Here is a 72,089-nt window from a genome sequence, read left to right as displayed (position 1 = left end):
AGGTTTAGTATAAGGTGTTACAGATAGGGAGGAAGAGAACAGTAGAGCTACTCCACCGCCTTTTTTATGGGTTCTGTCATTTCTTATGATATTGTAGTTGGGAGGGGTAATTTTGGGGGCTTTAGTACAAGACTTTAACCACATTTCAGTGATAGATAGGATGTCTGGGTGACTGTGGAGGAGCCAGGTGTGGAGGCTGGTTATTTTGTTACATAAACTTTGGGCATTCACTGTAATGAAAAGAAGTAAAGTTATTTATAAGCAGGCTCAAATAGCTTGCTATGTTCACCATAATGATCACTGTACAGGAATTCATACGACTGACAAAGTATCAAGCAGGTGGTCTACAATGTACACTTGTAGGAAAGGTAAAGAAAATCCTGACAAACACCTGAACTGGACTTTCAGCATTATAATGCCTAGAGAATGTATGAATGACCATCTAAGAAGCAGCCTTGCAAATCGTTTGGGCAGATATAATGGTAGATGCTAATCTGAACAAGAACAACACATTTTAAAATATGTTTTCCATACACTGACATCACTAAGAAAACAGTAGTAAACTTTTTCCTTAATGATATTCAGTGTAGAAAAAATGTGTTGCGCCTACAGACTTTAATGGGAGCACCAACACCCATGCACGAATGTGCCAAATTAAAATCGATGGATAAAACACTCATGATCCCAGGGGAAAGATCGCAGTAGTAAATGCTAAATTTATTTGGGCCTGGTTTACTGAAAAGTTTATGAAGCTTTTTTTATTATTATTACTATAATTCTAGGTGACATTAATATAAACTATTAAAAAAGGCCCAAATACATAACTATAGAAAAATGTAAAAATGAATCACTGCACTTGACTCAAACACAGAGATGTGTATCCTAACGTTTAAAATCACTACCAATTGAACAGGTTATGCCTTCCCCTGTATCACCTCATGCAAATGTGCTAATCTTAACTGCAGCCTGTGCATTAGGTGTGTAAACACCCTTTCTCTATCCACTAAACAAGACAGACAACAGATACACACCACCATCATAATACAAATATCACCTTCCCAAATGCTGACCTGCACATACACTTGTGCTTGCATGCTCTCCCACACACAAAAAAAAATCAGTAAAGTTATCGATTTTCCCAGCCATAACTTAACCAAAACCTGAGAACACACTCTCATGAACATGCACATCCACCCTCACCTTAGCCCAAGTGCTGAAACTTTCTTCACAAATGTTTGAGCATTCCCATCCACTCCATTTACCTAAATTCGGTAAAAAGAATTTGAGCACTCCCCTGCTCAACATACATCACACACTTCACAAACTGTGAACCCAAAACTGATATTCGAAAACTGCAATAGACAATCAATGCTATGGGACATTAATTGTGGGAATATTATTACATCTGGTAGGTGGATAATAAGGTTTTAATTCTAAATCATTGCTGCATATAAATAGGCTTCCTGAAAATATAAATCCGTGGAGTTAATCACTTAGGGGCATCATTCTGAAGGAAGGCCCTGGAAGTTTAGAGATTGTCCAGTTAGGGCTAAATTGTGGCTGTACTGTGTGAAGTACCTCTTTGTTGAGCTGAAAATTTGCCTTGGACAGATCAACAGACTTGGATTTTTGTTTTTAACACAGCCTGTATCAAGCAGGGGCTGGTTGGACTCTAACAGCACAAGGTACTGGGTTTGTTTTATTTGGAAATGAAAATTCAAATGGGCTATTATTTTTTTAACAAGTTTATTGAAACAGACAGACAGGGTTGCCGCCTCACAGCAAGAGTTTCTCCAGTTCGATCCTCGGCTGGGGTGCCTTCTGTGAGGAGTCTGCATGTCCTCCCTGTGGTCGCATGGGTTTCCTCCAGGTGCTCCTGTTTCCTCCCACATCCCAAAGACATGCTGTAGGTGGATTGGACACTAAATTGGCCCTAGGTGTGAGTGCGTGCATGTGTGTGCCTTCTGTGAAAGGTTTGGTACCGGGCTGGCAACTCGACACCATCAAACTCCACTGCCAATCATGAACAGACAGGTGATCCACTGTGGCGACCTCTAACTGGGAAAAGCCAAAAGAAGAAGAAGAAGATTAAAACAGACAGGCATACATTTGTATAAACAAAAATAAATGATGTTAACATGTTCACAGGTTGGAAGGTTTGGAGACAAAGCCAGAGAGGCACGATTATGTTGGTTTGGACATGTGCTGAGGAGGAATGCTGAGTATATTGGGAAAAAGATGCTAAGGATGAAGCTACCAGGTAACAGGAAAAGAGGAAGGCCTAAGATAAGGTTTATGGATGTAGTGAGAGAGGACATGCAGGTAGTTGGTGTGACACAGCAAGATGCAGAGGAAGAAATGGAAATGGGTGATCTGCTGTGGCGACCCCTAACGGGAACAGCTGAAAGAAGATGATGATGATGACAGTTACAAATATTAATACATCCCATACTTTTGTACACGTCAGTCCAATTCCAGCCTCCCATTAAACTTTACTCCTCCTCTAAAACATTACTCTGCACGTATTGTTCCCACAATTTCCATTTTTTCTATGCAGATTTGCTCCAACCCTTTTCTAAAAGTCCCAGCTCCAGCTCTTTTAGCTCTTGTTACAACTACTTCAAGTACAGTTGGTTTAGACTTTGACTTTTTTAGTAGTTGCTTTTTTGGCAGCCACCAGAATTAAATTTAACAAGGCCTTACTATGTCTAGGCAATTCAGATTCTGCATCTTAATGGAGGTAAAACACATTTCCTTAGTTACACCCATTTGCTCAACCGATACCCCTGACAGAATACTCTATAGGTAATTTTTAAAATCTTCAAACTCATTAAACTTCGAAAACGTATGCTTCCGGTTACCTCTTTCTTCCCCATCACACCTCCAACATTTGTCATCTACGTGAGGAAAAATTCTTTGCAATCTCCTTGGGGTATAAAAGTACCTATGCAAACACTTCCAAGCAAAAATTCTAAATCTTCTAGACTTTGTTGCATGTTTGGGAACCATACATATGTCTTCCCATTGTTTCCTTGTGTATTGCTTATCCAGTCTCTCTAACCCATCTTTTCTAACCTCTTCTGATTGATTCCTATAGTTACTGTGTAATATTTTATATGTCCTACTAATTATCTCTTTTTAACAGCAGGTTCAGTTCCAGATTCAACTAGAAACTCTACCACAGCAGGCCTTTCACTTCGGATTCCTCAATCCCTTTCTCACTACCTGTACTCTGATATCAGTCCCTGCCTTGTGGAGAAGGCAGTTTCTAGTCTCCAGTCCAAATGTCCTCTTCCCATTCTATTACCTTTCCTCTAGTTATCTGATCCTAATATCTTGGTTCATTTGTCAGTTTTCTCCAGTAAATTTCTGTCCCCTCTTGCCTCTTCTCTGTACCCCTAACGTCAGAATCTCCTTTATCCAGTCGCGTGTTGGCTTAGTTCTTAGAATACTTCATGCTACCTTATGAATATAGTATTCTGTATGGTTGCTGTTATTCTCCTTAGGGATCTGCATCCAAAATCCCACTCTCTCCTTAATTCTTGAACCCCCCCCCAGTTTCATTATCATCCCTTTCCATTTTTAATTGTAGCTTTCTGCTTGTGTTATCTATACTAGCCTTAACTGTTTGGCTCTAAAATATCCACTTAAATCAGGTAATCCTAAACCACCTTGTTCTATGGGAAGGATTAACCTATCTCACCTGACTAATGCCCTCTTCCCCTTCCATATAAAATCCTTAGATATTAACTGCTTCTGTGCTATTTTATTAATAATGTTAAATTTACATTAAAAGGGTCATTTTCCTTTTATAGCAAATGAGTAGTTTATATGCTGAAATCTCCTTGTGATTTATTTTATGTCGGAAAGATGAAGAGAATGTTCTGCATTAGATTTATGGAACACTTAAGAGACATTAAAAATCAAAGGGAAGAAAAAGTTATTTCTGCGCATTTTAAAATTGCACATGGTGGTAATCATTTATTGTTACAAGGTAGTGTTTAGGAACAGATTGATTTTTGATATGAAAATGAAATATTACTGAAGGAAAAACCTTTATATAAGGAATCTATATACATTTTAAAATGTAATACATTGGTCCCTATGGGGCTTAATAATGAGATAAATTGGAAGCGTTTGCTTTAAGAAAAAAATTTCTAATTAATTACTTGCTTGTTGACTGTTTGGAAAAGTATGAAAGGTACTGCTTTGTATTTTTGTTATGCATTCCTTGAAGGTGGTTACACTGAGGCACTAGAATTAAAGTACTGGTGGTTTTACGTCTTTCACAGTTCGTGTTTCTTTTATTAGACTTTGGATCCTACAGGTCGTTTTATAGTTTCGGAGGTTGGTGGTGGTGTTGTATCTTTATTAATTTCTGTCTACAACTTCTCCTCTGGTTAATACAAAATGCCTGACTTGTATATAAAACATTTTCACTGCTTTTATCTTACTATCCATAAACATGAGCTTACTGTTTTGCAGTTTTTGTACTATCTTTTTATTCTCTTCACACATCATTACCTGACATAACAGAATCCTTTTTAACCAGTACACAACTCCTAAACACTTAAATTGATCATGCCACCATAAATATGGGCATTGCTGAACCAATTCATATGTGGGCACATAACTTTACAGCTATAGCCTTCATTATTTTTTATATCCCTAAAAAAAAAAAAAAAAACTTGAAATTGTCTATGTTTCTCAACACTGAGATGTCCTTTTCTGGCTATACCAGGTACAAATTAATATCTGCAAATAAAGCCAACTTTTCTCGATTACCATACTAATCACATTCCGTATTTTCTTGGCCAATGGCTCTAAATATAAAGTAAATGACAAGGGGGAAAGGTGGCACCCCCTGCATCATTCTTCTCTTCAAATGCAACATATCAGAGAGGACCCCTCCCACGTTCAAATTTGCCTCCATTCCCTCATATATCCTTCCTAATTAACTTTATTATTGTATCAAGGAATGCAAATGCTTCCATTGACCTACTAAAAAAATACCAGCTTACTCTGTCAAATGCTTTCTCTGCATCAAGACCCACTAACAGCTGAGGCACTTTATTAAATTCTGCTTCCCTCTGGATCATCATTGTCGTCTTTTTTTTTAAACAAGAAACATCTTTATTAAATTATCACTTATAACATAGGAAATCATACATTTAAATAAATGAAAACAAACCATACTGACACAATCCCAGTTGCAAGCATTTTACATCACAAACCATATTAACATAATACTAGCTGCAAACATTATACACCACTTATAACCTACCCAATCATTGTCAGTCAAACATTATATGACTCATTCAAATCCTGTCATCTTTTAAACCTCATTCCATCCCTATATGTATTGTTCCTACAATTCCTATTTTTCCTATGTAATTTGCTCATACCCTTTTCTAAAGATCCCAGTTCCAGTTGTTTTATCTCGGTTATTGTATTCACTACTTCTAGTACAGTTGCTTTAGACTTTGATATCCATTTTCTAGTAATTGCTTTTTTGGCAGCCATCATAATTAAACTCAGTAAGGCCTTACTATGTCTAGGCAAGTCCGATTATCATCGCTCAGAAAGATCATTTACCAAGTTACAGCAATTTCTCACCTATATATCTGACAGAGCTGTCTGCAGGGAATCTTTAAAGTCTGCCAACTCATTACACGCCTAGAAAATAAGTTCCCAGTTACCTTTTTCTTCCCCATCACACCTCCAACATTTGCTGTCTAGAGTCTACTTGGGGTATAAGAATGTCTATGTAAATATTTCCAAGAAAAAATCCTAAATCTTCTAAACTGTATTTGCATATTTGGGAGACATACATATATCCCCCCATTATTTTTTTGAATTGGTTATCCAGTCTCTCTTTCCAATCTCCTCCAGTTCTTATAGTTATCATGCAGCATTTTATAAGCTCTAATAATTATTCCTTTTTAACAGCAGCTTCTGTTCTAGATTCTACTAAAAAGCTCTTCCAGTACTGGTCTTTTGTTTAGGAACCCCCTATTTCTTTCTCTTTGCCTAGACTCTAATAAGGCAATCTCTAACCCACAGTCCAAATAAATTTGGCATCTTCCCATTCTATTACTTCTCCCTGATCATCATTGTTGTGTTAATGTTATCAAAGTTGGCCTCCCCTCCACAAAAACACATTGATACATATCTATCAGTTTTGCTAACACCTTTTTCATTATTTTAGCAATTATAAACACACACACTTTATAATTATGGTTTAAAATTGAAATGGGTCTATATGAAGCTAAGTCTGATGGGTCTTTATCATTCTTAGGTTTTACAGCCGCCACAGACGTCTTCCAGGATGTTGATGCCTCCCTCTCTTTTTAAAATACCACTAAACAAAACCCTCCAGGTCTTTATCACTTTCTTCCCTCCGGACTTCCAAAAATACACAAGAATACGATCTACTCTGACAGACCTTCCTCTAGACTGATTATATGTCACAGTTTTAACTAATCTCCTATCTTAACTGTTAATTGCTGAGCTCATCTAACTTTTACAATCAGTATACTTAAGTCTTCCATATATATTTCCATTTGTGCTTTGTTTTGATTTCCACATTCCTCTGCTTTATACAAAATTTCACAAAATTTCCAAAATATCTTTACTATTTCTATAGGACCTCTAGTTATTTAATTTTATAGGCTCCCTAATTTTGGCAACAATCCTTTCTGCTTTCTGTTGCCTAAGGCATTGTATTAAGAGTTTTGTGCTCTGGAGTTATCAAAAAAATGGCTGCTTAAAAGTGATCTTTCTAAATTCAGGAATAATATCTAGATATCCCCTTATTTTTTCTTTAGCAATCTGCAGTTGTGCCTCTTCTTGGTCTCTGAGATTCCCCTTATTCTGCAGTACTTTAACTTTTGTCAGCCCTCTCTAAGCTGTGCTCTGGGATAATGAACTATCCACACATCTTCCTGTTACCCTTAGTGTCTCTCAGGGCTCTATTTTGGGTCCCCTGCTATTCTCAATTTTTATTAATGACCTTAATTTAACAATTCCTCAATCTACCTGCATACAATATACAGATGATTCAACATTAATATGCTCCACTACTTCATTATCTGAACTCCAATCCCTCACCCAAAATGTACTTAACATAGTGGAAAACTGGTTCCTACAGCGCTGCCTTCTCCTGAACCCCCAAAAAATGAATTTATTGCTCTTTTATCCAACAAGAAAGTCCTCACAAACAGACTTTACAGTATTATCTAATAATGGCACTATTATATCTCTCGACCCAACTACCAAATTCTTAGCAGTTACAATAGCTCATAACCTTACCTTTGACACACACATCAATACTACAATAAAATCAGTTAACAGAAAGCTAGGCTCCCTTTACAGGATTAAACTTTTCCTTACTCCAACAGCTACAACTACTATTGCCCACACCCATCTGATCTCCACCCTCCTTTATGCCTCATCCATTTATACCAATCTTTCTAAAAACAACCTCAACAAACTCGCAGCCTCCTATAATAACATTGCCAGATTTGCCACAAGCTCCCCATTCAGAACCCACCATTGTCACAATCTAAAACAACTTAGTTGGCTAGAACTCCATAATCAACTTCTATTTTACCAACTTAGTATCACACATAAGATTCTCTATCATCGTAGTAATACTCCAATACTCACTAGCCTTATTACCCCCTACACAAATCTTTCAACCCTATGGTCAGCAAATAAACTACTAGTATCTATACATAAATCTAACAATAAGGCTGGGTACTCTCTGCTCTCCAACACTGTGAGTAAAACTTGGAACCTGCTTACCAGGAAATTCATCTCTTTCCTCTACACTAATTTTCAAAAAGCAACTCAAAGAATACCTTAAAAATCACTGGCTATGTCCATGCACTGACCAGATGAATCATCTCCTTCCTTCGCACTTAATCCATACTTATCTCACTACTGCTATGCTTTGTCCACCTTCCTATTAACCTCAGAGTGCTTTAGCTGTCAGCTAACTAAAAGTAGTACTAACTTACCCTTTCTTAGAAGCTACTACAGAGCTTGTTCATGTTTAACAAGCTCTCTGCTCTATGTACTTGTCTCTATCATATAAATATGTGTCACTATTGTCTTGTAAAATTTTTTGATCATTAAGTTACTATGTAAATAACTCGCATTCTAGCCTTAAAAATATACTGTATCTGATTCTTGCTATATTGTCTTGTAAAATATTTGATTACTAAGTTACTATGTAAATAATTTGTATTCTAGTCTTAAAAATGTACTGTATCTGATGTTGCTATTATCTTTAGTGGAGCTTTTCTCCCCGGGCCTCTACTGAAAATGGACATATATCCAGTTGGACTAGCCCGGTCAACAAATGTAAAATAAAATAAAATAAATAAAATATTTATGTCACTTCTCAACTATATCTCTTGTTCTTTTATTTCTACCCTATTTTAACACTTTCATTTTATCCCATCACTAGCTATGAGTTCTGAAGGAATTTCTATCTTCCCTAATAAATCTCAAATCATTTCTTCTACCCATTCCTTAAATTCCCCTTTTTAACAATTATATGGAAATACTTCACTTCCCTGCATTTATCATAATTTCTCCCCAAAGTCTTTTCATGTGTTGGGTTCCCAGCACTTTTTGTATTTTCTTAATGGGAAGTGAAAAGCAAATATGTTTAATTATTTCTCTGTCTTTTCATAGACATTTGATATATTTATTTATTTTTTTAACTTACAGAATGAAAGTTTACTGGGCTGAACTCTAATTGTGCACGGCTGGTACATTTTCCTTAGAGAACGTTAAGATTCTTTTTTTAACACCTTTATTAAATTATCACGTAGGGGCGGCCACGGTGGTGCAGCAGTTAGCGTTGCCACCTCACAGCAAGAGGTTCTCTGGTTCGATCCTCAGCTGGGGATGCCTTCTGTGCGGAGTCTGCATGTCTTCCCTATGGTCACGTGGGTTTCCTCCCACATCCCACAGACATGTTGTAGGTGGATTGGGCACTCTAAATTGGCCCTAGGCATGAGTGCGTGCATGTGTGTGCCTTCTGTGGAAGGTTGGGGTGCTGTGCTGGCAACTAGACACCGTAAAACTCCACTGCCAATCATAAGCGGACAGGTGATCCACTGTGGCGCCCTCTAGCCAGGAAAAGCCGAAAGAAGAAGAAGATTAAATTATCACATAAGAGGCAAACATACATTAACACAAAGAAAACAAACCATTTTAACATTTTTCCGTTTAAATGCAATACGCACAGACCTGTATTGCTGTACTTGCTCAGGTCTCCCGTCTGACAGGTAGTTTTTGGACTGCAATTCGCATACCTGGTTTCTGTTGTATTTCCTTCTACTTTTTCCTATTAGTTCCCATTCCAACTTTTACCCATGATGCACCAAGAGTTAAAATTCTGTACTTAGCATTTCGTACCATTTTTTTTACATTCCTATGACATACTGGAATGGCGTTGCGTTACTGGTGGTGTGCGAGTGCGCTAGCTACATTCAGGTATGCTTAACTGATTGTATCTGATTCGAATAAGTCTACCCACTCACTTGGGTATTAACAGTGCTTTTTAACGTATCCTTGAATCCAGTTACACTTGGTTATGTTATTGAGTCTGTAGATGGTTTTACCTGATCTCCTGGTGTCCATGTAATTCATAACCAATTAAATTGTCTGGATCCATATGAGGCAGCGCTCTTGCATGAAAGTGACTACCTTTATAGTCAACTCTGCAGCGATACTGCTTGGGTGGAATCCCATGCATATGAATAGTTTTTCTCTAGCATGTGACTCCTTGGGTATTATTGCAGATTTAATGCATACTTGTCACCAATTACTGTACTGTGAACTTTATAGAATGTATAGTTATTAATGTATATTACCTGATGTGCTAGGACAGTTTAGAATTAGATAGCTGTTATACATGGAAGTAACTTAATTGTGTTGAAACATTGTTTGGACAGCATTTGTACTGATGTTATATCTTTAAACAGCTTTTGGTCGCTATGTACATATCTCCAGCTATAAGGTCTATGTACCACAAGCGACTATTGTAGTATATGTACTTGAGTTAAGCATAAATTAATCTGTTTCTGTTCAGATACACTTTCTCTGTTCCCCTCCCTACTGGCTCTTTCTTATTCCTCTCTCATAGTGCATTACCCTCTCTTAGTCCTGTACTAATTTTTGGTGCTTTCAAAACACTATCTCTTACATCTAGTTCTCTCCTGACTACCCTGTAATTCTTGTCTTATTAGGACTTCTCTCTCTCGCTGCTCTTCATACTTTATCTTCTATTTATTTTCCCTTTATCTGTTTCTATGTCTTTTGACTGTCTGCATATCTTCTAAAGTAACAAACCATTTTCTATATTACTGTTTTATTCATGGTCTCCTCTCTCCCCCTTCAGAGGTACAACTGCTGGTTACATGCTCTATCCTGTGAACCCTGTTTAACCAGGGAATATCACTCTGCCATAGCATCAACCTGCCTAGCTGCTCCCTAGGGCTTCCCATTTTTAGACCATCATATATACAGCTTATGGTTACACACTCTATCCTGCGAACCTTTCAAGCAGTGAATTTCAGTCTGCCATTGCATCAACCTGCCTGGATGCTCCCTAAGGCTTGCCGTTTTAGACCATCTTATGCATGTCAACTACACCTTGTATACTTTTAGCTGTTTTTTGAATCTCTGTGAAGTGCAGTACACCACCAGGACATTTATGTTATTCCATTCACCCCCATTTATCTTTTTAATAGCCTGCCGTTTAATAAACTACTCTTAGTAAACTCCCATAGTATCTACAGTCAGCTGTAGCCTCTTTCATAAACTGTCTAACAATTAATTTATTTTGCTGCTAGCCTTCCAATTCCCAAATCACACTTTGTTACCTTCTGCACTTGTATTTAGCTGTAGCCTCTGTTTCAACATCACCTTAAGCAATCGTTCTACTTTCTATTTGCTAGCCTGTTCTTTCCCATGGTACAATTAGCAAATTCCTTTAACAGTCTTTTTTAACTGTAGCCTCCATTTTTACAGCCATTTTGCATACTCTCTCCTTGATATTTCTATACTGGTTAGCTTAGTCAAACTCCTGACTTTCAGCGTTCCCAAGCTTTCTTTATCACATAGACCTGTATATTGCTGCACTTGCTCGGGTCTCCCATTTGACAGGTAGTTTTTGGACTGCAATTCGCTTACCTGGTTTCTACCCTCTCCATTCCCCCTCACTGCACTCAGGCTCTCTCCATTCCCCTACCCTACCCTCATACCCACCAACTCCCACTTTCCCCAAATTTATACTTACATAAACCACGCCCTCTGTTTAATCAGCCAATCACATCCACTTCCAGACTATCTTTTCCACCACTCATCCATACTCAACCAACAATCTCCATTACTCACCTAATCACATTCTTCCTAAAACCACTCCCACTCAGCTCACTCTAACCTACTCTTCCCAACTATCTCACTCTCTTCTCTCCTTAGTACCTCTAACTCACACTATTACATTAACATATTACCTATATCTCAGCTTATAAATCTTCCCTCTCCAACCTCAATATACTACTAATCACTGTGTTACTCCTCACTCTACTCATGACAACTTCTTTCACCATATTCACGTCTTGATAAAATGCAAAAACCCACAAGCAAGGTAACTCAGAAAAGAGCGATGACATTCCTTCAGGACAAAACCACGCATCTCCAAAGATTTAAAACTTTTATTGTACAAATGTAAGTGCTTTCACAGTTATCCAAGACCGCTTCATCAGCCACAACTGTTCAACAACACACACATCCAACTATTCCCACTAAAATACCCTTCTATTCATATACCCCCAAACATTCTACGCAAATATCACAGGCTCACTATCAAATCCTCACTCACCTTCCTACTCAAATCCTTTTTACTTTATCTTAGTGGTAACAGTCATTTGAATCCAGGCCCTAACCCATGCATTCAGACATCCCACCTACAACATAACCCTGCCCTGCAAAACCCCTCTCCCTTAACACACACTTCCTCTGACCTATTATTCCTTAACAATAATCTCAGAAGTATTCTAAACAAAATACCTGACTTCCAAGCTGCTCTGTCACTTATACTCCCCAGACATTGTAACAATTACTGAAACTTGGCTAAAAAAACAAAGATGAATTCTTGCCCCAAGGATAATATCCATACAGCTGACAGAATACACAAGCATGGCGGTGGTGTAGCAGTCATATATAAGAGCAACCTTAACCTGCAACAGCTGTACACTATCCCACCCCTAGCTACTGACTCTGAAATACTAATCTCACAAATTCAACTTAAAATAAAGATATCCATCATCATCATCATCATAGCAGTATATCTCCACCTGGAAACAATAGTGTTATAATAGAAAACCTGCTTAGCTGGGCCTCCACTACCTACAATCGGGAAATAATAATCTTAGGTAACTTTAATCTGAAATGGACCACATGCACTTCCAATAAGCCCAACAAATCATATTAACCTCTTTGGTTTCTCCTAACATATTAATCCACACACCTACAAGAATTGACAAATACAATAAAGCATTCCATACTAGACTGGATTCTCTCCAATCGCCCAAACCTATGCTCACAGTCTGGCTGCCTCCCTGACTCCATTAATGATCATTCTCTCAGCTATTTAATTAGGCACAAAGCACACTCAACCAATACCTCTATCTACAAGTATATCTATACCAAAAAACACTTCTCCAAAGAAACCTTTAACACCCTCTTACAATGTCACAACTGGTCCCCCTTAAAACAACTTCCCCTAGATGAGGCAGTCGTCTACTTCAACAACTCATTCCTAAACATTTTAAAATCCCTAGTGCCTATAAGAAAAATACACTACAAATCCACACAAGCTCTTTGGCTAACTAAAGACACCATAAACATAATGAAACAGAGACAGAGTATGGCTAAACTACCAGTCTTCCAAAACCCAAGCTTCTCTCCACAACTACCGCTTACTACGTAACTTGGCCAAAAATCATCTTCGATCAGACAAAAAAATCCTACTGCATCCAAATCCAACAAACATAAAAATAACCCTTAGAAGTTTGGCAGTCCATTAAACAACTCAAACTGTGGACAATCCACTATCCCCTCACCAACCAACTTTAATTCCTATATAAGCATAGCAGCCCAATTCAACTCACATTTCATAAATTCCATGCTGACATTAGTAAACAGTTCACATACCCCTCTTACCATCCCCACAACTACTGTTTAACAATCTTCAGCTTTCTCATTTCAGACCACATACCTCAAAAAACTCCTACTGCAACTGAAACTCACCAGACTTGCAGTAGACCAAATCCAAGTGAATTTCTTGGTCTAGCAGCAGACGATATTTCATGCCCTATCTCCTTACTTATTAATCACTCCATTACTGAACAATATGTACCAGTACTCTGGAAAATCTCCATCATTCCTCTGCATACGAGTGACAAATCCACAGAATTATCCAACTACAGACCCACTGCCATACTTTCCCTCCTTAGCAAAATACTTGAAAAATGCATACAAACTCAACTACGTGCGTATCTACCACAAAATAATCTTCTCTCCAAACTCCAACATGGCTTTAGACCAAAATATAGCACCACAACAGCCCTATTAAGTTTTACAGACTCCATCAACCATTACAGAAATAGTAGCACCCTCGTCTCTTCTATCTTCCTGGATATGTCAAAAGCATTTGATACAGTATACCATCAAAAACTACTTGAAGATTTATCTATCCATCTCTCACTATCATCCATTACTTGGTTTCACAGCTATTTATCCGGCCACCAACAAGCAGTTATATGCAAAGATGAAGTCTCTACCCTTCTACCTATTACTGTTGGAGTCCCACAAGGCTCTGTTCTCGGACCTGTACTCTTCTCCATCTTTACAATCTTAGCTCATCATCCACACATGCTACTATCATACAGTAAGCAGATGATTCCACTGTTATCTGTGCAGCCCTCTCCCTCCCCGAACTCCTATCCAAGACACAGAGTGCCATCTCAGACTTAGAGCAGTTTCTTAAAGAAAGACAGCTCATACTAAACCCTAACAACAAAAAGCTAATGATATTCTCCAATAATAAAACCTCAGAACCTCCTTCACCGCTTCACATACTCTCCTCCAACGGCACTATAATTGAATCAGTAGATAGCACAAAGTTACTTGGTGTCACAATAGACTGTGCCCTAAAATATGACAAGCACATAACCTTAACCATAAAAAAGTACATATCAAACTCTGCTGCCTGTATAGGTCAAGAACATTCCTCACCCCCTCGACTAGACAAGCTATAGCCAAAACACACATTCGGTCTACACTAATATATGCGTCTTCCATCTTTACTAATCTTTGAAAATCTGAAGTATCCAAACTATAGATATGCTACCATAAAATAACTCACTTTGCTGCCGGCCTCCAAAATAGAACCCACCACTGTATAGCCCTGAAACAAGTACAGTGGCTGGAGCTACCTAACCTACTTGTTCATAATCAACTCAAAATTGTTCACAACATCTTACATCAACCAGAAGTATGTCCAGCACTATTGGACCTAGTCCAAACTTACAACACATCCCATTCGCTCTGCTCATCTAACAAACTACTTCTAAAATCTAAAAAATCCAGCTACATTTTTCGTGACTCCTTATTTTCTAATCAAATTGTAAACATTTGGAACAGCATCCCCCAACATATACTAAATAACCCTACACCTCCAAGTTCAAGCTCCTTCTTAAAGAACATCTGAGCAATATTTGGCTCTGTTCCTGTATTACCCTTGAATAACTTTCTCTCTCCTCATTTTGCCTTAACTGAAACTCCTGTCAAATCTCCTTTTTAACCTTCTCTCTCCCCACTTTTCACATTGCTTAGCAGTAACCTCTTACTAAATCTCTTCTTCGACCGATCACTTTTCCATCCTAAACTTACCCTTCTGATAGCATATAGCTTGCATTTACCAAATTTGGTAGCACTGTAAAAATCTGTATATATTGTAACGTCAACTTTTTTTTTTTTAAACAATCCTCTTAATGTTTATTCCTAACTTTTTTTGGAAATACTGCTTAATCTGTATATTGTAATTATCTGTGACTGTAATTACTGTTTTAGTCTTTTTAGTCTGCTACAAGTCTTTTCTTGGGGCTTTTCCCCTGTGCCACCACTGAAAATGGGCTGTTGGTCCAGTCAGACAATCCTGGTAAACAAATGTAAAAAATAAAATAAATAAATGTATTTTCTTTGCTACAATCAAAGCCCATCACTACAAAAACTTGCTGAATTCCTGCCTTCCCTTAAACCTCACTCCTTCTCCTGAATATTATGCATTTATTTATTGTTTCCTCAATTTCCATTTACTTCTATGCAGTTTCTCCTTTCATTTTCTAAAGATCCTTCTTCTAGTTTTTATCTCTCTTATATTTGATACCTTAAATACATTTGGTGAAGACTTTGATTTCCATTTTCTAGTAATTTTTTTTGGCAGCCAAAAGAATTAAACTTAATATGGCCTCACTATGTCTAGGCAATTCATTCCCTGTATTCCAACTCAAAAGAATAATTTCCTCATTTACAGCTATTTGCTCACCCAATATTTCTGATGGACTGCTCTCTAAGAATTTTTAAAATTTGAAGACACATGTTCCCAGTTACCTTTTTCCTTTCCAACACACCTCTAACATTTCCTATCTACCTGAGGAAGAAATGCTCATCCAGACTCTGCTACACTTTGCTGTGAATGAATGGTTAGTTTGCTTTTATTTTTTTTTGTATTTTGTATTACTTTATTGCCTTTCTAGATTTTGAATACTGTGGTTTGTTTTCTTTACCTTGTGTTTTACTTGCATTCTTCTTTAACTGCATACTAAAACTTCAAAAGAGACAACACCCAGTTACAGTTGTCTTGTTAAATACCACTGTCTTTCTAGTTCCCTGCCTCTTATGTTAATCTGACCATATATCTCATTTCCTCTCTACTTTCACTGGCTTGTGTGAATAATCACAAAATCATCATTTTTGAAATCCCTCCCCTTCAACTATTTCAATTTATTGACTATCCTACTGTATTCCATAGTACCAGAATACAAAAGTGACCACCCCTTTCAATCCATCTTGCTGTTTTAAAAATAGTAACTCTCCACTAAACCTTAACTTTTTAAACAGGTAAAACTTAAGTTACCTACTTTCACATCTAACTTCTCTAGTGCACACTGCAGTGTGCATTTTTTTCATCTTGCCTTTAAGCATCCCTGTGACTAGCACTTGCTCTAATACCTGCTGGAAAGCACTAGGAAGCCTTAAACTGATACAAGCACTCAACTCTCCTTGTTAATAAGGAGAAATTAATAGTAGACACTAAACAGCCTATAATTGCAAAGTACCTTGCTAAGGTAAGGGAAAACAGCTCCTGTACTTCACAAAAAAAAAAAAAGCACCAAACCAGGCATGTCCAAGGGTCAGTTTCCAGTGATTTCTCCTGTCCACCTGGTGAATCTGGGCATACTGGGGCAATGCAGCAATTGCCTCATGTACACAGACAACCCTCTCCTCCTACCACCCAACACTACAACCTGTGAGAGATGCACGTACATAGCCAAAATGGAAGCAAAGCTCTCTCCACCCAAGATTGTTCTAGACAGTCAAGAGGAAAAGGTTAACACCACACTACACCTCAAGCAACACACAGCCCTTCTAAACCCACACCACCAACATCCACATATAGCAACACTAAATCCACATATGCAGAGGCCCTTAACTGTAACCCTCCCAAGCAACAAGGACCTCTGAAGATGAAACGCAAACACCAATCACAACCAAAGTGTCACATAGTTCACAACACCAGTGTGCCACCCAGCAACAGCCCCTAAGGCAAGACAATGTACCTAACACTTTAGTCATACTTGACTCTACAGTCTGGCACACTGATGTCCCTCTCAGCAGATTGAACAAGGAGAAAATTACAGTCAGCTGCCTGTCGGGTGCCAGGATCTGCCACATAACGCATGCACTCAAGTCACTCCACAACAAGTACAAATATGACTCTGTCATTGTCCATGTTGGAGTGAATGACTTGAGACATACCTCCCTGGACTACATGAAAAGAGAGATGGAAGAGCTCTCGGATCATGTGGCCCAGGCAGGTATGACCCTAGCCCTGAATAGCATCCTGCCTTCGCCCAGAATGATACCACAATATAAGGACAAAATGATTGACTTCAACAATTGACGACATGATTGACAGACCACGATGCTTTGCCAGGGATGGTCTGCACCTTTCGCCCCTGGGATTCACGTTACTGGCTAAGGCTCTTGCCACCCCTATAGTGCCTTTTTTAGGCAAAGTTCAAAGGACAAAACCACCTAACAGGTACAAGCATGCAAAATCTGAAGGTAATGCTACGCAATGCTAGAAGTCTAAACCTCAAAATGCACTCTCTCGAGGCACTCCTAAAAATGAAGAACATCGATATCTGTGCAGTAACTGAGACCTGGTTCAAGGCTCCAGAGAGCACCCCTGCAATACCAGGCTACAACTCTTACCACACTTTTTGGCCACCAAACCAGGGCCGAAACACTAAAGGTGGAGGAGTGTCAATATTCACCAAGGCTAGTTGCCCAACATAATGCATCTGAAATTCTCCAGGTGCAACTAACACTAGGTAAGACTGCAATCCAAATTGTAGCTTGCTACAGATCCCCCACCATACCCCTAGATTCTCACTACAACATTCTAAACATACTGGAAAATATTAAGATAGAACCAAACACCCTAATACTGGGTGATTTTAACTACCCTGCCATTAACTGGGAAAACTACTCCTGTACCAACACCTTTGCCCAACGGTTCTTGGAATTCATAAATTCCAATGCCCTGGATCAACTAATCCATAGTCCCACCAGGGGCTCCAATATCCTAGACCTGGTCATTACCAACATGGGAAATCGATGCTCTACACCTACGGTCACCCCCTCGTTAGTGAGGTCTGACCATAAGCTAATCACCCTTAACATCCACATTCCACCCCACCCCCAGTAAGGAAACCTCCATAAAAAACTTCTCCAAAGCCAACTTCATGCTACTCAAGTCAGAAGTGACAAACTTCATGACACCCATGCAGACGGGAAATGAAAGTTCAACTGCTGAATCCTACACTAAGGCACTGTACACGCACATCCACTCGTGCATGAATCATGCCATCCCCAATAGAACCAAGACGCTCTCCTACAAAAAAAGGAAGCCAATCTGGTCTGGTGGTCCCCTGCCATAAACAAACTTTACAACAAAAGGAAAAAAACTGTTGCAGAAGAGAGGAAAATCCTAGGATGCAAAAAACTCCCTTACCAGCCTCAGTAAGAAACTGAGTTCCCTCAAAATCCTCCAAAGCTAGTTATGAAAATAAAATTGCCAAAGATTGCAAAGACAACCACAAGGCATTTTATAACTATGTCAAGAATCTAAATGGCAATGCTCAGATCTGCTCTGAGCTAAAACAGAATGGCATTAAATATACTGATCCCAAGGATATTGCCATTATCCTGGCAGATCAATTCAGTGCCAACTTCACCCCCCTCTCTCACCCCCTAAATGGCCCATCTCAATACCGGAAGATTGCCAAATTCCAGTAATAATGGCCACACAGGTAAAAAACGCACTCTCCAAAGCTAAGAATACAGCATCCATGGGACCAGATGACATCCCGGGCTGTGTACTACATGAACTACAATATGAAGTGGCACCTCACCTAAGTGCCATGTTTAATCATAGCCTCACCTCAGGTTTCGTGCCCACTGAGTGGTGCAGAGCTACAGTTATCCCATTTCACAAGGGGGGAATCCACCTTGGATCCTGGAAACTACCATCCCATCAGCCTGATGAGGCTCATCTGCAAGGCCATGGAGTGTATTATCATGGAACTTAAAAACAAAGACATTGGCAACCTTCAAACACTGAACCCCACCCAGTTTGGGTTCGTGAAGGGCCGATCTTGTCTCCTGAACCTGATTGACTTCTTCAGATCAGTCTCCAAAGCCATGGACAAGGGTAAGGTGGTCCACACAGCCTATCTAGACCTTGCCAAGGCCTTTGACACCACCCCCCACTCTGGAATCATAGATAAACTTACTAAGCTGAGCATTAATCCCCAAGTCACCCAATGGGTTGCTTACTGATAGAACCCACATTGTAAAAGTAGCCAACTCCAAATCCAGCTCCAGACAAGTGGAGTACCTCAGGGTACAGTCCTGGGACCGCTCTTGTTTGGCATCTACTTCTCTGAAGTACAGGCCAACACTAAGGGACTCTGGCTAACAAAGTTCGCAGATGACTGCAAACTGGGAGCCATTATTGAATCCCCAAATGATGTGGATACTCTACAAAAGGGTCTTATAGAAACAGATGCTTGGTGTCAGAGCTATGGGCTCAAGCTCAATGCCAAGAAATGTATAGTTATCCCCTTTGGGGAATAAACATGTATCCGTGAATTACCATATAGGTGGCAGTACACTCCGAAAGTGTGATAAGAGACTTAGGGACACAGGTGGACAGTGGTCTCACCTTTGAGAACCACATCGCCACAACAGTCAGGAAACCCTTCTATGTGGCACACCTCATCACTAAGGGCTTTTCATCCAGAAAAAAGGTGGTCATTGTCCCACTGTACTCATCCCTCATTAGACCCATTATAGAATACAACGCCCTGTTTGGTATGTACCTCTCAGGACATCTGCAACAACTGGAAAGGCCGCAGAAATACCTCACTAAAAGAATCACAGGCCTAAAGCAGATGCCCTATGCTAACCGCATTAAAAAACTCCAGCTATACTCTGTCACGTATCATCTACTCGGAGGCGATCTCTGCTTAACATACAAGGCCATGTCAAACCCAGAGCTATTGGACATGCTACACTTAAAGAAATCCCAATCCCTCAGAGCCACACACTCCAGGGATTTAAACCTTGTCATCACAATAAACAAAACATGCTGGAGGGATAGGTTCCTGACCCAGAGACTCCCCAGACTCTGGAATAGATTGCCCATGGATGTTCAAGCAGAGTGCCTCTTTGGCCCTCTTCAAAAGGAACCTTGACGATTGGATGGGAGAAAGGAAATTCACCCCGGAGATCACGTCAGTTGCACTGCTAGACAGGAGTCCAGGGAAGTAAATAGTGTGGGAAGAAATAGCCAGGGAATTGTTATTACTAGGCTTGTATAGGCCCTAGGGCTGATAGCCTAGTACCAACTTATGAACCTAAAAATACTGCATTCATTTGTTTTATCAAACCTTTAACTTTTTTTTTTTTTTTTTACCTTATGTAGTCTATTTCTTCCATTGATCTTAATATGGCTATCTATCTCTATTAAATCAAGCAACTCTTCTCTTAGCTCAGTTTCTTATAAACCGAGGGCACATTTTTTGTTCTCCATTTCCTGCTGTGGGCATTCTATAGAAAGTTCTATAGCTTCTTCATGTGGCACATTCTCTTCAATTTCATCCTGTGTCATCCGTTGTTCTGGCATATGGGAACTCACTGGCCTATCACTCCTCAACACTGACTGCATCAGAATTGCCACAGTTACCTGATCTTTCCCCAACTCTCCAGCTTCAAGTGAACTTTTATACTGGTTTCCTGTGGAAGGATTCAAAAATGTCTTCATATGGCAACTGATTAGTTGCTTCCTGTTCCACTGGTTTCTCCTTAATTTGGATGTCCATTCCTCTATCCTGATGTGATGTTGTTTGAGTTAGATTTCTACACTGAATCCTTTACCTCGCAGGTACTCCATAACATCAGTTTCTATTTCTTTAGCTTCTCCATCACTAATCTTTTCTGGTTTTCCTCTGTCTTCTTATTTTTGTATTTTTAGGTTTCGCATGTCCAGATTTTTTTTGCCTGTATTTCTCTCCAAATATCTTTGGTGCTGCTCTTTTTGTATTAATTAATTTTACTTTCTCCTTTGGATAGATATTACACCAGTTTTCTGTATAGCCTGAAACATGACCTGTCAGGGCAACTTGAGTCAATTTTGAAATACACAGTCTCAAAACAGGCTTTGTATGTTGAGAATGGAAGACTGCAACTGTTATCCCACTTCACAAGGGTGGACCACCAATCATCTCCAGAAACTGCAGACAGATTAGTCTGATATGCAAAGCCATGAAACGAATTATGAAAATTTTCAGCAAAGACATAGGCAACCTTCAGTCACTGGATCCAGTTGGCTTTGTCAAAAGAAGGTCATGCCTACTAAACCTGAACTTCTTTGAAAAGGTCACCAAGATGAGGGAAAATGGTGGAAAATGTCTACCTGGATCTTAGTAAGGCATTAGATACAATAACACCAACACTGGAGTATAAACCACTTAGAAACGAACACGTAAGGTACTGTCCAAAGGGAACCACAGCTAATCCACATAATAAAGGATGAACTGGAATTAAATGCTTTTGTTCTCTTTACTTATAAAGAACTTCATCAGAATAAATAATACAAAAGCAATAGTAAATTTAAATGTCAATCGTGATGTCATTGTTTAAATTGGTTTGAATGTTTAGGTTATTTAAATGAATAAATTCTTAAAAAAGCCATCAGTTTAAAACAAAATTACATAAATAATTAAATACATTTTACTTCAATAAGTTTTTAACAGAAATGCAGTCGTGGGAGATTGGCATAATAGTTAAGGTGTTTACCTTACACACACAAGGTGCAGGGTTTGATTCTCACATGGGGTAATTGGCTAGGCTTAAAATAGTCCACAAGGGCAGTTAGCCTAGTACTAATCTATGAACCTATGAACCTATAAATCCTTTGAAGTCTGATTACCTATGCAAACACTTCCAAGTAAAGATCCTAAACCTTCTGGACTTGACTACAAACCTGCAAGCCATACATATGCGTTTCCATTGTTTTCTTCCAGTCTCTCTTCCCAATGTTTTCTAACCTCCTCTGACCGATTCTTACAGCTATGCAATATGTATATGTCTTACTAATTATCCCTTTAACAGCTGCTTTTTTTCTAGATTCAACCAAAAACTTTCCTAGAGCAGGTCTTCCACTAAAAATCCCCTATCCCTTTCCGTTTGCCTGTACTCTGAGATCAAGCCTCGGTAGGGAAGGCAGTCTCTAGCCTACAATCCAAATGTCTTTTTGGCCTCATCTCACTCTCTTACCTTTCCTGTTTAAGTTATTTGCTCCCAATGTCTTGGTTCCTTTGCCAGGTTTCTCCAGTAAGTTCCAGCCCCTCTTGTCTATTTTCTGTATCCCCATTTGCAATCATTCCTATTAGCAAAATCTCTTTCACCATTCTCGTCTTGGCTTACTTCTTCGAATACCTTCTGCTACTTAATGAATATAATATTCTGTATGGTTTTCCCCTTAAGGATCTGCCTCCAAAATCTCTCTCTCAGTCCCTCTATTTCTTGAACTTCCCCTTGCTTCATCATCATCCCTTTCCACTTTGAATATGAACTTTCTGCTTGTGCTATGAATACGAGCCTTAACTATGTGGCTCTAAAGTACAACTTCAAATCAAGTAAACATAAACCATTTTGTTCTATTGCAAAGATCAACCAATCCCACTTAACAATTGCCCTCTTTCCCTAATTGATAAATTCCTTCAGTTCTTTGTTATTGCCCACAAATTCTCCTTATTTTGATAAAAGTAGGCCTCATCCTTATAAAAGGCTAAAAGGTCTAAATCACTTTCACTGCATGCCTCTTACTATCCATATCCATACATAAGAGTTTCCAGTTTAACATTTTTTTTGTATTATCTTTTTAGTCTCTTCCCACATCTGCTTAGCTGCCACAACAGAAGCCTTTTTAATCCATACTCCTAAATACTTTATCTTATCATATCCTCATAAATGAATATTGCTGAACTAATTTGTGTGTGGGTACATAATTCATGGCTATAGCCTTTATTTTATCTTCATTAATTTTATATCCACAAAGACTTGAAACTGCCTCAGAATGTTCCACAACACCAAACTGTCCTTTTCTGCATTTATCATGTACATTATATCATCATCTTAATTACCAAACCAATTATATCCTTGTGTTTCTGAGTCTATTTCCTTTTCCAATGGCTCTAAATATAAACCAAATAAAGAGGAAGGGATGACACCCCTGGTCTGGTTCCCCTGTTCAAACACAGCTTATCTGACAGGTATGCACCCACTTTTTGTGTCTGCAATCCTTCATATACCCTTCTAATTAACCTTATTACTGTATCAGGGAATCCAAATTCTTGCAATGCCCTACTCATAAAATTCCAGCTTCCTCTGTCAAATGCTGTTTCTGCATCAAGACCCACCAACAACCAAGGTATTTTCTTACATTCTGATTCCCTTTATTTCATCATGGTTCTGTTAATGCTGTCCAATGTTGCCTCCCCTCCACAAAACCACATTGATCCATCTCTATCAATTCTGGCAACACATTTACCATTCTTTTAGCACACTTTATAATCATGGTTTCAAATTGAAATGGGTTTATATGAAGCTGGGTTTGAAAGGCCATTGTCATCTTTAGGTAACACAGCCACTGCAGCTTTCTAACAAGATGTTGGTGCTTCCCCTCCTTTTAAATACTGTTAAGGAAAATCTTCCGGGTCTTTATCACTTCCTTCCTAATTTCCAAACTTCTACAGGAATACCATCTGTTCTAGCTGGCATTCCTGAAGATTGATTATACATCAGTCGCCTCATATCTTAACTATGTTAGTTGTTAAGCCTCATGTACCCCTAACCTAGACATAGTAAAGTCTAACAAATATTTCCATTTGTACTCTTTCTTGATTTTTACATTTCTCAGCTTTCTACAAATTTTCATAAAATTTCCAGATTATCTCTAACCTTTACAGATCTCTGGTTATTTTTCTAGTTACAGATTCCTTGAGTCTGGCAACAATCCCTTTAATATTCTGTTGCCTAAGTCATTGCTCTAAAAGTTTTTGTGCACTGGAGTTATAAAAAAATAGTTGCTTAACTGCAATCCTTCTAAACTCATGCATATTATCCGGATACTCCCTTATTTTCACATTTTGTTCCTCCTCTTCTTCTGAGAGACTTCCCTTATTCTGCAGTACTTTAACATTTGTCAGCCCACGTGCATAATTTAAATTAATTCTTAATCATATCCCTTTCTCTTTTATTACAACCTTATTGTTAAACTCCATTTTTATTTCATCCCAGTCACTAGCTATAACTTGTGAAGATATTTCTATCTTCCCTAGTAACTCTTAAATAATTTTACTACTCATTCCTTAAATTCCTGTTTTAACAGGAAGGTGGGAAAGCACCAGTGACTTATTTTTACTTCATTACCCTGCATTCTTATCTTAATTTTTATTGGTGCATGATCAGAAATGGTTATTGGATGTGTGTCGAAGCTTTCAATTAAATGCACATGTTCCTGTGGAATATCATTTCTATCTAGTCTAGCCCAGTTACTGTACCTTGGGAAATATGTAAATTCTGTCAGTCATACGACTGAATACACACCTTCCATACCAAATATTTTTGTAAATTTCTTCAGAAATCAACCCTATTTTGTTTTTTTTGTCCATTATAAGACTCCAGGATACATCCTCAGTATTGCAAATCAAATTCCAGTCCCTACCTATAAATAATAAGTACTAAAAGCTAATTATTTATCCCAAAATTTTCTTAAGTGCCATAATAGCAGTTTTCAGTGGAATATAAATACATGCCATTGAAATCCTCATCCCTTTCCAACAGCCCCTTACTACCAAAAATCTACCATTGTCTTTTTCCCCTCATCTATCACTATTGGAACCCCTCTAGCAATTAGTATAATTACATCTGTTTTCCCTCTGTCCCTGATATTCTGCTAAATACCTATTCTGAAATCCTCTGTCAAATTCACATGCTCATTTTTTCCAAATGTGTCTCATGCAGCATTACTATTTGCACTTTGCACTTCTTAATATAATTCAATACTGTCTCCTTTTTTCTATACCTGTAAAGCCACTCCCATGGGCATCAAAGCCATCATGATAGAAGCTGTTGTTCAAACATATTATACATGACAGTTTTTTTGAATGTGTATTTATAGCTTTTGTGTACATGCATATGCTAAAATTTAGCAGACTGATCTTTTTTTTTATTTGTTCCTGATCATCTCTATTTGAACCTGTCACATTTTTCAAGACTTCTTATTTTAATGAAAGGCCTAAAAAAACCTAAATATAAAACACCCCCATCCCCTATTAACTTGGAGCAAACACACAAAACATGATGTTTTACCTGCATAAGGGAACAACTGCACCTACAGGAATTATCTAACCTAAAATTAAGGTTATCCATGCTAAAGTGCATGCTACAGCATACACTCCCCACTTACACTGATTGATTTCTGTTTTTTATCTGTCTTCTCCTCCCAGATATGAAAAACAGTTTGTATGTTTTCAGAAAACATTAACTTTTATCCCTAATAAAAATGCACTAGTTACCTTTAAACAAAACAAAATTTTACACTGTTCAATTAACTGCAATAAAATATTAAGATTGCTAGGGAGGTTGTTACCTCTTATTCAGATCCCATAAGTTCAAACTTAATTTTTCACTGAACTGATTGCCACTGTACCTTTAAATTTTGCATTTCACTCAGCAAAAAATGTGCAGTATTCTCAAGATTAACTTCTTGTACCTGCAGACAGCTTGGCCCCATGGAAATGTTCTCTACAATGCATCTTTGTAAATTTCACTAAGAATGCACAGATGCCCTCGGCTGCAGAATTCTTAACTCCACTGAACATTTGCCAATGGAAAACAAACAAGCAATCTTTGCAATTGTAAGAAGCTTAGCATTTTAATTAATTTCAGCATTTTTGTCTTATTTTTCAAGTCTACATGTTTAGAAAATGACCTGTTTATAGATTAACCCAAAGGTAGTATTCTAGACATTCACTCTTGTAAATGAAAGAGTAAATATCCGAATTCTACATATAATACAATTGGTGCACTTTTACACCCTACCCATCCCAGCAGCCCATGATCACAACATATGAACATTAAACTTGCTTTTTTCCAACCTTTCTTTCTCATTACACTGTAAAAACCACATTTCTTACAGTTAAATGGTACTTAATATCTTTAACACACACAACACTCAATGAAAAGACTGCCCACATTTAAAACACTTGACTACACACTACACAAAAATGTTTTATTGTATATAACATGCAGTGCAGTTTATATCATGAAGTGTGTTATACAAATACTAATAAGAACAAAAAATATTTTACTTATAGTTTTTCCCCTTATTGTGTCTTTCTAAATATTAATGATATAAAGTGGGATATATGATTTACAGTCGACTCAAGGTCAAAGTCAAGAAAAGTCCAGTATTTTCTAACCACTTTTCTTGCAAAACCTTATTTCACAAATGTGCTAAGATAAGTCGTAGTATTCTAGTTATTCACTAACTTTAGAGTTGGTGGTTTTCTTCCTGTTTATTTTCATCTCCCAACAACAGATTCTGGTTCATGTCCAAGGCACTGTTGAGTCTTCTAGTAAACTCCTGTGCTTTCTTCTGTCTCTCAAGCATTTTCCTTTGGAATACTGGAAAAGGTTTCACTCCCAATTACTCATGAACCTTACTATCAAAATAATAAGCAGAGTTCCCTTCTGCTTGCTGGTTCACTTTTTATTGGATACACTTTTATATTTTCTCTTTAGCATGTTCTGCATCAAAAAATGACTTCATTCCCCCAGGGGAAAAAAACACTTTGAAGACAGATGGATACAGCAGCTTGAATCTCACATCTGCATCTTGACATTCCCTGATTGCTGGGATACATTTTATTCTCTTCTGCCTGGTGTACAGTGAATAATCATTGTCTACAAACACTCTGCTGTCTCTAATTTTTAATACTTTGCCCTTCTGTCACTTTTTTGTCAGGATCAACTCTTTCTGCTGGTATGATTGCATCTTTACTAATATAGGTCTTAGCTCCTTTCTCATGGTCAGGGTTTGGGACATACACTGGATGTGCCCTTTCAATTAACAAATTCTGCTGTGGAAAACTAGTCCAGTTACTGATTTCTGCTTTTATAAAATGAATACAATATGTTCCTTCCAGTTTCTCTGGTACAGCAGAAAATCTCAAGTTTTCTCTGTGTGCTCTGTATTCAATTTTTTTAAACAGTTCTTCTTGAGAAACCTCATATTCAGCTAGATTTTTTCTTCATGTCAACCTCTGATTTTTGCAGTTGTATCAGTTCATCTGAATGGCTAGTTAAAGTTTCTTCGATTTTGTCCAGCCTTTTGTTGTTTGAACCAATACATTCCTTCAGTGTTTCATTTATTTTACTCACCTCTGAGTATATTTCATTTTTTTTTCTTTTAAATTAATTAAGCTGAAGCTTGAACTGTTTTGCTGAAGAACTGCAGAATCCTTCCTAGACGGTGTTTTTCTCTTCACCTTTTTTGGTTGATTTTCTTTTAGATTTTACAATTTTTTTCTTTGCGGACATTTACTAGCCAATAACTCAATTTTAGCCCACCCATTTTTTTCAAAGGCACTCATTTTTCTCAGTTGCTGTTTTCATACTGGGGAGAGCTGAAGGTATGCTGTTGATCAGTATACAGCCATCTGGGAACCCCCATAATCTATTAACTTAAAACATGTATATAAAGCAATGCACATCTTCAAATAATGAAATGTAACCCTCCAGTTCCAAATCGACAACTGCACCAACAGGCATTGCCTAACTTAAAATTAAGGCTATTCACGAAAAAGTACATGTTACAGCCTATAATCTCACTTACACTGACTGCTTTTTCTCATCTTTCTTCACCATCTAGATGTGAAAACCAGCTTGTATACTTCCACAAAACCTAACCTCTAGCCTTAAGATAAAATGCTATCTTTAAATAAAACTAAATTATACATTGTTCTCATAAATGTATTGAAGTATTTAGGTTGCCAGTGATGCTCTCTTGCATTCACTTTCAATGATTTCAATCTTTATATTTTTTTCTGAGCAGTTTGCCCTTGTAAATTTTAATTTTCTCTCAGCAAATAATGCTCAGAACTCTCAAGATTAATTGCCTGCACCTGTAGTTATATTGTTGCCATTGAAATATAAAAGAATGTACAACTGCCTCTGACTGCAGACTTTTCAACTCACACTGAACAAAAGCTAACATCACATTTGCCAAGATTTCTTATTTTTCAAGCCCACCTGCTTACACACAAAAATATTTGTTTTAGATTAAGCCAGGGGCATTAATCCATAGATCCACCTATTCAAAAGTAAGAGAAAACATCTTGACTCTACATATATTACAATCAGTGCACCCGAAAACACCATCCACCATCCCCACAACCCAGGATTACAGCACATTAAAGTGTGCTTGCCTACATTTCTTAAAACTAAAAAAGTACATATGTACTTTAGTAATTTTATCATATGCAGCAATTACTGAAAAGACTCGTCACCCCATCATTTTTATATATCCCCGACTATATACTACACACAAATCTGCTTTACTATATAACATTCAGTTGATGTCATGAAAATGTTTTATACAAATCAAATTTAGAACAAAAATTGTTTTACTTAAGTTACTTCTTTTGTCTTTTTAGTGGCCTTCTAAACATATATATGCTTTTCAGTCCATTCACAAGTTTAACAAAGTCAACAAAAGTCCAATCTTTCTCAGCCACTATTTTCGTAAAGCCATATTTCACAAATGTGATTGATGGTTTATAGTCTCACATTTATTCAATAATTTCAGTGTTGAAGGTAAGATGGTGGCACCTTATGCTGCAGCAGCCTCTTTCACTCCCACTGTTCATCTTGTGTTTTGTTTTCTGTAGTTTGGCATTTTTCTGGAGTCGCTGGTAGCCGAATGTGGAGGAGGCAGCCATGGTATCGGTTGGATGGGTGGAGTGTTCGGGATTAGCTCAGGTAGCTTGGAGTGGTTGGAGTGGTGAAAATGGCTAGAGTGGTTGGCCTGGTCATGACTTTTCAGGTGTTTATTGTTTATGTGGTTTATGTGCTTGCGCTTTTGTTGTAATGGTCTGTGTTGTGCATCAATGACCCTGAACAAATGTAATTTCATTTAGCTGTGCACTTTATGGTTGTACGGTCTGAATGACAAAGTTTTATTTTACTTCTTCCTGTTCATCTCCATCTCCCAAAAATCAGAATCTGGTAAAATTCCAAGTTATCTAGATTTTTAGTCAGCTCTTGTGTTTTTTCTCTTTCTCTTGAGCATTTTCGTTTGGATTATTGGAAAAGGTTTCACTAACAAAGCATCTCCATGTGCTTTATTGTCAGAAGAATGAAAAGCAGAGTCCCCTTCTGTTTGATGGCTTTTTTTTTTACAAACTTTTGTATTTCTTCCTTAGCCTGCTCTGCATCAAGAATGCCTCTGATCCTCCAGGAAAAATATATTCTGAAGACAGATGGATATAGCAGCTTGAATCTCACACCTTCCTCTCAACATTCTCTGACTGCTGTGATAAATGTTCTTCTCCTCTGCCTGGTGTACATTGCATAATCATTTTCCACACACACTGCTGCCTCAAATGTTTAATACTTAGTCCTCCTGTCACAGTTTTGTCATGATCAACTCATTCTGCTAGCATGTCTGCATCTTTACTAATACAAGTCTTGTCTGCTTTCTCATGGCAAGGTTTGGAGCATACACTTAATGTGTGCCCTTCTAATTAACAACTCTTGCTGTGAAATACCAGTCCAGTTGCTTATTTGTGCTTTCATAAAATTAATTACTGTCGGTTTCTTAGAGAGTTTCTCTGGTACAACATAAAATCTCAGGTTTTCTCCGAGTGTTCTGTACGCTAACTCTTTCACTTTATTAACTCATTAACACCTACATGGTATGGAATATCATACCTCTAAGCAACCTACACACATCTTGCATTTCCAAAGCATAAGAGAAACAAATTTAAATATTTTGTGAGCAATGAAAGCTATTAAAACTGTACAAATAGCAATGTTACTAGTAAGAAATATTCTTTACTGTGATAATAGTAAATGCATTCATAGTCTTTCATAAATACTGCATTATATTGCACACAAACCTCAAATTATTTTTTGTAAACTTTCACAAATACATTTTCATATCTTGAAAACTATGAAACCTAGACATATATTGTTAGAGCATTTGTTAACCAGGCATAAGATTTCAAATGACAACAAGAAATTCCGCTGCAAATGGATGTATTAAGATATTTACAGAAATATGAAAACATATGTTTAATTACTTTATTTATTTACTGATTGGCATTTCATTAGCAGGAAAGTCTGGCTGGGTAAAAGCTTATTTTCAGTGGCGGCCCAGGGAGAAAAGCCTTAAATATTACAAAACATTTTAAGAATAATAATTTTACAGTCTTTAAAAATAATACACAACAGCTTAAATAATTATACCAAATTTGGCTTATGAAAACATTGGTTAAGACCAGATACAAGTTATGTGCAATGATTTAACAGAGAAAATTTACCCAATTTATTCAGAAATTACAGGTAAGCTTGTATAATACAAACAGGAATTGCAATACCAAATGAGAGAAAAGTAGGCTTATGGTATGTTTAGAAAGAAAGCTGAGAAAAGAAACTGATCACATTTTATTGCTGTTTTCACTGTTTACAAAGCTTTTGTTTCCCCTAGTTTCACTGTTTAAGTATTTGTTAGTATTTTTTTGCTATTGCAAATCAATCTGTTCTGCTTGTTCTGGTCTTCCTGCCAAGCACTGTTAAAATAACTTGACTTTTGTTAGCCGTCTGAAACTTCTTTAGTCTCTCCTTGTTGATTTTCTGCTGTTTAAAACATTTTTAGTGTCTCACTGCTATTTTTCTGCTGTGTTAAACATTCTCTAATGGTTCCTGCTGAAACTAGCGTAGCTAGTAACTGTAGCATAGTCCAGATACAGGTTTGCTGCATCAAGGTCTGTTTGTAGTGAGTGGGTGTTCTGAGCACATTTTCCAGGCCATCTTGGATTTGAAGGGTCCTTTCTGCACTCTAGTGAGAGGATTGTGCTGATTGGAACCTGTGTGGTGAAGGGTTGTTGGTAAGTATCTTCATTGTTCCTTCTGAACCTTTTTAAAATTTTTAGCTTCTGGTATTTAAGCCCTGCATTTGAGAAGGTTTTCGCTTGCTTGTACCGAGCTGAAATGAAGTGGGCCTACCAGTCACAGCTCTGAGCTGACATACCAGAAGACTAAAGGCTTCTGAGCTTCCCAAAAACCATAAGTTGCCTGCCTTTTTGCTTATTTATACTAACTGCATTTTGTATTGCCTGCCTCCTACTTTCATACTGTATTTATATACTGTGCACTAAACTGCACTGTTGTACTGCAACTGTGTTCCTTACTGTGCCTGTTAAATTGAATTTTATTGATGTTGTCACTGTTTCCAAAGCTCTTATTGCTACTTTCACTGTAAGTATGTGTTGGTATTTTTGCTGTTGCAAAGCAATCTGTTGTGCTTGCTCTGGTTTTCCAGCCAAGAAGTGTTAATAACTGACATGTTAGCCATTTAAAACATTCTTTAGTCTTCTTGCTGATTTTCTGCTCTTTTAAATGTTTTTAGTGTCACACTGCTATTTTTCTGCTTAGTTAAACATTCTGTAGTGGGTCCCACCAAAACTAGAGTAGCTAGTAGCATAGTTCAGATACAGGTTTTCTGCATCTGGGTATGTTTGTGGTTGCTGTTTGTTCTAGCATGTTTTCTAGGCCATCTTGGTTTGGAAGGGGCCTTTCTGCACTCTAGTGAGAAGACTGTGCTGATTGGAACCAGTCTGATGAAGGGTGGTTGGTCTAGGGCTTGGAGTAAGCATCCTCATTGGTCATTTTTAAAGTTTTTAGCTTCTGGTATTTAAGCCCTGCATTTGAGGAGGTCTCTGCTTATTTGCACATCTCACAGCACCATGCACTGCCTCGCAATTGTGCGGCTTAGCCGGACAGATTAATTCAACAGTTTTTCCCTTAGCTACAGCTGTAGCACATTAGTGTAACCCTCATCCTTAATAGTTTCCTGTTCAAATAAATACTGCTAGTTAGCTGAAACCTATTAAACTACTGACTACCTTCTACTAATAACTCACTCTAGTACAGAGTATGAGAGATGTATAGACATCAGGAATCTTGAATCCATGCTCTCACACACTCAAAACAGTAACACGGAAGAGGTCGTCAACCCACCCACTACTACACATGCACATAGAACTGAGAGGCATACACATAGTACCCATCTAACACAAAAATTAACATACATGGAGGTTCTCTCAAAAAACTTACAGAGACACCAGAAACCTCCAAAACACAAGACTGCTACAACTAACACAGTTCTCACAGCACTCATGATACATAGCAACACAACTGTCTCACCTATCAAGAACATAAGGCATAACATTCAAAAACCAAATTTTCTAGTCACTGGAGACTCACTAGTGTGACACATGGATATCCCACTCACCAGACTGGACAAGGAGAAAGTCACAGTCAGCTGCCTGTCCTGTGCCAGGATTCATCATGCAAGCACTCTGGTCTCTCAGCAACAAGTACCATTATGACTCTCTCATAGTTCATGTTGGGTTGAATGACCCAAGATGCACCTCACTGGACTATATGAAGACAGACATGATTGAGGTCTCTGAGTACGTGTCCGAGGCATGTATGTCCCCTAGCCTTGAGCAGCATACTACCCTCACCTAGAATAATACACAAATAATGACTGGTTTCAATAACTGGCTTAGTTTTTGGTGTCATTCAAAGTTCCCGTCAGCCTGGGAAGCCATTGTTGACAAACCTCACTGCTCTGCTAGAGATGGTTTGCACTTAGCACCTCAAGGCTTTCAGCTGCTGGCAAAGGCTCCTGCCTCTCCCAAAGTGCCTTTTTTAGGCAACGTCTCAAAAACAAACTTACCAATGTGAAATGTGCCAATCATAACAAAATAAGGGTCCTGCTGCTAAATGCTTAAACCAAAAACTGCATTCCCTGGAAGCACTTCCATCACCAGAAGATGTAGATGTCTGTGCAATCAAGGAAACTTGGTTCAAGACCTAAGATAGTACTCCAGGCTTGCAAGGCTACAATGCCTTCTACACCTTCAGACCGCAAAAAGAATGCGCGAGAACCAAAGGATGCAGTGTTTCTATCTATATTAGAGATAAATTCACCTCCTGCCTAATTAGACTGGACAACTCCATGGAGTTACTCCAATTTCAGGTTATAGGTTCATAGGTAGGTACTAGGCTATCTGCCCTAGGGCATTTATAAGCCTAGCCAGAATGTGTTGGCTTGCGCCTCCTTTTTAGATTTGATTAGATTCCTGAGCCTCTGTCCAGCAGGGCCATAGAAGTGATCCCAGGAGTAAATTTATGATTTCCCATCCACTCGTCAAGATTTCTCTTGAAGAGGGTCAGTGAGGGGCTCTGCCTAACATGGATTGGGATTTTATTCCAGAGCGAGGGAAGCCTCTGGGATATGAATCTATCCCTCCCAGCTTGTCCTATTTATTGTTGTGCTGAGGTTTAAATCCCTGGAAAGTGTGGCTTTAAGGGATTTGGTTTTCTTGAGGTGGTGCATGTCCATTAATTCCGGGTTAGACATGGCCTTGTACGTCAGGCAGAGCTCACCTCTGAGTAGGCAGTAAGCAAATGAGTAGAGCTGGAGTTTCTTTAGTCGAGCTGCATAGGGCATCTGTTTGAGGCCCACGATTCTCTTGGTGAGGTACTTCTGGGGTCTTTCCAGCTGTTGCAGGTGTCGGGTAAGGTACATCCCAAATGGGGCATTGTACAACAACTTTATTATGGGCCTGATGAGGGATGAGTAGAGGGGCACAATGACCTCTCGATCTAGATGTGAGCCCTTTCGTGATTAGTTGGGTTATATAGAAGGTGTTTCTAACTACTCTGGCAATGTGATTATCAAAGGAGAGGTTGCTGTCTACTTGGGTCCCCAGATCCCTAATTACATCTTCCGTACTTATTGCATTACCACCTATGTGGTAGTTCGTGGGCACTTTTTTTCCCAAAGGGGATGACTATGCACTTTTTGGCATTTACCTTGAGGCCATGGTTCTGACACCAGATATTCGTCTCTGTAAGACCCTTCTGGAGGATGTCTGTGTCAGCCGGAGAGTTGATTATGGCTCCCAGTTTGCAATCATCTGCGAGCTTGGTCAGCCATAGTCCTGCCGTGCTTGCCTGTACCTCAGTAAAGTATATACAGAACAAGAGGGGTCCCAGGACTGAGCTCTGTGGGATGCCACTTGTAACCGGTTTGGAGTCGGACATAGCACCCGCAACTCTGACCATGCGAGTTCTATCCATGAGCCAGTTTGCAACCAATCTCATGACATAGGGGTTAATGTTCAAGCTGGTGAGCTTATCTATAATGCCAGAGTGGGGTATTGTGTCGAAGGCCTTTGCGAGGTCTAGGTAGGCATACCTTTCCCTCATCTATGGCCTTGGTAACTGTTTCAAAGAAGTCTACTAGGTTTAAGAGGCAGGATGATCTGCCTTTAACAAAGCCGAACTGGGTAGGGTCCAGTATCTGGAGGTTCCCACTGTGTTTATGAGATCCATGATGATGCGCTCCATAGCCTTGCAGACCACGCTAGTCAGGCTTATAGGGTGATAGTTCCTGGGATCCGTTGTGGCGCCACCTTTGTGGAGCAGGATAACTGTTGCTGTACGCCATTCTTTGGGTACATATCCTGTAGTAAGGCTGAGTTTGAATAGTGAATTTATGTGAGGGTTTAGTTCTTTATGGAGCTCGTGTAAGACGCAGCCTGGGATACCATCCGATCCCACTGATGCTGTGTTTTTGGCTTTGGAGAGGGCTGTTTTCACCTCTGTGTCTGTGATGTCTGCAGGGTCTACATTCTTCTGGGATGGACACAGGTCCATTTGGGGGTCGGGGGGGTAAGGTTTGCACTGAACATGTCAGCCAGGATGTTGGCAAGGTCATAGGTTCATACTAGGCTATCTGCCCTAGGGCATTTATAAGCCAAGCCAGAGTATGTTTGGCTTTCGCCACCCATTTTAAATTAATTTTGCTATGCCCTTTTTCGAGGATAGTATATTGTGCCATTGTCTAACAGTGACACAGAAGTGATACCTGGGGTAAACCTACGATCTCCCATCCACTCATCAAGATTCCTCTTGAAGTGAGTCAATGAGGGACTTTGCCTAACCTGGCTGGGATTTTATTCCAGAGTGGAGGGAGCCTCTGGGTTATGAATCTGTCCCTCCAGCATGTCTTATTTATTTCAGTGCTGAGGTTCAAGTCTCTTGAGCGTGTAGCTCGATGGGATTTGGATTTTTTGAGGTGCAGCATGTCCCTTAATTCCAGGTTGGACATGGCTTTATACGTCAGGCACAGGTCGCCTCTGAGCAGGCAGTATGCCACTGAGTAGAGCTGGAGTTTCTTTAACCGGGCAGCATATGGCATCTGTTTGAGTCCTTTGATCCTCTTGGTGAGGTACTTTTGGGGTCTTTCCAGTTGCTGCAGGTGTTTGGTAAGGTACATCCCAAAAGGGGCATTGTACTCAATTATGGGCCTGATGAGGGATGAGTAAAGAGGCACGATGACCTCCCCTAATCTAGATGTGAATCCCTTCATGATTAGGTGGACTATATAAAATGTTTTTCTAACCACTTTGGCCACGTGGTTGTCAAATAAGAGATTGCTATCAACTTGGGTCCCCAGGTCCCTAATTACTTCTTCTGTACTTAGTGGATTACCACCTATGTGGTAATTTGTGGGCACTTTGTTTTGCCAAAGGGATGACTATACACTTTTGGTGTTTAGCTTGAGGCCATGGCTCTGGCACCAGTTGTCTGTTTCTATGAGGCCCTTTTGGAGGATGCTTGTGTCGGCTGGAGAGTCGATTATGGCACCCAGTTTGCAGTCATCTGCGAACTTGGTCAGCCACAGTCCTTCTGTGTTGGCCTGTACCTCCGAGAAATATATACTGAACAAGAGAGGTCCCAGGACTGAGCCTTGTGGGATGCCACTTGTAACTGGTTTGGAGTCTGACATGGCTCCAGCAATTCTAACCATGTGGGTTCTGTCCTTGAGCCAGTTTGCAACCCATCTAGTGACATAGGGGTTTATATTTAAGCTGGTGAGCTTATCTATAATGCCCGAGTGGGGTAATGTATCAAAGGCTTTTGCGAGGTCCAGGTAGGCTGTGTGGACCACCTTCCCTTCATCAATGGCCTTGGTGACTGTTTCAAAGAAGTCGACCAGGTTTAAGAGGCAGGATCTGCCCTTAACAAAGCCAAACTGGGTAGGATCCAGTGTCTGTAGGTCCCAATATCTTTATTTATGAGGTCCATGATGATCCTTTCCATAGCTTTGCAGACCAAGCTAGTCAGGCTTATGGGGCGATAGTTTCCAGGGTCCATTGAGGCACCACCTTTGTGGAGAGGGACCACTGTTGCTGTACGCCACTCTTTGGGTACATATCCTGTAGTAAGGCTGAGATTGAACAGTAGTTTTATGTTTGGGTTTAGCTCTTCTTGGAATTCATGTAGGATGCAGCCGGGACACCGTCTGGTCCCATTGATGCTGTGTTTTTGCTTTGGAGAGGGCGGCTCCTACCTGAGCATCTGAGATGTCAGGGGGGCCGCACTCTGCTGGGATAGATATTTGCCCTTTTGGTGGGAGACAAGTTTGCACTGAACCTGACAGCTAGGATGTTGGCAATGTCTGTGGGCTTGGTGTATTTTTGTCATTTTGGACTAATTCTGAGCATATCTGGGAATTCCCACCCAGGTTCCTAACATAGCTAAAGAAAGCCTTGTGATTATCCTTAGTGTCCTGTGCAATTTTTCTCTCGAAGCTGGCCTTAGACGATTTTATGAGTGCCCTTAGTTTTTGTGCTAATACTGATCAGAGATGCCTTCCCTTTTTGGGATTTTGCTCTATCATGTAGTAGCTTCCTCCTTCTATTGTATAGTTTGTTTATGGCTGGGGTCCACCAGACAGGACGTCTGCCTTTGGAGGATTGGGTCTTGGTTTTATTTGGGATTGCATGATCCATGCATTCCTGAAGGTGTTCATAGAATGCATTTATAAAGGATTCTGCGGTCTGGGCCATATTTTCCACAGGCCCGGGGGCTTTGAAGGATTCCACCTCGGTTTTGAGGAGTGTGAAATTTGCTTTAGAGAAGTTTTTCACTGTGGTTTTCTGGGCAGGGGGTGGGGTCGGGATGTGAATATCCAGTGAGATCAGTTTATGGTCTGATCTTACCAGTGAGGGATACACTTCTGGTCTGGAGCATAGAGTCCCAGTAAAAATAGCAAGCACATCAAATTCAGGTTCTAAATAATCCAATACACTTTATACGCCAAAAGATTTAATAGAAGCAAAGCTTTCGGTTTAACCACTCTTCATCAGTACATAAAATTGAATGAATCTAGAAAGCACTTAAATAGGAACATAATTACATCACATGATTCAGCCAGCCTAACAAATTCTTCAAACAATTAGATTCTTAAAAATATATTAAAATAGTTGTATATAAGTTCCAGAATTTCCTATGTATACCTGAACATTCTATAAATATATAAAATATATACTATAACATTCATATAAATATATATACACCCACACACATGCATATAGCACATAAAATATCTCATATAACTTGTATAATAGGTATAGAGAGTAAAGAATAAAACATATATCATAATAAAGCCACGGAGAATCCAAAACATGTAAAAAATGTAAGAAACATAAAGGACCCTCAGTGAAACCTATTAGTGTAAAATGCAATAAGATCTAAATATTTTCTCTTTGTCTTTTAATAAGAACTGGATTCAGACTAGTCTCTACATTAAATCCAGGTTTTTGTTCTGCATCTAATCTAATTATCCATTCAAGTTCTTTAAGTTCTAATGCATTATTAATATCACCCCCTCTCAAACCAAGGTTAAACTCACAAATCACTCTGAATTTAAACGCATGACCTTCATTTTCCTTAATATGTTAACTTAATGCATTTGTCATAATTTCCCTTCTAATTTCGGATTTGTGTTCTATTATGCACTCTTAACTTTCTAATAGTCTTACCTATATAAAAACTTTTACATTTAATACAAGTCACAAGGTAGACTATTTGACAAGTGTTACAATTAGCAGAACATTTAAATTCATATTTTTCCTTTGTTATAGGATGTTCAAATATATTTGAAGAATCAAATATATCAACACAACATGCACAATTATGGCATTTTTGCATTAATTTTTTCTTTGAATAAATACCATTTTCCTTTTTCTCTTTAAAGTCTTTATAACATAACTTCTGCTTAAGATTCTCCATACTCCTAAAGGAAAAACTTGGTTTCATTCCTAATAACTCTTTTACCTCTGGTGAAGCTAGCATTATCAGCCAGTTTCTTTCTATGATATTACAGACATCTCTTGTGTGGGCATTAAATGTAGTTACTTATCTTATTATATCATTTCTATTATCTGACATATTCACTGGTTGTCTATTAAACCCACCAAAAACAGGTTTATATTCATTGCTTCTTTTTATTTTAATCTCATCATTTATATGTTCAATAATTTGTGATGGATAATCTAGCTTGATAAAATCCTGCATCATTTCACCTGCCTGAATTGCAAAATTGACGTCTTCTGTGTTCAATTTACTTGTTCTAATCAATTGGGCTTTAAGTACGCCTTTAAAAATATGTTGTGGGTGCATACTATCTTTTCTAATATATCTATTTGCACTCACTTTCTTTTTATAAATTGTGTGTATACCATGTTCTTTTTTATATAGTCAAATATCTAAAAAAGTAATATCTTTCTCAGAATATGTCATTTTAAATTTTAAAAAAATTTTGTAGTCATATTTAAATAGTTAACATAATCATTTAATTCAGCTACATTACCATCCCAAATAAAACAATCATCGACAAATCTCTCATAAAATTTCACCTTTGTGTTAAGTGTATTGCAATTACTTAAGAGAAATTGTTTCTCCCATTGATATAATACTAAATTTGCATATGTGTTCGCTATTGGGGTGCCCATTGCTACCCCTGTCAGTTGTAGATAAAGTTTTTTATCAAATAAGAAAACATTTTTTGTTAACACCATATCCAAAAGTACACAAACATTTTCAATTTCCCTTACTTGCATAGAAGTCTCAGAATTAAGAAAAGCTCTTATAGCATCTACACCATAGTCATTTGGGATCACTGTAAATAATGAAACAATATCTAATGTCACAAATAAAAAAGATTTTTCAGTATTAAACTCATACCAGTTATACAGCTTAGTTAAAAAATCTTTGGATGTGAATATCCAGTGAGATCAGTTTATGGTCTGATCTTACCAGTGAGGGATACACTTCTGGTCTGGAGCATAGAGTCCCCATGTTGGTGATGATCAGGTCCAGTACGTTTTCCCCTCTTGTGGGAGTGGTAACAAGTTGTTCCATAGCATTTGAGTTTATGAATTCTAGGAACCTTTGGGCTAGGGTGTTGGAGCTAGAGTAATGCTCCCAGTCTATGTTTGGGTAGTTGAAGTCGCCCCAATATAATGGTGTTTGGAGAGACCTTCATATTTTCCAGTGTTCTCAGGAAGGCCTAGTGGGGTTCCTGGGTTTGGGAGGGTGGTCTGTATAAGGCTATAAACTGGAAGGCAGTTTTACCCACTGTTAGTTGCACATGGATAGTCTCTGATGCTTCAATGCTTTGCCACCAACCTGGAGGTGTGGGTATCTTTGATGAATATCGATACTCTCCCTCCTTTTGTGTTCGGTCCAAGTTTTTGGGCCAAAAAGCATGGTATGAGGTATAACCTGGTAGTGCTGGGGTGCTCTTGGGAGCCCTGAACCAGGTTTCTGTTACTGCACAGATATTGATGTTCTCCATGCTAAGGAGAGTTTCAAGTGCATGCATCTTGAGGTTTAGACTTCTGGCGTTGAGTAGCATTACTCAGTTTCTTATCCCTTGTGATACCTATGGAGGTGGGTTTGTCTTTTGAGCTTTGCCTAAAAAAGGCACTATGGGGGTAGCAAGAGCCTTTGCCAATATCCAAAAGCCCAGGGGTGACAGGTGTAAGCCGTTACTAGCGAAGCATCGTGGCTTGTCGAGCATATCATTGCAGGCTGACAGGTCCAATATGTTGTCACCTCTTGTGGGAGTGGTCACCAGTTGTTCCAGGTCAGTGGGTTCAGTGTATTTTTTGCCATTTTGCACCAGCTCAGAGCAGATCTGAGAGTTGCCATCTAGATTCTTGACATAGCTAAAGAAGGCTTTGTGATCATCTTTGGAGTATTGGCAAGTTTTCTTTTGAAGCTGGCCTTGGATGATTTTTGAGGGATCATAGTTTCTTGCTAGTACTGATCAGGGATGCCTTCCCTTTTTGGGATTTTGCTCTATCATGTAGTAGTTTCCGCCTTCTGTTGTATAGCTTATTTATGGCCGGGGTCCACCAGACTGGTCTCCTCTTTTTGGAGGAGGCAGTCTTGGTTTTACTTGGGATGGCTCGATCCATGCATTCCTGTAGGTGCATTTATAAAGGATACTGTGGTTTGGGCAGCATTTGCCATTAGCCCGGGGGCTTTGAAACATTCCACCTCTGTCTTGAGAAGTGTGAAGTTTACTTTTGAGAAATTTTTCACAGTGGTTTCCTTGGCTGGGGGTGGGGTCGGGATTTGGATGTCCAGTGTGATTAGTTTATGGTCTGATCTTACCAACGAGGGTTTACCTCTGGTGTGGAACATTGAGCCCCCATGTTGGTGATGACCAGGTCCAATATGTTGTCACCTCTTGTGGGAGTGGTCACCAGTTGTTCCAGGGTGTTTGAGTTTATAAATTCCAGGAAACATTGGGCAAGGGAATTGGGACTTAAGTAGTTTTCCCAGTCAGTGTTTGGGTAGTTGAAATCACCCAATATCATGGTGTTTGGTGAGTCCTTCATATTCTCCAATGTTCTCAGGAATGCCGAGTGGGGGTCCTGAGACAAGATGGGTGATCTGTAGCAAGCTACAAACTGAAAAGCAGTTTTGCCTACTGTTAGTTGCACATGGATGGTCTCCAAGGCCTCGTGCAGTGCCACTAACCTGGAGGTGTGGGTATCCTTGATGAAGATGGATACACCCCCCCCTTTTGTATTTCGGACCGGGTTCTGGAGCCGAAAGGTATAGTAAAAGTTACAGCCTGGTAGTGCTGGGGTGCTCTCTGGAGCCTTGAACCAGGTTTCTGTTACTGCACAGATATCGATTATCTCCATACTGAGGAGTGCCTCGAGTGTGTGCATTTTGAGGTTTAGACTTCTGGCACTGAGTAGCATTACTCTCAGTTTTTTGTTTCTTGTGTTGTCTATGGAGGTGGGTTTGTCTTTTGAGCCTTGCCTAAAAAAGGCACTATGGGGATGGGCAAGAGCCTTAGCCAGTATTCGAAAGCCCAAGGGTGACAGGTGCAAGCTGTCTCTAGCGAAGCAACGTGGCTTGTTGAGCATGTCATCCCAGGCTGACAGACACTGGATCCCCTTTGAATGACACCAATAGTTTAGCCAATTGTTAAAATTGATCATTTTGTCTTTATACTGTGGCATCATTCTTGGTGAGGGCAAGATGCTAGTCAGGGTCATACCGGCCTGGGCTACATTGCCAGAGAGCTCCTCTGTCTCTTTTCATGTAGTCCAGGGAGGTACGTCTCAGGTCATTCACACCAACATGGACAATGACCGTCATATTTGAACTTGCTTTGGAGTGACCTGAGTGTTTGTGTTATGTGGCAGATCCTGGCACCCGACAGGCAGCTTACAGTGACCTTCTCGTTGTTCAGTCTGGTGAGCGGGACGTCAGTGTACCTGACAAGAGAGTCTCCTATTACTAGTGTATTTGGTGTGTTATTTAGCCTTAAGGGCTGTGATTGTGTGGCACACAGACTTTGTGAAGTATGTGAATATTGTTTTGGGGTAGTGATTGCTTGGATGTCTGCTTTAGAGGTCTCTGCTGCTTTGGCAGATTTTTATTTAGAGCCTCCGAGTATGTCTTTGTGTGTCCTGTTTGTTGGTGCAGATATGATTGGTCTATGTGAGACTGGTTGTGTGGTGCGAGTGGTTCCCTTCTCCTCCTGACTGGCTGTTCCAGTCTTGGGTTGAGAGAGCTTGCCCTCCAGTTTGGCTGTATAGTTGCATCTCTCACATACATTTGAGTTTGTTGGAAGGAGGAGAGGGTTGTCTGTGTACATAAGGCAATTGTAACATTGCCTCAAGATTCCCAGATTCACCAGCTGGACTGGAGTGTAGACCTGAAACTGCCCTTTGGACATGCCTGAATAGTTTAATGAACTGTTTTATTGATTGTCCGGATGGGACAAATAGGGAGCTTTTTACTTCAATATTGTATAAGGGGGGGGGTGCAGTGCTAGCGTTTGTTAGTGCTTTACTGATAAATTTGAGCAAGTGCTGGACTGTAAAAGGAAGAGGTAGGTAAGACCCCATTCAAGTCACAGCCAGTTATAGATCCCCATCCATAGGTCATGATTTGCATGAAGCCTACTTGACCAAACTGGAGACGATCCAAATATTATCAAACATTCTGGTTATGGAGGATTTTAATTATCCCACCATCAGCTGGGAAACCTACACTAGGCCTAACTCGCTAGTGCAAAAGTTCCTTGACTAACTCAAATGCCCTGAAACAAATTGTTCATACCCTGACAAGAGGAACAAACATACTAGATCTGCTCATCACTAACATGTCAAACAGATGCACTACTGCAACTGTCGGACACTCAGTTAAATCTGACCACAAATCAGTCACCTTCAAGCTGACATTAACACCAGAACTCACAATGGGCGAAATCAGATGAAAAAACTTCAGCAAGGTAAACTATACCCTCCTAGGTGAAGGTATAAATGCATTCCAAGCCCCACCCTCAGCTGGAAGTGGTAAGTACACTGTAGCTTACACTACAGCCCTGTACAATCACTTGCATAAGTGCAAAGACTTGGCTATACCAAAAAGAATCAAAGCCAGAGCCCCAAATAAAAACAAGCTGCCATGGTGGACATCCAGCATCAAGAAACTTTACAATAAATGCAAAAAACTTGCTGTCCAAGAAAACAAAGGTGAGACCCCAACACTGGAAAAGCACATTCCTCAGCCACAACAGGCACATAAGACAACTTGCCAAATCGTCTAAGGGCTTGTTTGAGAAAAACTTAGGAAGCACAGTCAAGGATAACCATAAGGCCTTTTACAGCTGTGTACGTAGCCTAAAAGGTAGGGCCCAAGCATGTGCAGAACTAGTGACCAACAGTATCACACACATTGACCCCACAGAGATAGCAAACCTGCTAGTGGATAGGTTTGGTGAAATTTTCACTCTCTTATCTACTCCAGACCTATCACAAAGCTTCCCCCAACCTTCCCCCCACCCTACATATGTGAAGAGCAGGTCATTGAAGCCTTGGTTAAGGCAAAAAAATAAAACACAGCCTCTATAGGACCAGACAGCATCATAGTTTGTCTTTTAAACAGGCTAAAACATGAACTACGATCACCATCATCATAGTCTAACTACAGGCTTTGTTCCTGTGGAATGGAGAACAGCAACAGTTACTCCCATCTACAAAGGTGGCCTAGCAACAGACCCGGGGAATTACAGACCCATACACATGACCAGCCTCATCTGTAAGGCCATGGAAAGTATCATTATGGAATTCATAAATAAAGACACAGGAAACCTCCAAACCCTGGATCCTACCCAATTCGGCTTGATCAAGGGTAGATCCTGCCCGTTAAGTCTGGTGAATTTTTTTTTGAAAATGTGACCAGGGCCATTGATGAGGGCAAATTTGTGCACACAGCAAACCTCGACTTGGCAAAGGCTTTTGACACAATATGGCACTCGAGCTTTACCGATAAACTTAGCAAACTGAATGTAAACCCTTTTTTTGTAAGACGGGCTGCCAACTGGCTCACAAACTGGACACACACTATCAAAGTACCACAGGGGTCAGTGCTGGGCCACCTGCTGTTTGGTATATACTTCTCAGAAGTTCAGCTCAAAACTAAGGGTTGTGGTTAGAGATATTCGATAAGTAATTCACAGGGAGACAATGGGAGATATATGTATATCTCCCAAATATGCAGCAAAGTCTAGAAGATTTAAGATAATTGCCTGAAAGTGTTTACATAGATATTTTTATTCTCCAAGTAGACTCCAAAGAATTTTTCCTCAGGTGGATAACAAATGTTGGAGGTGTGACAGGCAAGAAAGAGGTAGCTGGGAACATATTTTTTGGGAGTGTAATGAGATGGCAGACTTTTGGGATTCCCTGCGGGCTGCTCTAGCGGAGATGCTGGGTGAGCAGATTGGACTGACTGGGGAGATGATTTTTTTGAGTTATGCTGAAGAATCGGAATTGCCTAGACATAGTAAATCCTTGCTGATTCTAAAAAGCCAAAAAAGCAATTACTAGAAAATGAAAATCAAAGTCTAGACCAACTTTACTAGAAGTAGTGAATATAGGAACAGAGATAAAACAACTGGAATTGGGATCTTTAGAAAAGGGAAGGTGCAAACTACATAAGAAAAAATGGGAATTGTGGGAACAATATATGCAGAGCAGGAATGAGGTTTAAGAGGCAGGATTTGAATGAGCTATATAATGCTTAACTGACAATGATTGGATGGTTTATAAATGATGTATAATGTTTACAACTACAGTTGTTTCAATGATGTCTGTGATGTAAACTGTTTGCAACTAAAGTGATATCATTTTGTATGTTTTTTTCATTTATATAAATGTAAGATTGCCTTTATCATATGTGTAAATTTAATAAAGATGTTTGGAAAAAAAAACTAAGGGTTGTGGCTGACCAAGTGAAAAAATTGATCAGACTGTACTGTACCGTAATTAACTGGAAACAACTGAAATGAGGCTGAGGCAAAAGTCTTATCTGTTAATTACTCAAACTCATGCTGAACAGGTGCCAGTCTCTCCTTTATGGACCAAGTCTTGTGTACCTTTCAGAATGAATTCTTCAAACACTGTAGTTCATTTAATAAGGCTTTATTAGATGTTTACAATATCTGAATACTCTATCAACAGTGCTGATAGTAACAGTGCTGCTAAATATATTCAAAGTTACTGCACATATCTTGTGATTGTTCTGAATAATGTAAATGGAAACAGTCTTTATTTGACCTGACTTCAGTACTCAGGCTTGAGTGTCTGTAATCTTTTCTGTAATATAAGGTCGAACGACCTAATTAACCTTAACTGACTTCTCTAACTGTATCTGAAGTATATTTTAATACCAAAACTCTGATGCTGAACTTGTGTCTGAAACCAGACTGATAGACTCCTTCTTTGATTTAACCCTTTTGCGTTTAGACATATTTAACATTCTTGAACTAATAATCTTTAACTTTAAGAGAACATTTTTAAATTAAACCAAAGATTTACTGATGTGAAACTGTAGCAGTATTACTTTTCAGGTTTATACAACAGGTATGGAAATAACTTTTACTGATAAATTTAAACTTTTTTGAGCTAACTAAAAGGTGCATATAAAGTCTTACATAACTTCATGGTCCTGGAAGAATGTGCGCAGTCATCTGTAGCTTATTAACCATTTTTTTTTTTTGGCTATGTGATGTCACACTGGAACCTTGAAAGGTTGTGGAGATGGTTAACTGGATAAGGTCTTTTGTGCTCTGAAGGAACACTGCTTTGATTTAATATTGGCCTGCTGAAGTTGTTTGAGGATTTTCTGAAGTAAACACTGGTTAACAGCTGATTTTAGTATATGTAGAGGTCATCTGCTGTGTCCATTTTCTGCATGAAGTAGTGCTGTCTTATTGAAAGTCTTTTCTATAATGAGAAACTGTAGTGCCATAATTTCTGGCTTATTCTGTATGGAGTTGACTGTCTCTATTTATGGAAAAACACTGGTATGCTGCTGAAAAGTCTGTAATGAAACATTTGCTGTCACTATAAACTTTTTAAGCCAGCTACCACAGCAAAACTGTACGTGAAAGGGTTACTTACTGCAGCTGTTTCTGTTTGCTGATAAGGCTGTTTGAAATAATTGTTGTGTAGACTGCTGTAATTGAATGAAACACTGCTATTCTGTAGACTTTTGTAAAACACATGTAGTCTGACTGTTGATGCAAGGTTCTATGGGGTTTTGGGAGTTCCCCCCACCATAGTGGCTCACCAATGAAATAATTGATAAGACTGTATTGCACCATAATTAATTGGAAACAACTGAAATTAGACTGAAATGAAAGTCTTTACCTGATAATTACCCAAACTCGTGCTGTACAGGTGCCAATCTTTCCTTTTGGGCCAAGTCTTGTGTACTTTTCAGAATTAATTCTCCAAACACTGTAGTTTATTCAGTAAGGCTTTATTAGATGTTCACAATGTTCAAATTTTGCCATCATTAGTGCTTAGGTTCATAGGTTGGTACTAGGCTATCCCAATCCCTCAGAGCCACACACTCGAGAGATCGATACCTTGTCATCACAATGAACAAAACATGCTGGAGGGATAGGTTCCTGACCCAGAGACTCCCCAGACTCTGGAATAGACTGCCCATGCATGTCAAGCAGAGCACCTGTTTGGCCCTCTTCAAAAGGAACCTTGACAATTGGATGGGAGACAGGAAATTCACCCCAGGATCATGTCAGTCACCCTGACAGACAGAGGTGTCCAGGGAAGTAAATACTGTGGAAAGAAATAGCCAGGGTATTGTTATGGATAGGCTTGTATAGGCCCCTAGGGCCTATCATTGTATAACTAGCAATACAAATAATACTGGAGATCTCGAAAGATGTGCAACTTACAGTGCAAATATTAAAGACAGTTTTCTTCAACAACATTTAGAGTTTTACCTAATGTCATACAACAGTTTGTAAGTCGCATGGATTTTTAAGTATTAAGTACATTTGGAAATATTGTTTATTTCAAAATTACTAACTAGCAGCAATATTTCTAGTACAGTGTGATATAAAGTATTTTCAGTACATTGCCCTGCCACATTGGTGTTTCATATACCTCAATAAAATGTAGGTTTCTCAGTTATGAAAATATGAACATAAATATGAATAGGTGGCAAACAAAAACTAATTTCTCCACTGCTGGACATCTTAGACCAACAATCTTAGTGTCATTTTGTTGTCCTTTCTAATACTGCATGTTATTAACTGATCATTTAAAGAAGCAAGACCCAAAACAGTTATGGATGCCATAAAGCAGTATGGGTGTGAATTGGGGTATACAAAAAGGTGTTTTAGGCTTTAGTGAGTTAAACAGACCTTCTTGAGAAGGCCCATACTCTGCCAACTTTTTCTTTCTTTCAGCCTCTAATTTTTTGCAGTTGTATCAGTTCATCTGAATAGCTGCTCTATTTTTGCAGCCTTTTGTTATTTAAACTACTTCAGTGTTTCATTTATTTCAATCAGCTCTGAGTACATTTAATTTATTATTTTCCTTTAAATTACTGGATGCCAAAGATGGAGACTGAACTGCTTTTATTTTTCCCAGTCAGTGATTTCTCTTCACCTTTTCTTGTTGATTTTCTTTTAGGGTGTCTATGTTTCTCCTTTGCTGGCATCCAGCCAGTATTTACTAACCAGTAAATGAATTTTGCTAAAACTGGCAAAATTACTAGCCCTTGTTTTACAGTTTCTTTTTCATCCCAGGAAAGCTAAAATTAAACTGTTGATCAATGTGCAGCCATCAATGAAGTCTGTCACTCAAATGAACTTTGTTCATAGGTTGGTACTAGGCTATCGGCCTTAGGGCCTATACAAGCATAGCCATAACAATTCCCTGGCTATTTATTCCCAGAATATTTACTTCCCTGGTCCCCTGTCTAGTAGGGCGACTAACAGCTAATGCTAGAATCAAAATTTTAAAAAGCCAGTCAAGAACAGGAGAGAGAGGGGCTGAAAATGGTCAAGATTTTATGAGATGCCAGATTAAAAATTATACTGTTGTGGCACCTAAGGATATGTGGGAAGAGACTAAACAAAAGTTAATACAAAAACTGAGAAAATGGAAGGTCTGTTATACGGATATTGATAGTAAGCTACAAGTATTTAAAATGTTTTTAGTCCCTTTAGTCTTGTACATTGATCAGGCATATTTTTATCAACCAGAGGAGAAGTTCTGGATAGCAATTAATAAAGAACTGAAGAAATTTATCTGGGAGGGGAAGATGGCAAGAGTCAAGTGGGATAAGCTGATTCTTCCAAGAGAACAGGGTGGATTGGGATTACCAGAGTTTTATGGGGTATTTCAGAGCAACACAGTTAAGGCTCCTATACACAGCAGAAGCAGCAAACTATAATTCAATGTGGAAAGAGATGATGATGAAATGGGGAGGGGGAGCTTAAGTAAGAGAGAGAGACTGGGATTTTAGATGCAGTCCTTTAAGGAGAACAACAATAATCATACAGAATAGTATCTTCATAAAGTAGCGGAAGGTCTTCTAAGAAATAAGCCAACATGAGAATGAAGAAAGGAGATTCTGCAGATAGGGATGACTGCAATTAGGGATACATACAATAGGCAAGAGGGGGACGGAATGTATTGGCGATAACTGGCAAATGAACCAAGGTACTGAATGCAAATAACTAGAGAGGGAAAGGTAACAGAATGGGAAGATGGCAAGAACTTATTTCGACTGCAAGCTAAAAACTGCCTTCCATATCAAGGATTGATATTAGTGTATAGGCAAAGAGAAAAGAGTCTTTAGAATACTCTTTCTTGGCGGTTGCGAGTCTTTAGAATACTCTTTCTTGGCGGTTGCGAGTCTTTAGAATACTCTTTCTTGGCAGTTGCGAGTCTTTAGAATACTCTTTCTTGGCGGTTGCGAGTCTTTAGAATACTCTTTCTTGGCGGTTGCGAGTCTTTAGAATACTCTTTCTTGGCGGTTGCGAGTCTTTAGAATACTCTTTCTTGGCGGTTGCGAGTCTTTAGAATACTCTTTCTTGGCGGTTGCGAGTCTTTAGAATACTTTTTCTTGGCGGTTGCGAGTCTTTAGAATACTCTTTCTTGGCGGTTGCTGCAATTATGATGGAATCTCCAGGGAGACTTTGACCAGAAAGGCTCGTCTTTAGGGAGGCATAATATCTTTTCAGGTTTCCTTGGGACCAACTGCAAGTGTTGGATTCCACATAAGATCTCCTCATGGCCAACTCCACCAACTTGTCAGTGGGAGGGACCACACCGGACATACCTGTCATCACATATGTCTCAAACAATACTGCTTCATCCTGAGGGGTGGGGTCAATTGGCCAAGATCTGGTCTGCTTCATGAGCTCCAGGATCTCTCCAAAGGAAACATCCTTGAGAGAGGATTGTAGGAATCCCTTTCCATCATCAGAATCAGTATCTGAGGTGAATGTATCAGTTAGTGATTCTTGGTGCTTCCTCTTGCAAGCCCACTTCTTAGTGGTTCAGGGGATGAGGCCCCTGAGTCTTCTCAGGATGGTCTCTGTACTAACACAGGAAATTTGGGGTCCATTGAATGAATCTGCCCAGATGACAACTGTTGAGAAGTCAACCTTTTCAAGGTCAACCTAAATGAGCTAGGGTCATGGGAAGGAACCATAATCAAAGGAATCTTTGGATCAGTGTTGTATAGTGAAGAAATAATTCTTCCAAATGTTCAGAAGGCTGATCCAACCACCAGGGGATATGAAGAAACCACATTCATGGCTGAATTTAACTGTCCAAGAAAAGAATGTAAAAGTGACCCAGAAGGAACTCTCAGATACATGAGTGATGACCAGTGAGATGAGGACCAGAGCTGAAGGCTAAGAGGCCAATGTCTCCAACAGAAGCCACCTCTCTGATCCTTTGGTTCTGGGATTCCAACATCGGGTCCGACAAGGCCAGAGTCAGGTTAGAGTGATCGTAAATACCTGGTGGTGATGATACAGGGATGAAAGGCTCCCAGACCATAGTATTCAGATAATTGCATGGATCCAATGGTGAAAGAGACAAAGGATATAAGAGTGGGGTTCCTGGATCAGGATGAAATGCATGGATCCAAGTGGGTTTGGAGCAGATGGAATCGTAATGACCACCATCAGGATCTGGGTCTTGAGGAACCTCTAACAGGAGATGTAGATCAGATTCTGAGGCACTTTTATAGGACCTGGAAGACCTCGTTGATACAGTAGAGGGCAGCCTTGATATAGGTCTCAGTCTTCTTAGAGGAACCTTAAATAAATATATAAACGAGGAATGCCACCATCCAAAGGTTTCCACAAGAAAGTAAAAGTCCAATAAGAAAATAAACCAGGTAGAAACCACCACGATGTAAAAACAACGGTCTATTTATTAAAACTGGAATAACAAGCGCTTTCACGTGTATCCAAAAACATGCTTCATCAGGTTTAACTAAAACTTTCAACTGAAGCATTTTTATACAAATCCCAAAAACTATCAAATTGCATAATTGGCAATCAGAAACAATATAATTAAACAATTAAAATAATGGTTAGAAGTTTGAATTAACCCTTATAGCACAAGATAAAAATTCAATGCTTGAAACAAATGGCAACATAAACTATATTATGTTGACATAAAAAGTAGAATACAAATATATTAATAGATTAATAAACAATCACTTCATATTTGTACTGTGTAACATAGAGGTATATAACAATAAATGTGTAAAATAATAAAATAATGAATGTTTTAGAAACTAATACCTTAGTTACTTAAATAACAATAAGTAATTCCTAATTCTGGGGTTCGAGCCACAAGCTCTTCAATTCTTAAAGCCTTGGGAGTCAACACTGGAGCTGAAGCATCAGAAGGAGGGTGGCTTCCTTGATACAGAATCCTCAGGCTTCAAGGTTTTTTTCAGTAGTCTTTAATTTAACCAGCTCCTGATCCAGAAGATGAAGTCCTTTCAGTACGAGCTTATTTCTCCTATCTGAAAGTGCCCTAGGACCAAATGCACTGAGGCAGGCAATCCCCAGACAGATCACACAAAAATCATGTTGATCTTGAGGGGAAATTTTATGCCAAAATTTGGAGCAATTTTTTAAAACTTGCAGTTTTCTCCATATCATACAACCCTCAAGTACAGTCTTCAAAGCAGAATAACAGCAGCTATGGAGCAGAGACAGTAATCTCCCCTATAAGCAGGGAATAACTCTCCTCTATAATGTGTGCGCGCGTGTGTGTGTGTGTGTGTGTGTGTGTGTGTGTGTGTGTGTGTATGTGTGTTTACCTGAAAAGGCCAAAATCCCACATTACTGAAAAAGAAATGTATGCACAACATCGCTGAAATCTCAGTTTTACGAATGACCGGAATGACAAAAGATTTCATTGGGTAAATAACCAGATGACCAACAAAGGAGAAATTGCCCTTTTCCCAACTGTAGTGCAATCCTGGAGTTGGTATATTTAGTCAGGGCTTGTGGAGGGGGGGTGCAGCACCCCACATTGGGTGTGTGTGTGTGTGTGTGTGTGTGTGTGTGTGTGTGTGTGTGGAGGGCATAGCCCTCCAAATGGGTGGGTTTGAGACAGTGCAGACCATGGTGTCTTTTGTTATATGATGGTGGCCAACTGGATACTTACCCTGTGAAATCTCTCTGCATTCCGGTTGTTTGTGAAACTGAAGTTTTGGCGATGTTGTCTCGTTCATGTAGTCTTCAGTAATGTAGGATTTTGTTCTTTTGAAGGAGACATATATATATACATACATACACACACACAGATACATACACACAAACATTTATATAGACACACACATACAATCATATATATATATATATATATATATATATATATATATATATATATATATATATACGCACACACACACACACATATATATATATATATATATATGAATATACTTATATATATATATATATATATATATATATATATATATATATATATATATATGCATATATGTGTTTGTGTGTGTGTGTATATATATATATATATATATATATATATATATATATATATATCTCTATACACACAAACACACAAAAATATGTGTGTGTATATATATATATATATATATATATATATATATACACACACACACATATATAGATATATATGTGTGTATATATATATATATATATAGGTTCAACTATACTTAGAATTAACACGCAAGAAAAAATATTCTAATACTAAAACACAAGCAGCAAGCAAGTAAACAGTATAATGCAGTAAGGTGATATTAACAGTAACTGTATAGAAAATACTATGCAACACCCAAACAGATGCACAAAATGAAAAAAAAAAAGCAAGGATGGACTGAAGAAAAACTAACTCTGAGGAAAAAATTTAAAAACTTCAGCAACTATCAAGACTCTAAAACAGAAGGCTTGACGCCTGAAAACTAGCAAGGAATACAAGCATTTTAGCAGTTTTTAAAACATATAAGAGGAAGAACACTTATCTGCCAAGACCAGCACTGTGACTTCAAGAGTTGGGAAACAAGATCTGAGCTAGTCAGGGAGTAACAGGACATTGTGAGAATGGAAAGTTTTGGAAGGGTTCATGGCTGTAACACTAAAATCAGCAGTATTAGATATGTGCGGCAGCCCACACGGCAGATCAGACACACTGGATAAACAGGATCCACTCTACCCAGATTATACACATGCAGTTCTGGTGGTGTCTTTTAGGGTATTCATCAGGAGGGAACCATTCAGAAAGACTACTGTGAGAGCCTACTGGCTTTTAGTAGTTGCACTGAGGAGAAAAATGGGGAATTCTGGCAAGGTACCACATTTGCATTACTTCAAAATATTACACAAACCTGGAGTCAGCAAGAGGAAGACTGCAGACCCCGCCCCCCTCACCATCCAAGCTCTTAACAGGAGATTCACCTGAAGAGTCAAGATGCTTCATTATAGGCATTTATTTATTTTTTTGGGGGGCAGTAAAACTGAAATAAAGATGCCCTCTTTAAGAAGGATCTGATCGAAGTAGACTATAGGAGGTCTGAGGACCTCCTTGTCCTGCTGTGGAAAAGGACTATCAGGCTTAAAGGCTTCATTATCAAGGAAAGGACACAGTGTAAATAATAAGGGCAATGCCTACATAATCAATGTTGTGGCTTATCAAGGAAAGACGGTGTAAATAATAAGGTCAGTGCCAATAGCTGTGGCTTATCAAGGAAAGACATGGTGTAATAAGTTCAGTGCCAATATAATCAATGGTCCGGCTTATCAAGGAAAGATACGGTGTAAATAATAAGGTCAGTGCCAATATAATCAAAGTTGTGGCTTACCAAGGAAAGACATGGTGTAAAAAATAAGGTCAGTGCCAATATAATCAATGGTGTGGCTTATCAAAAAAAGACACGGTGTAAATAATAAGGTCAGTGCCAATATAATCAATGGTGTGGCTTATCAAGGAAACAGTGTAAATAATGTCAATGCCAATATAATCAATACTGTGGCTTATCAAGGAAAGAGTGTAAATAATGTCAGTGCCAATATAATCAATGGTGTGGCTTATCAAGGAAAGACAGTGTAAATAATAAGGTCAGAGCCAATATAATCAATGCCGTGGCTTACCAAGGAAAGACAAAGTGTAATTAATGTCAGTGCCAATATAATCAATGGTGAGACTTAAGTTAAGACAGTGTAAATAAGGAGGTCAGTGCCAATATAATCAATGGTGTGGCTTATCAAAAAAAGACAATGTAAATAAGGTCACTGCCAATATAATCAATGCTGTGACTTATCAAGGAAAGACAGGGTGTAAATAATACGGTCAGTGTCAATATAATCAATGGTGTGGCTTATCAAGGAAAGACAGTGTAAATAATGTCAATGCCAATATAATCAATGCTGTGGCTTATCAAAGTGTAAATAATGTCAGTGCCAATATAATCAATGGTGTGGCTTATCAAGGACAGACACATTGTAAATAATAAGGTCAGTGCCAATATAATCAATGGTGGGGCTAATCAAGGAAAGACACTATGTAACTAATAAGGTCAGTGCCAATATAATCAATGCTGTGGCTTATCAAGGAAAGACACGGTGTAAATAATAAGGTCAGTGCCAATATAATCAATGGTGTGGCTTATCAACGAAAGACAAGGTAAATAATGTCAATGCCAATATAATCAATACTGTGGCTTATCAAGGAAAGAGTGTAAATAATAAAGTCAGTGTCAATATAATCAATGGTGTGGCTTATCAAGGACAGACACATTAGTAAATATTAAGGTCAGTGCCAATATAATCAAAGGTGTGGCTTATCAAGGAAAGACACGGTGTAAGAAATAAGGACAGAGCCAGAATAATCAATGGTGTGGCTTATCAAGGAAAGACAGTGTGATAAGGTCAGTGTCAATATAATCAATAGTGTGGCTTATCAAGGAAAGACATGGCGCAAATAATAAGGCCAGTGCCAATATAATCAATGGTGAGACGTATCAAGGAAAGACACAGTGTAAATAATAAGGTCAGTGCCAATATAATCAATGGTGTGGCTTATCAAAGAAGGATGGTGTAAATAATGTCAGTGCCAATATAATCAACTGTGGCTTATCAAGGAAAGACACGGTGTAAATAAAAAGGTCAGTGCCAATATAATCAATGGTGTGGCTTATCAAGGAAAGACGGTGTAAATAATAAGATCAGTGCCAATAAAATCAATGGTGTGGCTTATCAAGGAACATGTGTAAATTATGAGGTCAGTGCCAATATAGTCAATAGTGTGCCTTATCAAGGAAAGACAGTGTAATTAATAAGGTCAGAGCCAATATAATCAATGGTGTGGCGTATCAAGGAAAGACACGGTGTAAATAATAAGGTCAGAGCCAATATAAAAAATGAAAAGATGCGAACTAAACCAATAAGAGGATAGTCACCAGGTTTATTTAGCGTTAATACATAAATATATTTAAAACACGCTTTCGGTAAAGACTATGCTTCACCTTCATCAGAATACAAAGTTTCGAATGTCAAGTGCACCACTTTTAATATATTTCAAAAAGCAATTAACAAACATCACTTCCTTTTGCTTAACTAAAAAAACGGAACACCTGGAGTTCGTTTACTTGTAGTTTATACATTTAATTAAAAGAACATTATCACGAGTGCATTAAGAATATGTGTTTATATTTCGTGTGAATGTGTGTTTAAAAATGAGAATAAAATATGTGAATCAAACACGCCTGTGATGTAACACTAAACTAGGACATACCCTTATGTGCTGACTTGTGATTACATCCAGCAGCCAAAAAGTGTATAATGCCGATTTACATAGAGACAAAACTACGGAAACCATCATTAGTACCTTACTAAATTCATTTTAAACCTAAAAGTGCTTTTTTAGTTCTTTTAAAAGAACGAATATTTAAAAAGTAAATAAATATTTGTTTTAAAAAGAATAACAAATATATATTTAAATAAAATATGTCAGTACCTTATTCTTTTAATATTAAAAATTGTCAGTTCTTATAAAATACTTTGTTAAAATCATTGTATTTTTCACTATTCGAAATTAATTGAAATTTATAAATATAAACTATTCAATTTTTAAAAATATAAATTATTCAATTTTTAAAAAGTAGTTACTTATAAATTTATTATAAATTTCCCCAATATGTATAGAAAATATAAATGTTATTAATAATTAAAAATTAAATGAAATCTAATCAAATCTTTTTTTGTTTGTTTTATGAATGAATGTGTGTGTAACACTTAATATTAATCATAATAAACATTAAAAAGTATAAACTTAAAATATAATATATTATATAATATAAATATTAATACTTTTTAATATACTAATGTGTTGATAATAATATATTGTACAAATTTCTTATAACCTTTTAAGGGCTAACAATTTAAGAATACATTTAATTGATATGAAATCGTTTAGACCCGGATAGGCACTTGCAGTGGTTCTAATTTGCCACATTAACTCATCTATCTCAAGAGTTAACTGCCATGGTCCACCTCTTGGGTCGTGTGTTCTTTGGTGTAAAATGACAAACTTGAAATTGTGGTTAGAATGCTCCAGTATGTGTTTTGCTAGTGCATTATTAGTGTCCTTCTTAGAAATAGCATACTTATGTTCGTAAATCCTTTGCTTAATTTTTTTCTCAGTTTTGCCTATATAAAAGGCATTACATTGCTCACATAATGCTGCGTATACTATCCCTTTACTCTCACAATTATATCTTTTATTAATCTTATATCTCACATCATTAATAACTACCTCCTTTGTTACTAGAACTGAGGAGCATTGCGGGCACGCACCACATTTATACATGCCTTTAGATGAACTAGAATGTAGTTCATACTTTTTCTCTAGCAGCATCTTCAAATTACAATTTCTTCTATATGTAATTTTAAGTTCTGAACCTAACTTATTGTGCAATACTATATCTTCGGAAATAATTCTCCAATTTTTATTCATAATGCCCCTAATAAATTTATGGTCACTAGAAAATGTGCACAAGAAGCTACTCTTGTGACCCTCATGAATGCCAGAAACAGGTTCTACCAGTTGCACTTCCGTAACATTGGTATTGTTAGTAATTTCATTTAATAAAGGTTTAAAATGACCTGAAATTCTTTTGATCCTAACTTCATCCCTAATGTTGGCAACTAATTTAAAAGGATAAGCTCTGTTTAAAAACATGTTTTCCAAATTGTTGCATTCATGGTCAAAATCTACTAGTGTTGTAATCATCCTAGCTGCCCTGACCATTTGGCCCTTAACAACTGCCTTTTTCTGATGAAATGGATGGCAGCTGCTAAAGTGCAAAAAGGCATTAGAATATGTGGGTTTTCTGTAAATCTTACTAATATATCTCGAATTTAATCTGTCTTTAATAAGTAAGATATCCAAAAAATTGATGCTGTTTTCATCCAGGTTAAATGTAAATTGCAAAAAATCAGTTAAATCTGTGATGCTTGTGATAAAAGAAGGCACCAACGCTTCTGGTCCCTTCCAAATCAAAAACATGTCATCCTGGTACCTAGTGTACCAGGAGACATGTTCCTTAAACATCGGATGTTTAAAAAGAAGAGTGTTTTCCCAGTGGGCCATGATTGCATTCGCAAAGGTTCCCCCACAAGGGGAACCCATCGCTACTCCTGATTTTTGCAAGTACAATTCCCCCTCGAACATCATATAATTGTTAGATAATACTACTTCTAGTAGTGTTTCTATTAAATAAATGGTATTGTCAGTGACCTTTTTAGAAATTAAATAATCTCTAATCCATTCCATTCCTAAATGTTGGGGGATAACAGTATAGAGGTCCTTAACATCTATAGTTAAAAACCATGCATCTTCATGATATTTAACTTGGTTCATATTGTGCAACAAACTCCATGAATCTTTACAGATTTGAGTTTCAGATTCAATAAATGGCTTCAATAACTTGTCAACTTGTTTTGCGCAGGCATATGTCACAGAACCCCTCCCATCAACTATTGGTCTAAATGGTGGATTACTAATGGATTTGTGTAGCTTAGGGACTCCAAAAAGGTGCGGTACCCTAGGTGCTAACATCAATAAATATTGGTACAGGTCTAAGTCAATGTATTCTTCTAAAAAGAGGTCCTCTAGTATATTCTTAATTCTACTATAAGCTATGTTAAGTTCATTTAGTGAGACTTTGGTGTAAACGTCTGTATTTAACAGCCTAGACATAGCTTTGATATATACATCTTGATTCATTAAAACTAAACCTCCACCTTTATCTGGCTTCATTGCCCGTATTTGACATATTTGCAATAAATTGATTATTTCATATTCAGTCGTCTTAGTATTAGTGTTTTATCGACCTGGTTACCAGAAGTCCTTTGCAAATCCCTAAGATCCATTTCGCACATTCTTTCAAATAGACCAAGAGTAGGGTGGAGCACTGGATGAAATACACTAGAAACTCTTCTGGAATTAACTAAAGATGTACTATTTCCTATTAAAACATTTAAATTCAATTTGCGGACAAAAAGTTTTAAATCTATAATAGTTTTAACTAAATCCATCTTTCTACTGGGGACAAAGGAAAGACCTTTTGAAAAAAAGTCGACCCACTCTTGTTTAATGTCCAGTTCAGTAAAATTATAGACACTAAAGTCCCCTCCAGTGCTTCTAAGTGTTAATGGATGAACATTGGTTGCAAAACTGTCAGTTATCTCCTCCTCTGTTTCCTTTTGTTCTTGGATGGGTATTGTTTCTTTTGCGGTTGGTAATTGTTCTGTGGTCCATTGTGGCTCCTGTGAAAACCCTGCGGTGCTGTGTTACCATTGTTATTATGATTATTATTATGATTATTGTTAGTATTATTATTATGACTATTGTTAGCACTCCGCTGTTGGTTATTAGTATTAGCCATCTCAAAATTCCTGTTATTCCTGTTACTGTTTATTCTTTCACTACGCCTTGGTTGTTGTGTTTCTGGTTCATCAAAGGCAATATCGTTAGCGTCGGCTGCATTATCATCCAGGTCTATATTATTTACATCCAGGAACAAAATTGTTTGATTAAGGGCAATGGAACTTCTGGGATGAAAGACTGGAGGCTTTGGATAGGCCTTATTATTAGTGTAATCTGAAACATCTCGTGCTATTTTTTTCTTCTTGTTGGCTAGCAATTTAATGATAGTGGCGTCAATGCTAGAAAAAATACGGGCATAGTCGTATTTATATCTTAAAAACTCTTCGTGAGTTTTTATAGTGTGTTCCAGAATTTCTAAATCAGCCTTCAGATCACCAATCTCAGTATTATAGTGCATAATCAGTCTATTAATAAATTCTGCTCCTTGCCTGTCAAACATACTCAATAATTCTTGATGGAAAGGAGAGTTTTCAATTAGACCCGTGGGGTATCGCCATTGGCGCAAACCCTTAGGTACAATTTTTTTCTCTAAATTCTCTGTTAAATATGCGACCTCTAATTGCAGCTTTCTGAAATGAAACAGTTTGTAATCAAAGTCATTTATATTATTGGGTAAAGTACTTACAGTAGGCTGGCTTTGATGTCGACAAGCCGTTTGAGTCCCGAACGAAAAAAAGTTGTTGTTATCCAAAAAAGAAATGATGGAAGGTAAACTGCTCTCTTGCAAAATAACATCCCCATTCATGGAACTCCGTCCAGCTGGTTGCAAATTGCTCAAACCTTGGTTGTTGTCAACCCGAGACGTAGAAGGAATAACTGGAATGGCTGCGTTGGAATTGGGTACTAAATTCGAATTAGGTACTGCATTCACGTTAAAAATAGCGCTTACGCCTTCTGTATTCGTTGTGTTACCAATAGGCAATATACGGCTTTGCTGCTGTAGATTTGCTCCTTGAAAAGCTGGAGCATCAAGTCTTTGGGTTAAAGCGTCCACTCGCCCCAACAGCACTTGGACAAGTGCTGTTAAGTTCCCAATTGAGTTGTCCAAGTTGGAAGAATCGTGGTTGGAAATACGTGGGTTATTTCCCTCATCTTGAGAGAAAAGAAGAACTTGACTACCTGCTCCGGTTTCGTTCGCCATGAAGACACAAACCTCACAAATGTAAAACGGACCAGATAAAATGAAAAGATGCGAACTAAACCGATAAGAGGATAGTCACCAGGTTTATTTAGCGTTAATACATAAATATATTTAAAACACGCTTTCGGTAAAGACTATGCTTCACCTTCATCAGAATACAAAGTTTCGAATGTCAAGTGCACCACTTTTAATATATTTCAAAAAGCAATTAACAAACGTCACTTCCTTTTGCTTAACTAAAAAAACGGAACACCTGGAGTTCGTTTACTTGTAGTTTATACATTTAATTAAAAGAACATTATCACGAGTGCATTAAGAATATGTGTTTATATTTCGTGTGAATGTGTGTTTAAAAATGAGAATAAAATATGTGAATCAAACATGCCTGTGATGTAACACTAAACTAGGACATACCCTTATGTGCTGACTTGTGATTACATCCAGCAGCCAAAAAGTGTATAATGCCGATTTACATAGAGACAAAACTACAGAAACCATCATTAGTACCTTACTAAATTCATTTTAAACCTAAAAGTGCTTTTTTAGTTCTTTTAAAAGAACGAATATTTAAAAAGTAAATAAATATTTATTTTAAAAGAATAACAAATATTTATTTAAAATATGTCAGTACCTTATGCTTTTAATATTAAAAATTGTCAGTTCTTATAAAATACTTTGTTAAAATCATTGTATTTTTCACTATTCGAAATTAACTGAAATTTATAAATATAAACTATTCAATTTTTAAAAATATAAATTATTCAATTTTTAAAAAGTAGTTACTTATAAATTTATTATAAATTTCCCCAATATGTATAGAAAATATAAATGTTATTAATAATTAAAAATTAAATGAAATCTAATCAAATCTTTTTTTATTGTTTGTTTTATGAATGAATGTGTGTGTAATACTTAATATTAAACATCATAATAAACATTAAAAAGTATAAACTTAAAATATAATATATTATATAATATAAATATTAATACTTTTTAATATACTAATGTGTTGATAATAATATATTGTACAAATTTCTTATAACCTTTTAAGGGCTAACAATTTAAGAATACATTTAATTGATATGAAATCGTTTAGACCCGGATAGGCACTTGCAGTGGTTCTAATTTGCCACATTAACTCATCTATCTCAAGAGCTAACTGCCATGTATATAAACCTACAAGTAAACGAACTCCAGGTGTTCCGTTTTTTTAGTTAAGCAAAAGGAAGTGACATTTGTTAATTGCTTTTTGAAATATATTAAAAGTGGTGCACTTGACATTCAAAACTTTGTATTCTGATGAAGGTGAAGCATAGTCTTTACCGAAAGTGTGTTTTAAATATATTTATGTATTAACGCTAAATAAACCTGGTGACTATCCTCTTATTGGTTTAGTTTGCATCTTTTTGTTTTATCTGGTCCGTTTTACATATAATCAATGGTGTGGCTTATCAAGGAAAGACACTGTGTAAATAATAAGGTCAGTGCCAATATAATCAATGCCATGGCTTATCAAGGAAAGATAGGGTGTAAATAATAAGGTCAGTGTCAATATAATCAATGGTGTGGGTTATCAAAAGAAAGACAGTGTAAATAATGACAGTGCCAATATAATCAATGGTGTGGCTGATCAAGGACAGACACATTAGTAAATATTAAGGTCAGTGCCAAAATAATCAATGGAGTGGCTTATCAAGGAAAGACAGTGTAAATAATAAGGTCAGTGTCAATATAATCAACGGTGTGACTTATCAATGAAAGACATGGTGTAGATAATAAGGTCAGTGTCAATATAATCACTGGTGTGGCTTATCAAGGAAAGACAATGTGTAAATAATAAGGTCAGTGCCAAGATAATCAATGGTGTGACTTATCAAGGAAGATGGTGTAAATAATAAGATCAGAGCCAATATAATCAATGGTGTGGCTTATCAAGGAACGACAGTGTAAACAATACGGTCGGAGCCAATATAATCAATGCTGTGGCTCATCAAGGAAAGACACTGTGTAAATAATAAGGTCAGTGCCAATATAATCAATGGTGTGGCTTATCAAGGAAAGACACGGTGTAATTAATGTCAGTGCCAATATAATAAATGGTGAGACTTATCAAGGAAAGACACAGTGTAAATAATAAGGTCAGAGCCAGTATAATCAATGGTGTAGCTTATCAAGGAAAGACATGGTGTAAATAATAAGGTCAGTACCAATATAATCAATGGTGTAGCTTATCAAGGAAAGACATGGTGTAAATAATAAGGTCAGTACCAATATAATGAATGGTGTAGCTTATCAAGGAAAGACACAGTGTAAAAAGGTCAGTGCCAATATAATCAATGGTGTGGCTTATCAAGGAAAGACACGGTGTAGATAATAAGGTCAGTGTCAATATAATCAATGGTGTGGCTTATCAAGGAAAGACAGTGTAAATAATAAGGTCAGTGCCAGGATAATCAATGGTGTGGCTTATGAAAAAAGACACGGTGTAAATAATAAGGTCAGTGCCAATATAATCAATGGTGCGGCTTATCAAGGAAAGACACAGTGTAAATAATAAGGTCAGTACCAATATAATCAATGGTGAGACTTATCAAGGAAAGACAAAGTGTAAATATGGAGGTCAGTGTCAATATAATAAATGGTGCGGCTTATCAAGGAAAGACAGTGCAAATAATACGGTTGGTGTCAATATAATCAATAGTGTGGCTTATCAAGGAATAACTGTTAATAATACGGCCAATGCCAATATAACCAATGCTATGGCTCATCAAGGAAAGACATGGAGTAAGAAATAAGTTCAGAGCCAAAATAATCAATGGCGTGGCTTATCAAGGAAAGACGGTGTAAATAATGTCAGTGTCAATATAATCAATGGTGTGGCTTATCAAGGAAAGACACATTGTAAATAAACAGGTCAGTGCCAATATAATCAATGGTGTGGCTTATCAAGGAAAGACACGGTGTAAATAATAAGGTCAGTGCCAATATAATCAATGGTGTGGCTTATCAAGGAAAGATGGTGTAAATAATAAGATAAGAGCCAATATAATCAATGGTGTGGCTTATCAAGGAAAGACAGTGTTAATAATAAGGTCGGAGCCAATATAATCAATGGTGTGGCTTATCAAGGAAAGACACTGTGTAAATAATAAGGTCAGTGCCAATATAATCAATGGTGTGGCTTATCAAGGAAAGATGGTGTAAATAATAAGGTCAGAGCCAAAACAGTCAATGGTGTGGCTTATCAAGGAAAGACGCATTGTAAATAAGGTCAGAGCCAATATAATCAATGGTGTGGCTTATCAAGGAAAGACACGGTGTAAATTATAAGGTCAGTGCCAATATAATCAATAGGGTGACTTATCAAGGACGATGGTGTAAATAATAAGGTCAGAGCCAATATAATTAATGGTGTGGCTTATCAAGGAAACACACTGTGTAAATAATAAGGTCAGTGCCAATATAATCAATGGGGTGACTTACAAAGGAAAGATGGTGTAAATAATAAGGTCAGTGCCAATATAATCAATGGTGTGGCTTATCAAGGAAAGAAACAGTGTAAATAATAAGGTCAGTGCCAATATATTAATGGTGTGGCTTATCAAGGAAAGACACGGTGTAAATAATAAAGTCAGTGCCAATATAATCAATGGTGTGGCTTATCAAGGACAGACACATTTGTAAATAAGGTCAGTGCCAATAAAATCAATGCCGTGGCTTATCAAGGAAAGACTGTGTAAATAAATCAGTGCCAATATAATCAATGCTGTGGCTTATCAAGGAAAGACACAGTGTAAATAATAAGGTCAGTGCCAATATAATCAATGATGTGGCTTATCAAAAAAAGACATGGTGGAAATAATAAGGTCAGTACCAATATAATCAATGGTGTGGCTTATCAAGGAAAGACAGTATAAATAATAAGGTCAGTGCCAATATAATCAATACTGTGGATTATGAAAGACGGTGTAAATAATGTCAGTGCCAATATAATCAATGGTGTGGCTTATCAAGGAAAGACACGGTGTAAATAATAAGGTCAGTGTCAATATAATCAATGGTGTGGCTTAATCAAGGAAAGACATGTGTAAATAATAAGGTCAGTGCCAATATAATCAATGGTGTGGCTTATCAAGGAAAGAGTGTAAATAATAAGGTCAGAGCCAATATAATCAATGCCGTGGCTTATCAAGGAAAGACAAAGTGTAATTAATGTCAGTGCCAATATAATCAAAGGTGAGACTTAAGTTAAGACAGTGTAAATAAGGAGGTCAGTGCCAATATAATCAATGGTGTAGCTTATCAAAAAAAAGACACGATGTAAATAATAAGGTCAGTGCCAATATAATCAATGGTGTGGCTTATCAAGGAAAGACAGTGTAAATAATGTCAATGCCAATATAATCAATGCTGTGGCTTATCAAAGTGTAAATAATAAGGTCAGTGCCAATATAATCAATGGTGTGGCTTATCAAGGACAGACACATTGTAAATAATAAGGTCAGTGCCAATATAATCAATGGTGGGGCTAATCAAGGAACGACACTATGTAAATAATAAGGTCAGTGCCAATATAATCAATGCTGTGGCTTATCAAGGAAAGACACGGTGTAAATAATGTCAGTGCCAATATAATCAATGGTGTGGCTTATCTACGAAAGACTGTGTAAATAATAAGGTCAGAGCCAATATAATCAAAGGTGGGCTTATCTAGGAAAGACAGTGTAAATAATAAGGTCAGAGCCAATATAATCAATGGTGTGGCTTATCAAGGAAAGACACGGTGTAAATAATAAGGTCAGTGCCAATATAATGAATGGTGTGGCTTATCAAGGAAAGACAGTGTGACAATAAGGTCAGTGTCAGTATAATCAATGGTGTGGCTTATCAAGGAAAGACACGCTGTAAATAATAAGGTCAGTGTCAATACAATCAATGGTGTGGCTTATCAAGGAAAGACCGTGTAAATAAAGGTTAGTGTCAATATAATCAATGGTGCGGCTTATCAGGAAAGACACGGTGTAAATAATGTCAGAGCCAATATAATCTATGGTGTGGCTTATCAAGGAAAGACACGGTGTAGATAATAAGGTCAGTGCCAATGTAATCAATGGTGTAGCTTATCAAAGAAAGACAGTGTAAATAATAAGGTCAGTGCCAATATAATCAATGGTGTGGCTTATAAAGGAAAGACAGTGTAATAATAAGGTCAGTGCCAATATAAACAATGGTGCAGCTTATCAAAAAAAGACACTGTGTAAATAATAAGGTCAGTGCCAATATAATCAATGGTGTGGCTTATCAAGGAAAGACACTGTGTAAATAATAAGGTCAGTGCCAATATAATCAATGCTGTGGCTTATCAAGGAAAGACACGGTGTAAATAATAAGGTCAGTGCCAATATAATCAATGCCGTGGCTTATCAAGGAAAGACGTAAATAAAATCAGTGCCAATATAATCAATGGTGTGGCTTATCAAAAAAAGACACGGTGTAAATAATAAGGTCAGTGCCAATATAATCAATGGTGTATTTTATCAACGAAAGACGGGGTGTAAATAATAAGGTCAGTGTCAATATAATCAATGGTGTGGCTTATCATGGAAAGACAGTGTAAATAATGTCAATGCCAATATAAACAATACTGTGGCTTATCAAGGAAAGAGTGTAAATAATAAGGTCAGTGCCAATATAATCAATGGTGTTGCTTATCAAGGAAAGACACGGTGTAAATAATAAGGTCAGTGCCAATATAATCAATGGTGTGGCTTATCAAGGAAAGACAGTGCAAATAATAAGGTCAGTGCCAATATAATCAATGGTGTGGCTTATGAAGGAAAGACACGGTGTAAATAATAAGGTCAGTGCCAATATAATCAATGGTGAGACTTATCAAGGAAAGACACTGTGTAAATAATAAGGTCAGTGCCAATATAATCAATACTGTGGCTTCTCAAGGAAAGACACGGTATAAATAGTCATACACAGTTAAATCACAATTAATGGTACGGGACCCACAACAACAGATTCTTTATTTACTACCTAAGATACACAAGTGCCTGAACAAACCACCTGGTAGACCCATTGTGTCTGGTATGGGGTCACTGACAGAACCACTGAGTTTTTGACTTTATACTTGAAACCACTACTAAATTTGATTCGAGCAAGGATACAAGACACCACCCAATTCTTATCCATTATAGATGATAACCAATTAGAACCCGAGTGGTTACTTTGTACATTAGTTGTCAAGGCTTTATACACCAATATACCACATTGGGCTGGACTTGAGGCCCTCAGGTTTTGGTTAGATAGAGCCAAATTATATCCAGCTGGTTTCAATATGCTTTTGATTTGTATGGCGGAACATGTTTTGAATAAAAATGTTTTCTATTTTCAAGGTGAATGCTATTGGCAGTTGAAGGGTACCGCTATGGGAGCCTCTTTTGCTCCTATATATGTGGACTTGTTCATGGGTTACATTGAGGAGCAACTCATTTATGATCAAACACATAACATCTATCTTGAGGAGCTGGATACTTGGCGACATTATCTTGATGATTGTTGGTTAGTTTGGCTTTCCGATGAAGAATATTTGGCTGAATTTGTGTCATACCTCAACCATAACAAATGGGGTATTGAATTTACTTCAACTTAACACCAAAATCAAATCAACTTTTTGGATGTAACAGTCATAAGGAACCCAGATGATACTTTACGAAGCAAAACATTTCGTAAATACCCGCAATACAATACTTTATTACATGCAACTAGTATGCACCCTAGCCACATCACCCGGAACATACCCAAATCCCAGTTCCTCAGGATACGCAGGATTTGTTCCGCAGAAAATGACTTTGAAGAATCTCAACAAGATCTAACCAACAGATTCAGAACCAGGGGATACAAGGAGCCTGACATTCAGTTGGCACGTCACTTTGCAACCAATTCCACCAGAACTTCCCTTCTCAAATATCGTGACAGAAATAGGGATGCACAGGATGGAGGATTATGGTTTATTACTACCTATGGGCGTAACATCAATCTGATTAGAAATACCATGATGAAACATTGGAACATCCTCACTGCCAATGAGGATATTGCCTCCTTAGTCGGTAACACTTGTCAATATGGTTACCGTAGAGGGAGAACACTAAGTTCATTTTTTTCACATTATAAGAGGATGGGTTCAGGTGGCATTATACATCAACAACTTACGATGACTGGTGACAAACTTTGGGGCACTTATCAATGCAGCCATTGTTCATCATGTCCATTTATAGTCACATCTAAATAATTTTCCAGTAAAAACAAAAGCAACTGTAATAGTGATTGGGTGGTATATCTTGCGACTTGCACATGTGGTTCATTTTATGTGGGTCAGACATCACGGGCGTTGAGATTACGCATGTTGGAACATCGTAGTGACATTCGAACCAAAAGAGAAACCAACGCTCTGTTCAGGCACTACACACAACATTATACTGCTAGATTTCAATTTTGTATTGTAGATAGAATTTTGGGTGACAGATCCAACAAACAGGGATGACATTCCATTCTCAACCAAAAAGAGAAATACTGGATTATCAAGCTAGGGGCACTATTTTCTCTTGGTTTAAATGATCATTTATAACTAATTAATATATCCAATATTGAATGTATTATCATACTTATGTTTTATTACCATATTTGCTATTTGGATCATCTATTTTTTACTTATTTTTTATTTTCTAGTTTGTATTTTTCCTTCCAGTTTTTCTTTCAGGCAGTATTATGGGCATGCCTAAAATCCTTTGGAAGCACCTCATTGGTCTATGGACCTTATTTAAACCAGCATTTGTGCATCATTTCCTGTTTGTACTTTTTTGTTCCACTGAGGAAAGCCATGTTAGGCTGAAACCGGTCTGGATTATTGGATTGTTCGATATGTATTAAAACACTTAAGTTTTACCTTAGTGTTGCTGTAGTTTTCTTGCTGATATATATTGAGTTTTGTGCTGGCATTTTTTCAGTTATAAATAGTCAGTGACAATATAATCAATGGTGTGGCTTATCAAGGAAAGACACGGTGTAAATAATAAGGTCAGAGCCAATATAATCAATGGTGTGACTTATCAATGAAAGACACGGTGTAGATAATAAGGTCAGTGCCAATATAATAAATGGTGTGGCTTATAAAGGAAAGACAGTGTAATAATAAGGTCAATGTCAATATAATCAGTGGTGTGGCTTATAAAGAAAAAACACGGTGTAAATAATAAGGTCAGCGCCAATATAATCAATGGTGTGGCTTATCAAGGAAAGACACGGTGTAAATAATAAGGTCAGTGCCAATATAATCAATGGTGTGGCTTATTAAGGAAAGACACAGTGTAAATAATAAGGTCAGTGCCAATATAATCAATAGTGAGACTTATCAAGGAAAGACACGGTGTAAATAATAAGGTCAGTGCCAATATAATCAATGGTGTGGGTTGTCAAGGAAAGACAGTGTAAATAATAAGATCAGAACCAATATAATCAATGGTGTAATTTATCAATGAAAGACACAGTGTAGATAAGGTCAGTTTCAATATAATCAATGGTGTGGCTTATCAAGGAAAGACAGTGTAAATAATAAGGTCAGAGCGAATATAATCAATGGTGTGGGTTGTCAAGGAAAGACAGTGTAAATAATAAGATCAGAGCCAATATAATCAATGGTGTAATTTATCAATGAAAGACACGGTGTAGATAATAAGGTCAGTACCAATATAAGCAATGGTGTGGCTTATTAAGGAAAGACACAGTGTAAATAATAAGGTCAGTGCCAATATAATCAATGGTGTGGCTTATCAATGAAAGACTGTGTAAATAATAAAGTCAGTGCTAATATAATCAATGGTGTGTCTTATCAAAAGAAAGACAGTGTAAATTATAAGTTCAGTGCCAATATAATCAATGCTGCGGCTTATCAATGAAAGACTGTGTAAATAATAAAGTCAGTGCTAATATAATCAATGGTGTGTCTTATCAAGGAAAGACATGGTGTAAATAATAAGGTCATTGTCAATATAATCAATGGTGTGGCTTATCAAGGAAGGACAGTGTAAATAATAAGGTCAGAGCCAATATAATCAATGCCGTGGCTTATCAAGGAAAAACACGGTTTAATTAATGTCAGTGCCAGTATGATCAATGGTGAGACTTATCAAGGAAAGACATGGTGTAAATAATAAGGTCATTGTCAATATAATCAATGGTGTGGCTTATCAAGAAAAGACATTGAGTAAATAATAATGTCTGAGCCAATATAATCAATGTTGTGGCTTATGAAAGAAACACATTGTGTAACAAATAAGGTCAGTGCCAATATAATCAATGGTGTGGCTTATCAAGGAAAGACACATTGTAAATAATAAGGTCAGAGCCAATATAATCAATGCCGTGGCTTATCAAGGAAAGACAGTGTAAATAATAAGGTCAGTGTCAATATTATCAATGGTGTGGCTTATCAAGGAAAGACACGGTGTAAATAATAAAGTCAGTGCCAATATAGTCAATGGTGTGGCTTATCAAGGAAATACACGGTGTAAATAATAAGGTCAGTGCCAATATAATCAATGGTGTGGGTTGTCAAGGAAAGACAGTGTAAATAATAAGATCAGAACCAATATAATCAATGGTGTAATTTATCAATGAAAGACACAGTGTAGATAAGGTCAGTTTCAATATAATCAATGGTGTGGCTTATCAAGGAAAGACAGTGTAAATAATAAGGTCAGAGCGAATATAATCAATGGTGTGGGTTGTCAAGGAAAGACAGTGTAAATAATAAGATCAGAGCCAATATAATCAATGGTGTAATTTATCAATGAAAGACACGGTGTAGATAATAAGGTCAGTACCAATACAATCAATGGTGTGGCTTATTAAGGAAAGACACAGTGTAAATAATAAGGTCAGTGCTAATATAATCAATGGTGTGGCTTATCAATGAAAGACTATGTAAATAATAAAGTCAGTGCTAATATAATCAATGGTGTGTCTTATCAAAAGAAAGACAGTGTAAATTATAAGTTCAGTGCCAATATAATCAATGCTGCGGCTTATCAATGAAAGACTGTGTAAATAATAAAGTCAGTGCTAATATAATCAATGGTGTGTCTTATCAAGGAAAGACATAGTGTAAATAATAAGGTCATTGTCAATATAATCAATGGTGTGGCTTATCAAGGAAGGACAGTGTAAATAATAAGGTCAGAGCCAATATAATCAATGCCGTGGCTTATCAAGGAAAAACACGGTTTAATTAATGTCAGTGCCAGTATAATCAATGGTGAGACTTATCAAGGAAAGACATGGTGTAAATAATAAGGTCATTGTCAATATAATCAATGGTGTGGCTTATCAAGAAAAGACATTGAGTAAATAATAAGGTCTGAGCCAATATAATCAATGCTGTGGCTTATGAAGGAAAGACATGGTATAACAAATAAGGTCAGTGCCAATATAATCAATGGTGTGGCTTATCAAGGAAAGACACATTGTAAATAATAAGGTCAGAGCCAATATAATCAATGCCGTGGCTTATCAAGGAAAGACAGTGTAAATAATAAGGTCAGTGTCAATATTATCAATGGTGTGGCTTATCAAGGAAAGACACGGTGTAAATAATAAAGTCAGTGCCAATATAGTCAATGGTGTGGCTTACCAAGGAAATACACGGTGTAAATAATAAGGTCAGTGCCAATATAATCAATGATGTGGCTTATCAAGGAAAGATTGTGTAAATAAATAAGGTCAGAGCCAATATAATCAATGGTGTGGCTTATCAAGGAAAGACACGGTTGTAAATAAGGTCAGTGCCAATATAATCAATGGTGTGGCTTATCAAGGAAAGAGTGTAAATAATAAGGTCAGAGCCAATATAATCAATAGTGTGACTTATGAAAGAAAGAGACGGTGTAAATAATAAGGTCAGTGCCAATATAATCAATGGTGTGGCTTATCAAGGAAAGACACAGTGTAAATAATAAGGTCAGTGCCAATATAATAAACGGTGTGGCTTATCAAGGAAAGAGTGTAAATAATGTCAGAGCCAATATAATCAATAGTGTGACTTATGAAAGAAAGACACAGTGTAAATAATGAGGTCAGTGCCAATATAATCAATGGTGTGGCTTATCAAGGAAAGACACAGTGTAAATAAGGTCAGTGCCAATATAATCAATGGTGTGACTTATGAAAGAAAGACACAGTGTAACTAATAAGGTCAGTGCCAATATAATCAATGGTGTGGCTTATCAAGGAAAGACAATGTAAATAAGGTCAGTGCCAATATAATTAATGCTGTGGCAGTCACTGAGGATGCTCTTTACCCCATGCAAGTTTGTCGAAGGTCACACTAACAGCAACAGAGCAAAGCACTGAAACCACCATCATCATCATCCCTGACACTAGAAACCCCAGTACCAGTGTACATACAGAGAATAGGAATGTAGGGAATGGCTTTGGAAAGGCCAGTATACAGAAGACTGAGGCCTGAGATCTTAAAGCCGCAGGTAATACAGATGACAGGAAAATAAGCATCAATTTGGGTCGAGGCATCCCAACGGCCTTCAGTGGCAACAGAGCCACCATTCTTAGAAGAGGTGTCAGTCTGCCAAACTGCAGTGCTGGAGAGAAAACCACTGGATGTTAGGACACCAGTGTTAGGATGTAATAGAAAGGGTAGACCTCATTTCACCTGGTGTGGAAAGTGAAGGTTGAGCTGGGGTAAGAGGTACTTCAGGTGGATGACTCTGCTGTAACACCTGCAGGAATTACTACTCTACTGACAAAGCATAGTAAGGTGGGAGATGAGCAGGTCAGATTCAGATCAGGACACAGCAAAACTGACCCCATGTTTGCAGTGAGACAGATACTTGAGAAGAAGTTAGAAATGACAGAGGGTCCAACGGGTTATTCCTAGACTTGGAAAATGATATGACAAGGTCCCAAGAAAGCAGATATAGGGAGTTCTGTAGTGGTTCAACCTCCCAGAAACATGATAGAATTAGTGCAAGCTATGTACAAGGACCCAATGACTTAAGTACAAACAGTATTCGGTCTTACACAGGGGTTTATTAGTGAGAGTGGGTGTGGTTGTGCATCATGGTTCAGCTCTGAGTCCACTGTTCATACTGGTGGACTATATTAGCAAACAGGTCAGTGGGCACAGATCAACAAAGCTGCTGTATGCAGACTAAATGGCATTACAGGCAGACTCGGAGCATGAACTTCAGCAAAAGACAGCAGAATGGAATGCAAAACTGAAGGTTCATGGGGTGACACTAAGTACAAATAAGACAGTGGCAACAGCAGCAAATCGAGGAAATCAGAAGAAGCTCAAAATTGAGACAGAAGGGAAAATAGTGTAACAGGTTAACAGCTTTTATCTGGGAAATGTGTATGAGGAGAAGAAAGCCTGAATGAGGAGGTCAAAGCTAGAATCAGGGAGCCTGCAGTCAAATGACACAGAATGCCAGAGGCAGTGTGCAACAGAAGAATGCCAA

The sequence above is a fragment of the Protopterus annectens genome, chromosome 3.part0, assembly GCF_019279795.1.
Source record: "Protopterus annectens isolate FY-2018-M chromosome 3.part0, PAN1.0, whole genome shotgun sequence".
Taxonomy (NCBI): domain Eukaryota; kingdom Metazoa; phylum Chordata; order Ceratodontiformes; family Protopteridae; genus Protopterus; species Protopterus annectens.
This window is presented reverse-complemented; position numbering follows the sequence as displayed.